The 72,089-nt window shown below is 37.6% G+C and overlaps 3 protein-coding genes across 3 annotated transcripts; 2 read left to right on the top strand and 1 right to left on the bottom strand.

The window, feature by feature from the left end:
- Positions 1–6,716: 6,716 nt before the first annotated feature.
- Positions 6,717–9,685, bottom strand: LOC118344673. Its single transcript, XM_035685778.1, has 3 exons — positions 8,540–9,685; positions 7,469–8,377; positions 6,717–6,815 (listed from the first exon to the last, which is right to left on the bottom strand). The coding sequence occupies exons 1-3, from the start codon at positions 9,683–9,685 to the stop codon at positions 6,717–6,719; spliced, it is 2,154 nt and encodes a 717-aa protein (XP_035541671.1).
- Positions 9,686–18,020: 8,335 nt separating this feature from the next.
- LOC108991664 (gibberellin-regulated protein 2-like) lies at positions 18,021–19,661 on the top strand. The gene is made up of 3 exons (XM_018965991.2): positions 18,021–18,317; positions 18,644–18,692; positions 19,249–19,661. Exons 1-3 carry the CDS (start codon positions 18,252–18,254, stop codon positions 19,428–19,430), a joined length of 297 nt encoding a protein of 98 aa, XP_018821536.1. The 5' UTR covers positions 18,021–18,251; the 3' UTR covers positions 19,431–19,661.
- A 10,434-nt stretch (positions 19,662–30,095) lies between these two features.
- Positions 30,096–34,534, top strand: LOC108991614 (glycerophosphodiester phosphodiesterase GDPDL1-like). The gene is made up of 9 exons (XM_018965942.2): positions 30,096–30,297; positions 30,662–30,958; positions 31,125–31,240; positions 31,438–31,939; positions 32,013–32,051; positions 32,146–32,391; positions 32,677–32,819; positions 32,936–33,410; positions 33,990–34,534. The coding sequence occupies exons 1-9, from the start codon at positions 30,159–30,161 to the stop codon at positions 34,079–34,081; spliced, it is 2,049 nt and encodes a 682-aa protein (XP_018821487.1). The 5' UTR covers positions 30,096–30,158; the 3' UTR covers positions 34,082–34,534.
- Positions 34,535–72,089: the final 37,555 nt, after the last annotated feature.

Genomic DNA, 72,089 nt, shown 5'->3' with positions numbered 1-72,089 from the left:
TTTTCCGTGCTTAAATTCCCTGGGCCTAATTTTCTTTCTAAGCCTGGTTTTTTTATCTGTTCATAAAAGCAACATTCATAATCAATGGCGCCCAAGAAATGAAGGTTGAACATCAATATAACATGCAAAATAAAATCCCATCAACAAACATCCAAGCCCATCAACAAATCCAAACTCATATGTATTACAATAGGGTGGCGTATTGTATTCTCATATACAAACTGAGCTAAATCCATTCATATTAAATAACCATCACAGTCATTTCTCATTTTGTATTCAACTCTACTATCCACTGAGAATAAATACAACCAATATCAAACAAATTTACTGAGCGTCATGCCCCCATGTACAGCTCCTGCGACTTTAACCCAACAACGGCCAGGTTCAGTACTAGATTCGGCTGGCTTGGACCAAGTGTTGCAGCACGGGGCACCTTGGAAAAAGTAGAAACAATGAAAGGCATCAGTCCCATGTCATGTACTAACCCATCCAACTAATACATAGGTGGTAGCTTATGAAGACAAATCGAACTCAAGCACCAAAATACCTGGACTAGCACTGTTTCCTCCAATCCAATGTCATAACATGATCGAAAATATGTTGCAACAGACTGCAGTAGAACATTTAAGATACCTAGGGTACCCTTTGGTTTTCCTAATGAGCATGCAAGACAAGAATAAATAGTAAACCAAGCTTACAACTACGACCAGTTTTTGCACTCCAAATGGGGCGGCTTTTTGTGTTCTTTACTTATGTTTTATGGAAGCAAATTTGAACCCAAATAAATTAGATGCAACTGCACATGGGCTGAACTCATGCATACCTGTGATATCCCAGCGAATTGACCCTCAAACAATGTTTCCGGTCATAATGCCCACCTCTTCCTCCCTGTAAAAGTAAATTGATCCCAGTGAGAGTCATGATGAATGTCCAATGTAGGATCACGTCTCATTCTCAGAAGGTTTAAATTATGGAATAACCAAATTAGAAACATTAATCGTATATTTCCTTGTTAGAAAAATAATATTTCTGACATGATTTCGCAAAGAATGGTGCGAAATTATGCTAGCTAGCTATATGATCATGGTATTAGAGGATTGGCGCCATGAGTACTTCATCAGCTCTGGAACTTGATTAAATCACAAAGAAGACCTTATATCCATAGGCAGGGACTAATAATATATATTATATAGGTGGTCTGTAAAACAAATTAGGCTTAGCTTAGCTTGAAAATGACTGGAAAATTAACCTGATGTTCATGATTTTCTTTTTCTTGTTTTGGCAATAATTAGCAATCAAAGGTTAACGTAGCCAAGTTGGATTAACAACGTACGTCTTCGTTAATACCTACCTACTTGTTGATCAATGAATATTTGGTGAATTATAATATATAATTAAATACACCGCGTGTTATTTGATTGCTGGACATCTTTATACTGAATTAGCAAATGCATGCAATGGCTTAAGGCCCCAAACAGGAAACTACGTAAGGATAAAGTTGGTTTTGCTTAAATCTCTTGAGACTGAGCCTTTTAACTGGGCAAAAAAAGGCCGCATACATATAACCATAAAGATGAGTCAGATCATATAGCGGTTGGCAGCCTAAAAGGTGTGGCAGATGTAACAAAAAAATCAACTACCTATACAGCCAAAGAGACTCGGGGAACCTCTTCAGAGCAGCCTTTTTTTCATTCTTTTTCTGGGCTACCTCAGCAATTTTGGCCATGAGGGAATATGTGGATCCTTGGCTGTGGAATAGCAGTTCCCATATGCTATTCAAGCCACCCAATTACAAACTAAATAGAATGGAGCTCGTGTTACAGAAACATATGAGTTTTCCTTAATAAGCAACTTGCCTCATACACTTCCATCATTTTATTTTAAACTTAAAACTAGCTAATTAACATATACAAGGAAAAAGTAACCATAAAATTTAGATTTAAAGAAAGGGGGGAGGGGGAGAGAGAGAGAGAGAGACCAATGTCCAAATAGCATGCAACTTCCTCAACTCACTATTAACACTGTGAAATGTCTCATCTGCATAAAATCACCAAATAGAGCATAAGTAATATGGGCTGGCCAAAATAGAACCCTGCAAATGTATTACAGCAAAAGAAATGATAGAGTGAATAGAAAATTCACTCTTATATTTGGATCAGCGGATATTCCCCTAATCATTTGAGCTTGTTGTCAATGAGAAATACCCATCAATCGTAAAAACGATTTGCTCCCTCATCTTTGACATACATCTTATATTCCCTCCAGAAACTACATATGTTTATGATTGTGCCACCTCAATGGTCAAAATTTGTCACCATGGATATAAGAAAGATTATTATACAATATTATTTGCAATTCTTTTATATATAATTTCAATTTAACTGCAGAGAAGTATACCTTTGCAAACTCAATTTGAACCAATAATTGCTACTATATTGTTGACCACTTCAGATTATTCATGTGTGTCTCTTTCATCTGCCTTCCAACTTCATTCTTCTTGAGCTCAGTTATACTTACAGACTACTTATATGGCAACCCCATATGGGACCAATGAGAAAAATGGTCCCTATTTGGCAAGTGTGGTATTTTAAGGGAAATTAATTATAGACATTTGAATGGAGTTAAGTACAAGCGACACTGGAGACTTGCAAAATGAGAACTACTATAGTTATGCACATGGGCTGAGTGTTCATGATTTAATCATCTCTTTTCCTGTCCCTAACCAAGAGTTCATCTTGTATACTACTCATGTGCTTGGGCTATGCCTTATGGGATTTTAATAGAATCTTTGTTTGGTTATTTATTTAATTCTTGGAAATAAATAACCATAAAATCACCCATATCGAACTAGTACACTTAAAAGATACAAGCAAACAATCAGCAAGAGGCTCACCATCGAATACACTTGAGAAAAGCTCCTTAGGCAGCTGTCACATCCCACTAGTTGAGTGTACGTAGATATTCTTCTCAACAGAGGGGGGCAGGAGCAACTGTGGCAAACACAAAAAATATCATTAATATTCAACTCTGTTTGGGAAACCAAGTTGCTAGAAATATATTTGAGAACTTCACTTGTACAAGTACATTTTATGGTGGATAACTCCAAATGATACTAACCCCATTTTCAGACCCATCAAAGATCCAAGAGATCCCCGGTGTAGACATAGATCCAAGATTTATATAAATATATATATAATACTATATATATATATATATATAGCCCAGTGTCATATAGACTAAGTCCAAAAACCACCCAAAAGCACAACACGTCGACACCCTAACTTCATATCTCCCCGGTGTCACAAAAAACCACCCAAATGCACAACACGTCGACACCCTAACTTCATATCTCCCCGGTGTCACAAAAAACCACCCAAAAGCACAACACGTCGACACCCTAACTTCATATCTCCCCGGTGTCACAAAAAAACCACCCAAACAACTTGTGCCCTTTTATGAGAAGCCCCTTATGGGCCGGGGGAATCGTTACACTGAGTCTGTCGAACTGACTCAGTGAACGATGGGAAAGCCCTAAAGAATTGATGCATCAGATTGTCATTTTGTATCTGATGCTCCCTCAGCTCCCGCAACTCTGTCCTCATTTCATCCAGCTGACTCTTGTAAGCTTCAGCATCCTTCTTATATTGTTCAGCATCCTTCTTGTATTGTTCAGAATCTTTCTTGTGCTTTTCAGCCCCAGACATGTATTGTTGCATTTGAACTTTGTCACGCTGTCTACTTGACTCGGGGATGACCATTTCCCCAAGTCCCCGTGCATATCCAGGTCGATGGCCAAGAACCTCCCTAAAGACAGTCGCTGCTGCCTCATCACTACGTTGCTCTGGTCCTAGGCCATCCAACCTACCTTGCATCTCCTTCTGCACATTGACAAAGCAACGATTAGAACTAGCATAAATCAGCATCAATGCTATGTTAATAAAATTATCACGTATAGAAAGAAACATAGACCCCAACGGCTGTTCCTGTACTACTCACATAAGTACTTTCTGTAGCATCTGTGACAAATGCATTCTTTTTCTTTGACCAACGCGTCTCTTTGTAGAAGTCGACCAAATTCCCATTCTCATTGCGCTGTCATGTGACATTTGAATAACAAAAGCTATGAGTAAATGGACAGCTTTAGTGATAGTAATGTAATATTGTCAAAAAAATCTCCAACTATATATTTCACTATTCTATTGAAATCAAAAGATTGTTTTCCCTTAGACATACCTTTTGCTCAAGTAATCGGACGAATGATTTACGTCCTGATGTGTGGTTAATGGCCTGCTTCTTTCGGTTCTCCCGATTTTGAGCTGCAATTTTTTGTCATGTGGCATTGGGAAACAATTACTTATAATAGACAAACATATTGACCATCCACCATATTTAGACATATTAAAGATATGGTTTTTATATGGTTGTATGTGAGAAAGATCATCTATACCTTGAAGGCATCGCTGCCCCACCTTTCACACAACTTCACCCATACGATGGGGTCCACTAGGTTAGTTCCATTAGCCAACGCTTCTACGTGGCTTCCATAGGATTCATAAATCTTGTGCAAGTCGTGGTGGAAGGAGTTGAAGCGCTTACGTAAGGCCTTTGTCACCGTCAATCGGTGGTTTTCGCGATCCCAGTCCAACACAAAGTCACTCTACATGCAAACAATCAATGTGTCATCTCGTTATTTAGGCGATGATTATACTACATAAACAACTTCCAAATGCTATGACAAGAACAAATTTGTATATACCCGAACACGGTCAATGAGCTCCTCTTTAATCGCTGGTGGGACATCCGACCAACGCTTGTAACTCATGTCACAATATTGTTTAACAATCCACGATACTCGTGTTGTGAACATAGAAGCGTGTTCACAACATGGGGCCGTCTCACCATCATTTATCTTCAACTGCACTTTCCCGTTCTTCCTTAACTTGTCAAATAAAATGCATCTAGATGGCCCACGAGTTCGTCTCCTCTGTTCTTGCGTTCCTTCGGTCTCCATTGGGGCAGCTGCAGCTGTATTTTAAGATATGGTTTATATTAGTATGTAGAAGTGTAATGCGGAATATTCACACTTAATAACACATACAAACATGATTTTGCTTTCAAATTCAAAGTATTGGAAAAAAAAATGCACCAGTTTGTTCTCGTGTAGGTGATTGTTCCACTGTATTTGGTGGGGGTTCTTGAATAGGTTCTGGCGCGTGACTTGGCACAACGCATGGTGGGGGACTTGGGGGCTGTGTCGAATCATCCGAGGAGGATTGATTACACTCCTCCGTGCTGTGATATGAAGATAATCGTGCACCACGGGGTCGCATGTGACGACCTGAGTATGGTATATAACGCCTTCCACCTCGAAGGCCGCGAAGTCTACCTCCGCCTCTTGAACTGGGTCCCGGCTGGGTACCTGTACGAGTACAAGTTAATAACATAGTGGGATCAAATTCATAACATAATTGATACAAAATAAGCGCAATATGCACAGACATGTTCGTAAACAAGGTCATTTATCTACCATTTCCAGTTACTTTTAGGTAGACTAACCCTTACAGTATGAGACTTTAAATAGAGAAACGAATATGTTTAAGTCGGCCGTATATATACCTTGATATGGCATAGCGCTCCTCACACAGCCTCCCGATATTGAACGTAACCTGAAGCAAAAAACATCACATGTTAGATACCATTTAATTTAGGTATGGATGTTGTAAATCTTGAATACTACTCTCAAGGTTGTTTGCTACTTGCATAACAAATAGTTCGAGATAGGAAAAATGAAATTCTCTTGTTAATGGTAAGAAATAAATGATAACATATATTTCACCCAATCATGTTTGAAATATTAAATATACACATACCATAAAAATAGAATCTCATATTGTCAGATGTCTATATACAAATGGGAATTTCGTCAATGCTACCTAATATCTCAACCTTAAATGAATGAAGTTCCTGGGTTGTACTTATAGGTCGCCAGACTCATCAGATGTTGAGTGGACATCCTCATCTGAATGTTCCCCTTCAGATGTTGATAGGTCCTCTTCATCTGAATATTCTCCCTCACTGGCCGCATTTCCAGAATCAGAAGTGATCATGTCATCATTAATAAAGCTTGTTGAATCTATGCATTGACCAACCGAATCCAGAATTTCTCGTGCATCTACATGGCTAGGTAGTATATCAGGCCTATTCAGTTGAGTTGCCACTTCATCTGTGTTATCACACTACACTGGTTCATAATAATATGATGGCTCGTTTTCTTGATCGGCATCAGGAGTACTTGATTCCCCATCAATATCTTCAAGAACTCTCGGCAGTGGCGGAATGTTGTATACATTCCTATTTGCATAGTTCTGCACAACACTCCAATTCCTTTTCGCCCTTAAATCTCTTATGTAGAAGCATTGATCAGCCTGACTCACCAACACGAATGGTTCATCCTTGTACCAAGTCCTGTTCATGTTGACACTAATCATATGGTCATCCACCCGCACCCCTCGTTTTCTATCACCAACGTCAAACCAATCACATTCAAACAGGTACACCCGACGCCACTCCATGTAGCGTAACTCTACAATATTATTAATAACTCCATAGAAGTCCAAGTTATTTGTGGCCTCATCACCAGTTACCACCACTCCAAAATTTTGTGTACGCCGGCGAAGTTCACGCTGTTTCGTATGAAACCTTTTTCCATTTATTATTCAAGCAGCATATGTTGCAACCCAACGGTCAGGCCCGCAAGCTAGCGCATACAGATCAGCGGACACATCAAGTGTATGCGAGGTACGATGTTCTTGGATCTATATATTTAAAAAAGCAAATTTCATAACGTGAACACTACGATTAGATCCAAATCATATAAAATGAAACCTATAGGCAGCGCATCTTAGATAGGAATGGATAAGAACTTACACGTTGCTTAAACCAAGTTGGAAACTCAGTTTGGTGCGTTCGATCGGTGCAATCTGGGTGTTGCACCTTACATTTCTCGTAGTGTTCCCTGCATTTGGTGCATCGAGGCGAAGCAACATATTGAAATTAGCTGGTATTGGATTCATAAAGCATTAATATAGAATGAAAGATGATTTTTAAGTAGACTCATTAATGCTTACTCTATATAAGGTCCAATCTCCGCACAATTATTGAGCACGTACCAGATGGCTGCCCTAAATAGTTTATCTTCCAATTGCACGTTAGAAGGTATGCCCAATGGACGGACTTTCTGGTTGAAAATTTTGAACCCATCTAACGTTTTCTCTTCGTCAGCATCAATGTTGCGGTCCGGTCGACTAAACCTCGTCTCAATATCTTTGAGGTATATGGAGCAAAATGTCAAGCATTCGGTGTGAATGTAGGCCTCGGCTATTGAACCTTCTGGGCGGGCTTTATTCTTAATGTACCGCTTGAATTTGCCGAGATACCTCTCAAATGGGTACATCCACCTATATTGTACTGGACCCCCAAGTCTGGCCTCACGGGGTAAATGGACAGCTAGGTGGACCATAACATCGAAAAATGAAGGAGGAAATATCATCTCCAATTTGCATAGAATAGTGACAACATCAATTTGGAGTTGGGCCAGGCGGTTGACATCAAGTGTTCGAGCGCACAACTCTTTGAAGAAAGTACCAAGTTCAGTCAAAGCCAAGCCAATGTCACTTCTTAAATACCCCCCAGCAGCAATGGGGAGTAGCCTTTGAAGGAAAACATGACAGTCATGGCTTTTCAACCCTGAGATTTTGCACTCACATCGAGAGACACAGTTTGAGATATTGGAAGCGAACCCATCTGGAAACTTGATATCAGACAACCACTCACAAAACTTTTTCCTTTGCTCGACGTTGAATGTGTAAGCAGCATGTGGCATTGTTACACGATCACCATCACGCCTCAAGTGTAATTCTTTTCTATAGCCCAAAAGCTCTAAGTCACGCCTTGAATTGATGTTATCCTTACTTTTCCCTGGACTGTTCATTAAAGTAAATAAGATGTTGTCGGCAATATTCTTCTCAATATGCATAACATCTAAATTATGCCGAAGCCGAACTGTTGACCAATAAGGTAACACGAAGAATATGCTACACTTTGTCCAGTTCAGCTCTTCAGCAGTGCGTTTTTTCTTCGTATGAGATTTGCCAAACTGAACATCCCCAATCATCTGCAATTGATTTTGAATCTCTTCAGCTCCTACATCCCTTGGTGGCATGCGATGATCTTCTCTACCGTTGAACAACCCTTTCCTCCTTCTCCATATGTGATCTGGGGGTAAGAAACGTCGATGTCCCATGTAACAATGTTTTCGGCCATATTTCAACCAATTAGAGTCTGTATCTGCATTGCAAGACGGACAAGCCAATTTTCCCTTTGTTGACCAGCCAGACAGATTCCCATAGGCAGGAAAATCATTGATTGTCCACAATAAGGCAGCATGCAACATAAACGTCTCCTTAGTTGAGGCATCATATGTAGGTACCCCATCTTCCCAAAATTCAAGCAGTTCATCGATCAACGGCTGCAAGTATACATCAATCTCATTCCCTGGTGACCTTGGGCCAGGAATAATCAGAGATGTCATGAAGAATTGGTCTTTCATGCATGACCATGGCGGCAAGTTATAGGGGACAAGGATTACTGGCCAAATGCTATGAGGTTTAGCCAAGTTGTTGAATGGAGTGAAGCCATCACTTGCCAGACCGAGCCTAACATTGCGAGGATCCGATGCGAACCAACCATGATCTTCATCAAATTTCTTCCAGCACTCGGAGTCGGCGGGATGTCTCATGCAAGTATCTTCTTTCGTCTGTTGCTCTTTGTGCCATCGCATATCACCTGCTATCTTGGCAGACATGAAGAGACGCTGCAATCTCGGTTTCAAAGGAAAGTGACGCAACACTTTTTGAGGTACTGCGCGTGATCCGTCTGTATTTGGTATCCACCTCGAAGCCTTACATACAGGGCATTCATTAAGAGCAGCATTTTCCTTCCAATATAAGATACAGTCATTGGGGCACGCATGGATTTTGTTATACTTGAAGCCCAAACCGCGCTCCAAAGACCTTGACTCCTCATATGATTGTGGCAATAGGGCATTAGGAAAGGCAGACCTCAACAAATCAAGGAGCATGTCAAACGACTTAATTGACCATCCACCGATTGATTTGATGTGTAACAACTTCACAACGAATGATAACTTTGAAAATTCTGTACACCCATCGTAAAGAGGACGTCGGGCATCCTCTAGTAGCTGGTCAAAAGATGGGGCTGGTCCATCTACAGGTATTGATGGCCTGTTTGGCAAATGAGTGCTATCTTGAGGCACATCAACAAAGGTGCCTGCCCGGATGTCATCCAACATATGCTGCATGTCATCTATGTAATCGTCTTCTTGGATGATATCGTCATCAAGATCATCATCACTGACATACAATGTTGTCTCCTCCTCCCCATGAAAGATCCACTGGGTGTAATTTGGGTTAATCCCTTTAATAAACAAATGGGTTTCCACCTCAGGTATAGGCAGCCACAGATTGTTAAGGCATGCACGACATGGACACCGAATGCGAGCCCTTCCACTTGCATGGTTTCGTGCTTGTGTGAGGAAATATTTGACGCCTTCGGCGTATGCAGGTGATACAAGCCTATCGGGGTCATTCATCCAACATTTGTCCATCTAAACAAAGACATGGTGGGGAAGAAAGTTAGGTCAGCAGAGACTTTAATTATATAAGTTTGATGAAAAACTCACCATAGGCCAAATGTTGGGATAGGAAAATAAATGTTTAACTTGAAGAAGATTTATGAGTTTGGCTAGCTAGGCATCTCAGAAGGTTTAAACTCCAACAAATTTTCAAGGATAATTGGCTAACTCAACTTTATTGGGAGCTACATATGTTTATGACATCATATGATGCCATATGTCCCAGAACAATTTTAAACCGGGGGGATTCATCAAATGAATTAACGTGAGCGCAGTATCAATGAGGACGCTAGCTACGTAGTCCCTAGTTGTCCCCACACAAGGTTGTAATGTGTATTGATATATATATTATATATATGTATTTATCAATCATGGACCAATCATGTTTGATTGTGATAGTAATAACCGTCGATGGCCAACTACATGTCTAAGCCCCTTCACTCTCATGTGTATATATATATATATATATATATATATATATATCCATGTGTGTGTGTGTGTGGGTATGCATGAGATATACACATGATATATATAGACTTGAAAATGAACAACATCACCCAAAACAAAAAACCAATTCCAAGAGAGTTTGGTAAGTAGAATACACTTGACTTAGAGTGATTATCTAAACATAATCCATAAAAATATGCAAACTCAGAAGGTCTAGCATATATAATAACACTCACAAAAAAAACATGCAGCATATGTTTTGAGAATGAGAAAAATATATAAAATATCGTCTTGAAGCTGTGTATGGGTATTTCTTACCTTCAATCCCCAACTAAAGGAATTTCAGCTCACACAAGAGTGAAATGGCTCCTCAACAAGCTTGTTGTCTGAGTCAAGTGCTTTTTAATCAAAAGTACAACACGTCCGCCTTACAATCTGCACCCAACAGTACCAAGTAATTTTCAAAACAAATCTCAATACCAAAATATAACACAAACAAAATCAAGAAACAAAAAAAATATATATATATACTAATAAAAGTCAAAAAATGTAGGAGCTAGAAGATTTAATCACAATATCAAAGACCTTTACCAACTATATAATTTCAAGTACAAAGCACTTTCCTTACATCCTCTTAACTTAGGGAAAATCAACTACAAAATGATACAAAGAGAGAATGCCGGTCAATGAACAAATAATTTTGCTGCAACCAGGTTTAAAAGCAAAACTCGCAATCCCTAACGTCTTCACTTACAAAGGAAAAGGCCAAACAGTTCGAAAAAGTCCATGTCTTACCTGCTAGAAAGTACCAAGTTCTCATCCTCAACAGTTGTATATATAAAATGTTCATTCATGACCTAGCCTAGTATTTAAATGTTCAGTACTGCATTATTGGGCTTCCTGAAGGATATGAGACCAAGGTGGGCTTATGTTATGAAAATAAGCATAATATATATGCTTATTTTTGAAGTTCAAATCATATTTAGGTACTGATAAAGTAAGTACACATATATGGGGTTTGCTATTGATATGTTTGCAGCACCTACAATAATTAATAACAATTAGATTTCATGAATGCTTTCTCAACTTCTTAGCTTGTGTTTGTAGGTCATGAGCCCCTTATGAGCTGAAAAGTATAATCAAATTCAGCTACAAGCTCTGTCACCATGTTTCTGTTTTTAAAGCTTGTTTTAGTACTAAGAAATAATCAAGGACTACTAAAATGTTTGTCGGATAGACAACAGCATGAATGGATGTGCAAGTATAATTCTTGTGAATGGCTTAATATGGGTTTGATACCTAGCTATATGCACCATATATGTGTGTGGGCTAAAAGACACCATGATGCAGCACGCACTTTGTTCTTATTTCATGTGCTGAAACTGTAGACAAACAGAAGAGATTCAACCTGTCAATATGCATGTCAATACATATTCTCCAAACTATGTATTGCAGAGACAAAATTTCTGCTCAATTTCGACTGATCTTTTGGTAATGAAACTGGAAATTCATGTTCGAAAGCTTGTTCATTTAACAAATTTACGGTAAAAAGTTCATCAGAAATGAAAGGACTGCTATATATATATATATATATATACACACAAACACAAAAGACAATGCTCAGTGCAGCTGTTGAACACCCTTGTCCGCGCGCGACATGGGGCCATGTTGCATATGCCCTGCAGGCTTATCTTAATGGACGTCCGACGCAGAGGGGGCCCTACTGGTCAGCAAGAGAGAGAGAGGTTTCTAGTCCACAATATCAATAGATTGTTGTTTGCTTTACGCCCCAACTTGGGAGCTAGTTACGACACTAATAATCTAATAACTTGATAGGTTCATGGAGGACAAGACACTGAAAGAGATAGACACCTCATGATTTGAAAGGCAATATGGAAGGTGATTGTATAAAATGCCTTGAATTTTAAAATCATCACCTGGTCCAGAAAAATATATATTTAATGAAACGAATGGTGGGTGGCAAAACATGTTCCTCTGGTTTTCTGGACCAAACATCCCTCCATATCTACATCCTGCGATTATTCAAATCATAAATGAATCCATTATGATTTGAAACTCCCTTCTTGTTTCACTGCAGATAGAACCACCATGCTGGCCCTCCTATATATATACATAAGCTCTCCAAACATGTAGTTAACAGTTTTTATTCTTTGAATTAATCCTTGTCTGGTTTATGTAATTAAAGATTCGATTCTATAAAATTTCTAGCCCGGTTACTATCCAGCAATAAGAGCTAGGCTTTGCCAATTGAACACTCAACCATCCAACCATCCATTCTTTTCCTAATAAGGGACTTTGATCTGATCCAGCATTTATAGATAGAGTCTAAAAAATTAGGTAATTTTAGAACTGTTTTTTCATTGTAGGTAGTAGTACTCAGTTCAATTGCATGGCTTGAGAAAGAAGAACAAAAAATTAGCTGAGAATAAAATGGATCAATATAATATATATATATATATATATATATATATATATACCCAACAATACTTTTATCCCATTTCATGTTATATTGATCCACACCCATCAACTTTTATCCCATTTCCTTTCAGCCGAGGCCTCGAAAGGGTCTTATCTACACTTCCATCACTTAATCTAGCACAAAACAGTACCTTAACATATCATTGGGAAGGATTCAACTTGCCAATGATATTTATATACATCATACATTCCTATTGAATCCAGGGACCACTGTTTTTTTATGAAGTTTCCTATATATATATGTATATATATATGTAATATATTTAATTATAGCTGTTAATATTCACGCATGAAATATGTCACGCAAAATCAATATTCACGTAAGGCTATAAATGTTGAGTGTGTAACAATATAATCCGGCATGCATGCAGCAGACCTTTGAATAATTTGCATAAAAACCTTTCAACTCCATACCTCCATGTATATATATAATCTATATGGATCTTTATATAGTCAAGACAAGATCAACATACTGATCAATAAACCATCACAATCAGCGTTAATGAAAGATACATGGCCAGAACAGCGAACATGAGATTTTCACATCCAAACAAGCATTTCATTTAATTATATTTTAGTAAATTCATTATTTAAACAATAATGTGTGTTAGTAGTACACAAGGAAATTTCAAAATGGAGTTGGTTGGGTATGTAAATTAACGTTAATTTCCGCTAAAACTACGTTGCCTCCTGATTTTCTTCATTGTTATATTTATCACACAGAAAAATATTATTATACGTGCATTACAAGTTCCAACATCTGAATATTTCCTTGTTCGTGTCTATTTTTGTTGAAGACCCAAATAAATTAATGTTATGCCCAAGCTTACATTAACCAAATCCACTTAATTGCTTGAGTCGATGCTCATGTACATATATGCAATATCTTAAGGCTTACGCAACCCAAATCGTTCAGAATTTTATTGAGCCGTATTTGTCTATTCTAGTAGGTAGGTGCATCTGTAAATAAGCCATTTGGGTCAGGATTTTAATAAATTTCTGACCCACAAAAGCCTGCCTTTGGGTGTTGGAGTAGCTTTCAAGGAAAACATGATGGCAAACTACTGATTCAGATTAAACCAAACAGGCTTCCTTTCCTGTTTTGTTTCTTCTCTTTTTGCATGAAATGGAAGCCCGGGCCAGGGATTGTAAGGCAAGCAAATTCAGAATCTAGATAAAGAGACTCTGATCAATGGTAAGGGATGGTGGAATGTTAGGATCGTATCCATCATCATCATCATTTCTTAATCACAGATGCATGTACAGCTGCTGCTGATGATGATGGAATATCTGCTGCAACAAGCTAGCATGCAATGCAGCAACAGAATTCCTGATATGGCAGTTATGCAATGGCTCTCATAGATGTAGAGCCTCGTCATTATAAGAACATTATGCAGGTTTCAACCTCATAATGATGCATCAGTTCCCATATCCATCAGTATTTTGACGGGCCAGCACATCGTTAGGCGGCAGAATCACCAAATTGGCAATATTAATTCAAACCAGTTTGCATTAATGTCATCCCACAGACAAAATACAAGTCATCGTTAACTCCTCTCCACCACAAACCAAAAAGGAATGCAAACACTTTTGCCATTCAAACAGTAATTATATTTTAGTAAATTCAGAAATTAGAAACAAGTATTTTATTTCTGGGATGTTGGTATTATATTTTAGTTGAAAAATTTAACTCTTTGTGCGAATAGTTAATGAGTCCTTCATTTAATTGGTAATTATGAGCATGGCCAGGTGGTGGCTTTATAGACTAAATATTAGAAGTAATAACACAAGTGATGTTGGTATAACCGATTCATATACTTTAGCTTCATTCTTAAAAGTAATAACACAAAAAGCCTAGTACTATGTTATTCTGAAAAGTATATGTTTATATATCATATACAAAGATAAATGTTTGGTTGATCACAAACAGAAATTAGAAATAGTAATCAAACAAACTGAAATACATACCTACTTATATATACACCCCTACTCGCATTTGTATATAGTTTGCTGTGATAAATTAATTAATTGATATGTATATTATATTGGAACCCAAAATTAATCTCTATATGCAGAAAGAACTTGAGTTCCCCAATGTATAGACTAATGTTTGCCTAAATATTTAGTACAGAAAACTTGTCAATGGCTTAAGGTATTGACAAGTATTATAGCACTTGAAACCAGCAGAGCTTACAGCCACAAAACATGATCAGCTGTTTAATTGACCAGTAATAGAAAGAACTTCAGTTCCCCCAACTAGCATAATTGAGATATATGAATATTAACTACGAGCAAATTGATCATATTCGAAATACCCTATAAATAACTTTAAACTAAATGGGTTTTTAATTTCAGTCATGATCTGAAGTATTTTGTATTCAATTGAGGACAGTACTGCGCTAATACATGCAACTTATAAGTTTTTTTCATGTTTGCATGCATGCTAACACGCAAACAATGCGCTGTACGTTCCTCGTCATTGTGGCAAATTTTTCCAGCATGAATGCCATGACTAGATATCGTTGATTTGTAACACCTGCTATACGAATTGGGAATATGTTAGTTTGTCAGATCATGAATGCCATTAATGATAGCATTCGATAAGTTTGGTGATTGCCAAAATGGGAAAAAGGCCTATTGATGACACTACATTTGGTTAAGTTTTTGCAAGAGATGTGAAAAGTCGTAAACTATAGAAAGAAACACTTATATTTTGGAATTATCGACTGCTAGATAAAAAAATCAGTGGCAGATGAGATAAAAACATTTGGGGCATTGGATTACTCTAAAAAGTGCAGGATAAATATAAGTTTTTTAGCCTTTCCTACATAGGCATTAAGAATGCCAAATGGCTGGTTCCTGCCCCTAATAAGAACAAATGAATTAGTTCATCTAAACGTAAAGACTTTTAACTAAATTTATAAAACAGAAAATCTGATCTACAACCAGATAATTGGGTGGTAATATTTCTGTCAAGTAATTTTTTTTTGCATACATCTGGATGAAAAATCTGATCTAGGGTCACTGCACCAATTTCCATGCATAGTTCTCCTCCAAGGGATTGCTATTATAAGAAGTTTGCCTGGTTTTTAATAATGAATGTGATGGTTTTGCAATGACACTATGCAATTCTTAAATTAAACTCTAATATAGTTAAGATATATTTAAACTTGCTCCTAACTAAAATAACTAGAAATTAACTTTTATGTTCTTATAAAAATAGAAAAATATGAAGTTAGTAGTATAAATAAATTTGAAACAGCTATTTATAACTAACTCAATGTGTCAGTTATAAATAGCTAGCCTCACCTGAAGTTGGCCTATTTTTTCCTTTTAGGGGTTTAATATATGAAGTATATTAAGGCATAGCTTAGCTTGAGTTGGTTTTGCTCCTTTACCAAATTATGATTTGTTCTTATAGTTTGGTACATTTTCCTATAGGATTTTAACTGTGAGCTATATTACCGAAACAATTTTGTCAGTATTGCCTTGCAACAGTTCGATCTTAAGCTTACTCCTGATCTAAATCTATATATAAACACTAAAAACATCAGTATTACACAAACAAAACCAGGCATCGAAAAGAAAATCAATATTTAGACCGTAAGATTGGGCAGATACAGAAAATCCTGAAGCAAACAGAGGAAAAATAAAATCAAGTTACATAGGAACATGCACATTTGTTTCGCAAGTTAAAGAAAAGGATTGACAAAAAAAACAAAAAAAAGACATGGTATTTTGCATGTCCAGTGTTCATGAGAAATAACCATTTCCAACCAAATACATAGTCAAGAGTAAACTAATTACATGATCAGAGTGCATTTGGCAAATAACGAATTTTGGAATAAGCACAAAAACGAATTTTAGATTTCATTGAAGGGAGGAAAACAGCTAAATTGGCAACTTTGTATACCTATACGGTAGTTCCCTTCCCTGGAGCCGCCAACGATTATGCTGATCTCTTGGCAAATCTTCAACTTGGGAAACGAAATGGAGGCAAAGAACTCATATTGTAAGGGAAGGAAACGTAGGGATTCGGCTTGTTACTAGTGGAAATGAAGGGGAGTGGATTTTTTGATTTTACTAGCTGAAAATCAAGAACCAACAACGGAAGGGAGAAAATTGCCGGAAAATGGGACAGTGAAAACCCGCATTCGGTGAACGCGGAGGAGGTCACGCCGTGGGCAAACACTGGTTAGGGTTGCGCAAAGAAAGTGCAATAGTCGTCGGGTTCGTCGAAGTGCAGAGGTTCGTCAAAGTGTTGGGGGGAAATGTGTTTGGGGGGAAAATAATTAAGACCTGAAACCTGGATGCCGGTTTGGCGCCCAGAAAATGTATTGCGGCGAAGTTTACCGCGTTGCAAATTTAATTATTTCTAGCAGCGACATTAATCGCCCCTATAGACCATAAAGTCGTTGCAATAGCCATCTTCTATGGACCCACTATACGATTGGTCGTATTTCATTTAAAAACAATCGGCGGTTTTTAACTTGCCGCTAGATGATACTTTTGCCAACGAATTAATATGCGGCGACTAATAACTCGCCGGTAAAGACCAACTTTCTTGTAGTGAATACAAGAATAAGGCTATCGGAATAGGCCGGTAGTTCAGGATCAAGGGACATTCCGATGATCAAGTTAGCAATATTCTCAGAGATAGATCAAGTGGAGAGAGCATCAGGGAGAAGATGGCATATTCATATTCCATACCTGACATGTTTTGGAATGCCCCTTTGTGATGAGATTTTATTTGGGCAATGCCACTCTTTATTATAAGAAAATTCTTCTCATCAGTCACTATTCACTACTCCACATCTCACATTTTATGAAAACCAATCCAACACCCTATAAAAAATACACTCACACCCTATGAAAAAGCTATAGGTATGGAGTGTAAGCATGAATAGTGACTAATGCATAACATTCCTCTAGATTTTATTATCTTCAAATGTCACACATGCTGATGTGCCACGTTTTAAGTAGTTCCATATATCAACAAATTATGAATTGATAGCAATATAACATCTGTCAGATCATGATCTAATGTGAGTAAAAATGATAAAACTTATGATGAACATAAGAGTTTATCGGTATATTTAGGTGTATACAACTAATTTATTGGTTTGATTCTCTATTTTTTTCTTGGCATTGGAGTGTTTGACTTTGTCTCATTGTGATTGTCTTTAGTGCATGCCTTAATTTTGATAATACTTATAATATCATGACCACATCTTTACTAAAAATAAATAAAATCATGTGATAATAATCCAAATTAAGAGAAAAACGATAAACTACTATTTAGGATAACTCATAATTATGGTTGAAGTAATCTATTTATTTTCATGAACAACGAGAATTAGTTATAAACCAATTAATGTCAATCATCATCCGTTGTTTTCGTGTACGTACAGATCAGAAATTGCTTTATCTTAGAAAGTTAGTGCACGATAAGATCGCGATCTAACAGAACAACTTGCCCTTTATAAAGACAGTTGAATTGAAGCTATAGCTTTCGAACCCACGGACATATCTCTCTGATCTCTCTCTCCACGAATTTGGCATTTCTTGTGTTTGGTAAGATCAGAGACTCGAAATGGCCTGCACTTATAAGACAACTCTTATGCTGACCGTAATTTGCTTTATCCTAATAACACATGAGGTAATGCAACATCACGTTTTCCGTGTGTTTGATCTATTGTGTAATATATGCTATTTTTTTAATCTTATATTTATTTAGAATAAAGAATTACATCTCTCGTTCCTATTCCACGTACGATAACATGAATATGGTCCTATATATGGATCGGATCATCAAGTGCACCAATAACCCATGTACAATGCATGAGCCATGCAATTTCATCCCCACGTTAGCCAATATATATATATATATATATATATATATATAAATATATACTACAACATTGTCAATTGTACGTCATTGTTATTTTGTTTTATTACTTTTGCTAATTTGTGGCAAACTTGCAGCTGGAGATATGTAGTGCCAGTCATTCCACGGTTGGAGCCAAAATGATAGGTAAGAGCATTATTCTAGACATAATTGGTTAACACTTGAGAAATTGACCTATATATATAGTCTCGAGGCTGAGTTTAAACCTTATGCCAAATGGATATATATATATATATATATATATATATATTTATATATTTATATTTATATATGAGAAATGCTTTAGTCCGAAAGGGATTCTACAAAAGTATACACATAAATTGGTGTGCTTTGATGTGGTACGACGTTAGATCGAAAAACTACTTTTATTATAAAATAAATATTTAACGTATCATATAAAATCATGTCAGTTTATAGGATCTCTTTGTGGCTGTAATACTTCTCATTTATATGAAATTCTTATTTGGTGGCACGAGTTTTTTTAAGTGAATTTACTAAAATGACCTTCTAGATATTTAATAAAAATTATAAATTATAAGAAGAAAAAACCCTCGATCGGATGGTCACCAGTACCAATGTGGCTAGTGAGGGAGCTGATCTTCTGACGTTATTTCAGAGAAGATTATACACAAACTTACCATATTATAATTAATGATTGATGATGATATTCGTATATATGCAGATTGCAAGGGCAAGTGTAATTATAGGTGTAGCAAGACATCTCGACATAAGATGTGCATAAGGGCATGCAATACATGTTGCAGCAGGTGCAACTGCGTGCCTCCAGGGACCTCTGGAAACTACGAGGTGTGCCCTTACTATTGGCACATGACAACTCATGGTGGTCGTCGCAAGTGTCCTTAAAATAACATGCAAAATTAACGTTATTGCTCTACTCATGAAAAGGATGTGTATGTATATGCCATGGATATATAGCAGAAGGCCGAATAACATCACCCTGGAGGAGACACAAGAAGGATGTTAAACAGGAGTTTGATATAAGTATGTTCTAAAATATGTGTGGAGAGGTCCAAGGCAAACGCAAGTTTGTCATGTTCTTGTTCATAATATCCTATATATATTTGTTTGTCAATTTCTGAAATGCTTACTATATATATATATATGTGTCATCACTTGATTTTAATAAGAAAATTCAATGGTATTATCAATTAAGTACCTGTGATCAGTGCAGAGCCATGTATACTATCAGTGTAGTTGCAGCCACCAAAATTTAAAAATATGCCTAAAACTATATGAAAAGGAAAAAGCTACTCTTCCCGCGCTGTGATTTTATTTTTTAGAAGTATTAAAAAAATACATGTAAAAAACACCAGAAAAAGAAAATATAAAATATACTAGAGAGTCCCAGAGCTCTAGCGATGGCTGTAGAGCAACCCATATAAAAATTTTAGAAATTTATTGGAGTTTTTCATTTTTTACTAGCTAGCACACCCACTACAGTAATTGATGAGGCAAAAATGAGAATTAATATAGTGATACCCACAAAAGTTGTGGGATCAATTAATTAGATCAAGAGCTACAATGGACCATCGTCTCCTATCCTATGTTCTCCACCAACATCTCCTCTTCTACTGATTCCCTTGCCTCCACCACCAGATCACCACCACCAACTCATCCCCGTCATCTTCTCACTCTCAAATTAACACAATATAACTATCTCCTTATGCGAGTGCAGCTTGTTCCTTATCTCCAGGGACAACGGCCTTTATGGTTAGCTCGATGGAACAATACCATGCTCACCCTCCTCAATCCCTTTATCATCCTCCTCCAACATTTAAATTCTTAATCCTACGTTTGTCCACTATGATAAGATATGCATCCCAGCTTTACTGTTGTGACAGCTCCCTACATAATCTCTGCATATTGTGTATCTGTTACCTTTCGTGTATAGCATATTAGGATCCCATGTATTGCAAATGCATAGCTGTAGATTAGCTGTAAATGGTGGTTATTAACCTTCGTATACTTTATTTAAGTAAATATATGCCCGCGTAGAGGGCAAAATGGTTTTGTTACATGGTATAAGAGGGCCCTGAGTTATCAACAATGGATTTTTTGTCTACCTCTTCGGTCCCACCTGTAGCTGAGTTTGCTTCCCTTGATTTCTCTTCTACAACCACCCATCTATTGATATTGCTATTAAACTAGTCTTTGTCCCTATTCTGCATGGTCGTGGCCTTTTTGGCTATATGAAGCATGAAGTCCCATGTCCATCAGCAACCATAATCGGTAAGAATGGTGCGTTATGTTCCAACCCAGCGATAGCTCATAGGCTTCGCATTGATCAGCTAATCCTTAGTTGGCTCAATAATGTATTTACTTAAATAAAGTGTCTTCTCATGATGCCTGGACCGTACTGGGAACTTTGTATGCTAGGCATACACGAGATTGTGTCCAAGAGATTGTGTCCAATAGATAAAGGGTGAGCTACAATCACTCACAAAGGGCGGATCCTCAATGGAGGATTATTTGCGCAAAGCCAAATCCTTGGTTCTCTCCCTTTCGAGTGCCAAAAAATTGATGGATGATGATGAATTCATCATATGTATTCTCAGAGGCTTGGGCTCTAAGTTTGACCCCATTCTGGCTACCCTTAATGCTCATGACACTTTTCCTCTACTTGAAAGAGTTAATAGAAAACTTCATGACTTGAAATGTGCATTCTTGCTGCATGTGAAGCCTCCCCTGCCGTTTCTATCTACACCAACCGTGGCAAAAATAATTCTGGGTCTCAAGGAGATTGTGAAAGCCATGAATGTAGTGGGTCCAACACCCAACATGTCTCTCAAGCAAGACACAAAAGCACTCGGGGTAGTCGGTCTCAAGGTGGTTCCTCAAGTGTATTAACAATATTCATCAATCAACACATCAACCCACACAATCATAAGACTTACCAAGTGAATCACATGTACCGGCTATAGGATCTTCAATTGCTCTAACAAAGGAAACTCCATCCCATGCAACGACTAGCCACTCTCTCAAAGGAAAGTCTACCACATGCAATGGCTAGCAACTTCCTTTTTTGATCCAATGTACATATTACATCGTTTTCACTTTCCATGTATAAATCAATGTGTCTAACGACAATATACACATATTGTAATATTGTATTTCTCAAAATAGACAATAAGATCAAGACTCTCAGAAGACTTATGATCATTGATATTTTCTATCAAATAGCATGTGTACACTTTATCTTTTTGGTATCAGAGATCGTGTGAGTGAAGAGAGTCTTCCTCTATGGCCACCATTGCCTTGAACGTGGGTAACTTTGTTACCCTGCGTCTCTCCAATAGCAACTATCCTCTCTGGCGTGAACAAATATTAGCCTTGGCTGAAAGCCAAGATCTAGTCCACCATCTACTACAAGCAGACTTTGCCATTCCAGAATTCGAGACCTCTCCAGATGGATCATCGAACTCGAATAGATTAGAACACTACCTCCAGTGGTGTAAATCTGTAGATTATTTTGGGGGAGGGGGGGTGGGATCATTGGCACCCTCTCGGAAGAGGCGCTTGGCCTTGTTGTGGGTTTAGACTCTGCTCACTAGGTTTGGGCGGCATACGCTCAGGACTCTCAGGAGCAAGAGTTTCACCTCACTCAAATGTTGACATATCTTAAGAAGGATCCCACGACGCCCCTTGCAGATCACCTCCAAACCTTCAAAGGCTTGTGCGACAGCTTGGCTTCAATTGGATGGCCAGTTGCTGACAAGATGAAAGTATTTTCCCTGTTGAACAGCCTCGATGCCCGCTATGAACCGTTCACCACCTCAATGCTGAAACCTCCCATGCCGTCTTACATCGAGATCCTTCCACTTCTCCAAGGGTATGAGATTTGCACTTCTCTTTATGAATCTAACTCTTCCTTTGCTTTATATGGACATCGGACAGGTGCTTTGGCCTCTAAGGATCACCGTGGTGGTGGCCGTTCGTAGCAACGAGTTTCTCCTCTCGTGGTCGCGAGTTTCACCCTGCCATCCATTCGGCCCAAGAGTCTTACACATGGGCTCCTTCAGCTCCCTCTTCTACAGGTGAGCCCAGGATCAACCCATCACCAATAAGGCCCGTGACCCACCACTAGACACCTGTCAAATATGTGGTAAAAAGGGCCATGTTGCTCTTAAGAACTGGAATAGATTTAATCACTCGTTCCAGCCTGATGATATTCCTCAAGCACTAGTCGCGATGACGTTGGAAATTTTTTCTCCTGATAATGAATGGATTGCATACACTGGAGCATTTGCCCATATGACAAGTAATCCAAGTATGCTTGAAAATTTACGTTGTTACTTTGGTACTGATGCTGTCATTATTGGCGATGGTAGTTCCCATGCTATTACTTATGTTGATGATACGTACATAAATAATGGTACCACTAGAATTAAGTTACGTGATATTCCTTTAGTGCCTGCACTTGCAAAAAACCTATTATCTATTGGGCAACTTACTAATGATTACCCATATAACTATGAATTTTATGGTGTTGATTTTCTTGCTAAGGAACGAGAGACCAACCATGTCCTAATAAGTAGACGGCAGAAGGGTAATCTTTACACCTTATTTGCACCTTGCGAAGCGCACTTCTCCACTAGTTTTTGGATTGCCTCTGAAGATGTGTGGCATTAATGTTTGGGATATCCTCAAGCCTCTGCTATCAAAGTCTTCAAATCCAAAGGACTTATTCAAATTTCTGGCTCCAATAAAGCTCAGTCTGTTTGTGAAAGTTGCCAATTAGGCAAACTAAGCAAATTTCCTTTTATACCCTATTCCAGTTTAACTCATGCTATTTTTGATAAAGTTTATTGTGACTTGTTGGGACCTACCCCTGTTATTTTTGTGGGTAAATTTCACTACTATGCATGCCTAGTTGTTTTTGTTTTGAAAAATATTATACAAAAAAGTTTGGAATTTAAAAAATAAAATTGTAAAATTTTAAAATTTTAAAATTAAAATTAAAATTATAATTATGACTTCAAACTTACAATTCTAAAAATTAAGAAAGTATTTAAAAAAAAAAAAAAAACAAGGGGAAGCTTTTCTACTCCCCCATGACAACCCCTCCTCCCGTGCTGATATAGTCTCTTGCATTAGGTTGTCCTCAAAGAAATAATTGATTTATAATTATATGGGAATCACCGTTTTCTTGTTTTTTTATATACTAAATATATAAAAAAATATTAAATAAACATTTTATACCTAATATAACACGTGTTTTTTATTTTACATCTCAAACTATTGAAATTGACATATTGAGGGAAGGTTTGGATTTAAAATGATATAAAAATCCTTGAGAAAAGTTTGTGAGTAATGGTAAGATGAGTTTGAGATTAGGTTTTAGAGAAAATATATTTGATGAATAGTAAAAACTTAATTTTTTTAATATCAATATTATTTAAAAATATTGAAAAATTATTGAAAAAAATGACATCAGGCCACCTTTGGCAGCCATGCATAGGTTGTTGATAGTAGTGATGATTCTGTTTTTGTTTAAATTTTATTTTTAAAAATTATATTTAGAATTTTTTATGTTTAAGAAAATTTAAGTAAGATCTAAATGTTTGCAAGTGAGATCAACTTTGACCAGGAAAAATCTTCGACTGAGGCGATTTCACCTCTAATCCAAACGTACCCTTAATAAGTTAAAAAAACTAGCAAAGGGCGTTATTTGCCCAAGTCTAACAACTAAGATGCCAAAACATAGGCGGTAAGGCATAATCTTGTTGATTGGAACTTAGTGGAGGGTGATATTTTAATTGAGGAATTGATATAATTGGTTTGAGCTTTGTTGAAAACACCACAAAGAGTTAACTACACTGACCTAGCTGGAGACTAAGTAGAGAATTAGAGAAATGAGCAAAAGGGAACAAAAATATCCATTTCATAAAGACAACATATGGGTGACTAAATAAGTTAGCAACAGTAAGTAATCTATTTACTGTTGCTAACACATTAAGTCATATCAATTTCTATAGGTGGATGTAAACTGTAGACTGATTGATACATATTATTAAGAATAAAGCCACATATCTGCCACATGGCTTCAGGTGAAGTAATCCATCGAGCTGATTGAAATTTTTAGGTTTTATTAATCTCTTGGATGTTTTGTCCAAGAATCAAATTGAAAGTAACACGATTATGACCTTTAGAGGTATTTGACTACTTTGATTGCTGAGCAAATTTCTACATTGATGTGACAATCGAATTTTTCAATGAGATATGGATTATGCAGAACAATCCAATGATTATCTAAGTCTTTACTTTTGACAATGGCACTTATTCCATTATCACAATATTTGTACTGTAGGAAACAATCGATTCCAACAGTTGTGTTAGATGTAAAGTTTTTTGGATAATGGTTCTTGCAACTGCTATTTATTTTCATGCACGCATTGTTCGGATTCAATACTCCACAGGGACCATGCATCATATGCCTTATTACTGTTTTGTGCAAATGCAGACTTTCATCTTTATCAGGTATTTCTACTGATACAATTTCATCAAAAGATTCGGGAGCATAGATTTTCCAATCTCTTTGTAGTATGATTAAGAAATGTGCATGTGATAGTCCTCTTTTCTGATGTTCAATTATATATACATATGCTGAAATTTTTCCAAACACCTCCCGTTTGAATAATTTATCCTTCATTTCTTCTAATTTTGCTCTAAAGATACACGCAATTAAATCAGGGCGATTTTATGCCTCTTCTTGCGGACTCAACTCATCCAAGATTTCTTTTCAACTTGGGTTACACGTCATGGTTAAAAAGATGTCAGATTTTCCAAAGCATTTGACTAAAGCCCTTGCTTTCATATATCTTTTACATATATCTCTTAGGCCTCCAATAAAAGAAGGCAAAATAATGTGTTTGCCAACTTTGGAAGCACTGCTTTGTCCAATTGAAATGATGTCAACTATTCCTTGATACACCTCATATCGAATCGCTTGTTGCTTATTATGAAAATAATCCAATCTCGACGTCTTAATTTTTACATACATATCAACAACAAACTACTGTAGTAAATGGCCAGAGAACAAGAAAATAGACCTCATATTTTTTCAAATTTGAAGCTTGTAACAATAGTACTTGCGGCATGAGACAACCGTCAACGGGTTCTTTTCTATTCTTTTTAGCACTACAAGATGATAAATTTAACAATTTAGAAATGTAAAACTTTTATATTAGAACAATTAAAAGTCAGAATAAGAACAATTATTCTAACCTTCTTGTTCTTTTGTAAGCAGTTGCTTTGTTGATATAGATTGTTGGGGGTTAATTGATGTACTTGTTACTCATTGTGGTGGTCTTTCCCATTTTTTTACTCTTAATATCCCTTGGTGCCAACCAATATCACCTAAACGAAATAACAATGGATATTGCCGTGGATCATAACAAACAAAATAATGTTGGACTATATGACTCTCACCTGCATGATTGAATACCATAATATTTCATCCTTTCAAGGGCTCTGAATCATCATCTTCAATCCAAATGACTGCTACTTGGGAAGCTGACGGAGCGTTAAAAACATGCTGATCTAAACCAACATCTGACCTAATATGAATTTTGTGGCTTTCGAAATTGGGCAAATTCCCAAGGGTTCGAAAGAATGTTGAGTACGGATTAATATGAAGAATGGCCATGAGTTGAAAAATAATTTATGAATCCAACATTCCAGTGTCATGAACATGATTGCCCAATTCATGTTCAGTATCATAAAAATACAGTTGTAGATGCGAAGGACATCCATCCAAAGGAACCAAGTCATTAATGTAATGATAAATTTGACCTTGAGCTTGGATTGTATAAATTCCTCTATTTCTTCTGCACAAATTCCTATCAAATTTAACCCTGAATGATGTAAAAGCAAACCTATTCTTATATGTGCGTACATAGGTAAGAAATTTGACAGATTCAACTGTGTTAGAGGTAAACAAATGGTAAAGTTGTTCCGGAACATCATTTATAGTTAAAGAGATTGTTCCGTTGGCACAACAAAAACTCGTCTCATGTTGAAATCTTTTTGCTTTACAATATCTACAGAATGGAATTGACGGTAATAAAGTCACCTCAGCTAGCACTCTTTGTAGTATTTTCCTAAGACTAGCCGATCGTTGATGTCGCTTTCCTACTGGAGGGGAAAAAAAAAAAGACCAAAGAAATGAAGCAAACTCTTAAAGGTGCTATGACTTTCAATAGAGGTATTATTGAATGAAGCTGCATATAAGGAAGAAAGAAAAGGAAAAAAAAAAGTACCACTCAATTCTATATATCTTCCTTATCCCGAGAAGTTGTTGATATCCTTGTCTCAAAGTTGGGTTGGCATTGAAAAAAAGAAGCAGCCTATTGAATAAAAGATTGAACATGTTGAATAAAAAAAAAAATAGGAGGACTGATGGGAAAGTACGGTGAAAACAAAGGATATACAATAAACCTGCTCGACCAAAAGTTGATCCGGTGTATGTACATTTTCTGTACATATATTTGTTGCCCCAATTGTCAAAGACATTGTGACATTGTCCAGACGAAGAGGTTCTGTCGACACAATTTCAACTATGTTTATTTGCTGACAGAAAATTTCAGAAATATCAAGATTAGAACAATATTTAATTTGTTATGCGGATGATACATCACTGGTCCCAACATCAGCACAAAAAATGCATTGTCTTTTTGTACAATGTGGCCTGACCTCCTCACTATTGTGTATGAATTCTACATCACCTTATAACATATTTGCTTCATCGTGAATGATTGGTTGGGAGAGAAATTGTTCATTGTGTTGAATAGTATCATTTGTAGAATTCCTTTGTTGAAGATATATTTCTTTATTTTCTTGTCGTATATGTTCTTTTTCTTCTAAAGGAAGAGCCCTATACCAATTATTTATCCTAAGATGTTTTCCAGCACCTTGGGAATCGTTTTAAACAAGGACTCAAGTTATAAGAATAAAAAAGAACTAATTGATCAAATCATGATAAATCTGTACTGATATATCAATGTGAGCTTACCAAAATTCATTTATACATGCAAAGCAACAACTCTTGTTGACAATTGGATATAATAGTCCAGAACCAGAGGTAGGAGAATCAATGAACAACACGTAAAGTCAAAATTTGTCTATAAAAGGAAATAGAAAAAGTTATAAATCTATTCATTAAAACCCCCCATTGAACAGAAAAATAATGTGTAATTCTTTATAATTAGTCTTCTTCAATCAAGAAGAAAAATTCATGATGATGCAAGATCAAAAACATTTTCAATCCAAATATATGTTCCAACAGGCCAAAACCATCCATCGAAATAGATACATTTAGAGCATCATCAGATACCTCAGGGCTATTGGAAGTAGACCAAAGAAGTCCAACCAACTTAGCAAATTCAACCGAGCTGAAAAGAATGGAGAATGAAAATTAGAACAAGCATAAAAATTATATGATGAATTCCAGACGAAGAAGGTCCAAACAAAAAACCCACAACCAAATCAACTCTTTAAATGAAGAAAAGGAAGCAACAAATTCTGAAATCCATGGGAATGTTATATTTTGTCTATAGACTCTTATATATACACCACTATATGCTCATTGGAATCACCTAATAATCAATCATCCGAACCTCACTTATCAAGATAACTCAAAACAAGAAATTTAGATAATGGGAAAGTAAAGTGTTTTAAAACCAATAATTTAATAAACATAATTTTTTTCTCGAAATATTTTTTCTTTCTTGTCTTAGTGTGATAGGGGTTTTTAAGTTGTGATTTCTAGCCATTTTGTACACTTGGCTCTTAAAAAATTATAATTAGACTTTAAGTTTATACTGAAAGCAAACGATTGAAATTTGGGTCTTGAAAACAAACTGAACAATTTCTTCTACCTTAATTTCCTGATAAGAATGAAGTTATATATATCTTGAATTTAATGTGTTATATTTGTTAAATTTGGGTGCTTAAGGTCCTAGAGTCCTGGAGAAAACTAACAATAAGAAGGGTAGCCATGGAATTGGGGAAAGATCGAACAGATCAGTTTGGAGGTACATTACTATTCCAAAAACAGCATTGACATTTCAGTTTCTAGTACACTGGCTCTTAAGAAATTATAATTAGACTTTAACTTTATATTTTTCAACTTGATCAGTCTTGAATCTATATATGACTTAATTCAATGTCAAGATTTGGATTATTGCTTATACAGTTTTGTCGCATTGATTGGAAGATATTGTACATGCTTTTAATTATTTCAAATGTAGTTTAATAAGTATACACTTCAACATATATATGACTTGCATGAGTTGTATCCAAATAAAGTAATTAATTAGCCTGGCAACTCATTAAGAGATTCGTACCTAATCAATTACATACCTAAAATATTTTGAAGGAAATTGATAATAAAAGAAATCTGTATGATTCATTTAGAGGTACAGTACTATTTATAAAACAACATTGACAATTCACTATACAATAACATTCTAATTAATATTAAAATAAAGAAATCTAGTTCATTCATTTGTATCAAACAAGAAGATATGCTTTTTCTTTTTGCATAAATTTATACAATCAACTGTGCACGTTTTACCCATTCTCTATTTATAGATGCCTATTAATAAAATATTTTACAATATAATTTAAGAGATGGTCAAATAGATGAAGTACATGGGTTGCAAAATGTAAAGGTAAAAGAAGAGTGGGCTGGTGAGTAAAAAAAAAAAAAAAAGAAGGCAGCAGCTTTACTTGAAAAAGGTAAGAGTTTTGCGCAGGGGCTCTTGGGTCTACGGAAGACACGCACACAAGAATTTTTTTCGACTGACTGAGTGTGGGACATGGGACGGGGGGAGCCAATAAAGAAAAAGAAGAACTGCGGCACTGGACATGAAACCAAACTCAAGGGAAAGAAAAAAAAATAAAAAGGCATGTTGGGATGCACTCACGCTGGGAGAAAGAAAGAGATGACCAACAGACGGACGGAAACAACGAGGGAAAGAAAAGAAAAAAAAAGCAGCAGTTTGTTTTTCAGCGTGTAAGCTAGCCTGTGATTTGTAATTAAATAGTCAAAAAGCTCGTGAAATAGGAGGAGACGACACAGAATATAAAAGGGTTCTTGGACAGACGAGGGGAAGAATTTTTTGTGGAGTTTCTGGGTTCCTCGTACTCTGATCATGTGCTTGACTTGGTCCTCTAATTCGTTAATTATGCTATATATCATATTAGTTATCGCTTTCCAAGTACTAATTATTGCTAGTTCTAATTATCGGAACTGTAATCCCTGTTCACCAATCCGATTAAAACACGTACCTTTTCCCATGCCAACCGATGAGCTAAATTTAGAATATTTAGAGCTAGATTTGCATGCATGATGCCATCTTGGAAAAATCTTGACGACGTCAAACATGCAGGAATTGCGCGGTAAGCGATCCCCTCATCTCTCGTTCGCATGCAAATCGAGCGCTCTCTCTCTCTCTCTCTCTCTCTCTCTCTATATATATATATATATATGTTACTCATCTCACGAATTATGATCTCCTGAGACAAAACCTTATCGTCGGAAGTTACGAAGTACGCGCGTTTTCAGCTTCAATGGTTTGCAAGCAAGCTTTTCCGGCAACGTGCAACCCACGCGGTCGGGCGTTCTTTCTTCTACTGCTTCAGTACTGCTCCGCGGTATTAACTCTGGTATCTGCTCAGGAACCTAGCGCTCGCTGGCCTACGCTTTCCGGTTTGTGTTTTGCCTCCAAGCCTCTAGCTAGCTAGTACCTTTACTGCCGAGAAATATATAACGTTGGAACAAAACGAAAAAGTTTTCTGCTTTCGATCTTGAAAAATGAAAAACGCAATGAGAATATTGTTCTTACGTAGTACGCCGGATTTACGTACGTACCTTCGATATCATTGTGAAACATTACACGCACGTCGTCACAAATATATATTCCTACGTACACAACAATGTTGTAATTCATTCATTCATTCATTCATTCATGTTGTTTCTACTTGAGTTTTACATATCTCGCATGCAAATTATAAACTGATATATATATATATATATATATATATATATGACTGGAATTAATATTTCGTACTAGGTAAACCGCCTCTAGTGATTGCACGAGGAGGGTTTTCAGGGCTGTTTCCAGATTCTAGTTCAATTGCCTATGATCTGGCACGGGCAATTAGTCTACCCAATGTCCACTTATGGTGTGACGTGCAATTAACAAAGGATGGAGCTGGGATTTGTGCGCCGAGTGTCAAGTTGGAGAATGCTACTGACATTGCTACTATTTACAAAAACGGAAGTAGGGTTTACCAAGTTAATAAGGTCCCTACCCGAGGATGGTTTTCTCTGGATTTCACCTACAAAGAGCTAGCAAATATTGTCTCCCGTATGTCTGACTTTTCTCTCGCAAACCTTATTTTCTTTACATTTTTTTTTTTTTTTTGTTACAGTCTACGTACGTACTCGATCTGTTTATAGTCAAGGTTTCTGCTTATTTGATATGAGATTTTCCATCGCCAGCTGATGCGAATTTCTCTGTTTCTAATTATCAGTAAATCAAGGAGTCTATTCTCGAACTAACCGGTTTGATAGCCATGGCTACGCAATTATCACCGTTGATCATTTGGCTAAAACAATAAAACCACCAGGCTTATGGTTGAACATTCAGGTAATTAAACGAAAAATTATTATGAACTTTAATTGCTCTGTGTCTGTGTGCCTTAACATGGAATTGGTCTCCTCGATCGTTTGTTGTTTTAATTTTCCTCTGATAATGTTGGATCTGGCTTGGCTTTACGATCAGCTATCATGCATTCTGATCATCAACTAACCCTTTTGCTCCAACACCGAACGCTTGATTTGCAGTACGATGAGTTCTTCACGCAACACAATTTGAGTATGACTAGATTTGTGCTTTCTGTTTCGAGAAGAGTGAAAGTTGATTACATTTCATCACCAGAGGTGGCTTTCCTAACACGTATTGCGTCTGGATTTCAACCTACAACGACAAAACTGGTCTTCCGGTTTCTAGGACGAGATGAGATTGAGCCTTCAACGAGCCAGACATATGGCTCTCTGTTGAAGAATCTTACTTTTGTCAAGACATTTGCCTCCGGAATCCTTGTTCCAAAGGACTACATATGGCCTGTAGATGCAACTCTTTATTTACAACCTCATACCTCTGTTGTCGTGGATGCTCATAAAGCAGGGCTTGAAGTTTTCGCCTCGGATTTTGTAAATGACGTTCCCCTTAGCTACAATTACAGTCATGATCCCATATCTGAGTACTTGTCTTTCGTTAACAATGCTGACTTCTCTGTTGATGGAGTGCTGAGCGATTTCCCAATTACTCCATCGGAAGCTATAGGTAAGTCTTTTTTCCTCTACTAGATAGATATGTACTCTTTACAATCCTGAATTTTTCTCTTCTCCTACTGCAGCTTGCTTTGCTCATCTCGGCAGAAAAGCTTCATCACAAGGTATATATATACCACAGTCGCAAATGCTTAGATACAACATTCTTCTCGATATATATATCATTGTTGACACTCCTTCACCTTGCTCATTATGCAGCGAAACCTTTGATTATCTCTAAATATGGAGCAAGTGGAGATTACCCAGGTTGCACAGACTTGGCATATGAGAAAGCTATTGCAGATGGCGCAGAAGTCATTGACTGCCCAGTTCAACTGGCCAAGGATGGGACACCATTTTGCCTGAGCTCAGAAAATTTGACAGAAAGCGCAGTAGTTGATCCAAAGCCTGTGGATGGAGTATTTTCCTTTAACCTGGCATGGAACCAGATTCAAACCTTGATACGTAAGTCGATTTGGGTTCTCCTTTACATACTCTGTGCAGTGATACCCTTTAAACCACAACCCCTCCTTCCCAACCCGACAGCAAACATTTACTGAAAGCTTTCATGCTTTGGAAAAATTCATCCTCTTAAATTTGTTTAAAAGCGTCTGTCGAGACTGAGAGATCATAACTAGCGTGATTGAACTTTAGTACTTCGGTTTTAATTAATTCTCTTCATTAAATAAGGATTTCCGTTATTATCTACTTATATATATACTTGTATATATTTTGCGTAAATTCCGGCAGCGGCAATAGCAAACCCCTCCGCCAAGTATAAAATGTTCCGGAACCCGAAGTCCCAAAATGCTGGAAAGTTTGTAACATTGTCCGATTTCTTGGCCTTGTCAAAGAACGCGAAATCTCTTACTGGTGTCCTGATCAACATAGAGGTGAGTATTTGCATGCTCTGCTGCTTAATTACTGCCTTTTTGTTGCTGAAATACATGATTTGAATATATTTCTTGATCATCCCCGTTTGATTCTGTTGATCATATGTTCCTTTCAGAATACACAGGGAGTGAGTGTAGCCGACGCAGTCAACGAAGCCTTGATCAAAGCTGGTTTTGATAAACAGGCATCCTTAAAAGTTATGATCCAGTCCAGTAATAGCTCAGTTCTAATGAAGTTCAAGGGCAAAAGCAATAAATACGAGCTTGTATACAAGGCTGATGGGAATATTGTTGATGGCCCCAACGCCGACTCAACCATTAAGAACATAAAGACATTTGCCGATTCTGTGGTTGTCAGCAAGGACTTCATCTTCCCTGAACTTCAAGCATTTATCACTAATATTACCGATATTGTGCCCAAGCTTCAAGCGGAGAAGCTCCCTGTTTATGTAGAGACATTCAGCAATGAGTTTGTGACTCAATCATGGGACTTCCTCTCAGATGCAACTGTGGAGATCAACGCATTTGTCCAGGTGGCAAACGTTGATGGTATCATCACCGATTTCCCTAATACAGCTGCCAGATACAAAAGTAAGTGGATTTTTACTCAAATTCAACCTATATTCATTCATGTGATGCATATATGATATAAATATTGGAGAAAATATATTTATAACTGGGAATTGTGCAATCGCCGTAATTGTTTTGAAAAAAATATTAAAATATTAGACTCATATAAAAAAAATTAATTTTTTAATAGTGGATCCCACTCTTTTTCAAAGAGATTGCACGACGTTTATACACTTCACGGTTGTACGTATAATTACTCTAAATGTAACGTTGAAACTTAAATCCCTAATTATCCAAAAAAAAAAATTAAATCGAAGAGATAGAGAGATAAACATTCTCTCATACATAAAATATATAGTCAGATTTCGAGTTTAGAACCTTAATTACTTTAATACCATATCAAATGATCATCAGAAGTTGTTCCAAGAACTTATTCTAACACATATGAACTTATTCTAAACATTCGGTGCTTTTTTTTTTTTTTTCCCTAGCACCAAAATTAAGCTTAGCAGTGCTATGTTTATTTGATACAGTTGAATACCAAACGCTCCATATGATGATGATATCTATTTGATACATTGGTGGTTCAATGAAATGCAGGAAATCGGTGCTTAGGTGTGGGGAAAAAGTCACCTCCATACATGGAGCCTGTTAAGCCTGGAAGTTTGTATGAATTCAGTGGTCATCCCTGAATTAAGATGATGAAGTGTGTTATAATAAATTAGGGTACGTAGCATGCAATTGGTGATCGATGACCAGATAATCTTCTCGATCATGCAACAACACCGGCCAGCTAGCTAGCTAATTAGTACTATATGTATATATATATATATATATATATGTACATATATAAGAGTACTGCATGTGCTGTTTGCCCCAATTATCACTTCTATAATACCAATTGAATGGTATTATCAATTATGAACTAATTGTGGTTAGTGCAGAGCCATGTATACTCCAATCAGTGCAGTTTCACCCACCAAAATTTTAAAATATGCTTGCTTAACTATATGAAAACTTTAGAAATTTACTTAAGTTTATTTATTTGTTTTTTAACTTGTACACTCACTAAAGTAATTGATGAGGCAATTATGAGAATTAATAAAGTGACAATATCCACAAAATTTGTGGGACTAATTATGAAATTTTTATGTGAAAAACGAGGTGGAACGGAAAATTAATTGACAAATCAGATAAATATATATGGGAAATCACATATATAAAACAAAAACACAAAATTTTGATCACGAAGGGAAATCTTTTGAAGAACTTTTAAAAGAAAATTAATCCAGGTGCTGAACCATTTCCTTTAAATTCACCATAGAATATTAATTACCGATCAGATTTAGACACTGACAAAAAGTTGGTTGATTCTAAATTTGACTTGCAATTCCACGAGTGATCCACTTGATTTCTGCAACAACAATAGCTCCATAAATCCTTCCAACGTAAGGATCATACGTACTCAACTCAAAATCAAGATGAACTCAAAGAAAAATGGACTGAAATAAGGATAAGAAGTAGAAAATCGAAGATAGTGCATATAAGCTAAAATAAGAAAGCCATTTAAACTCAAACTAATCTCTTGTATATTTGGATATAGTTAACAATAGAATCATTGTAATAAACTCTGATGTATAATCAATATAAATATACTTGGAGCTCCTCGAAATAATACTACTTGAGGAAATCTATTCCAAAACATACAGTTTGCTAAGTCTCTTTATTGTATCAAAAGCCCCAATAGACCATCGTCTCCTATCCTATGGCCTCCAACAACTCTTCCTCCATTGATTTCCTTGTTTGCACTACCAAAACACAACCGCCTCCTCCCCCTCATCTCATCACTCTCAAATTAACACGATATAACTATCTCCTTATGCAAGCGCAACTTGTTGATCCTTATCTCTAGGGAAAAAACATTTTTGGTTACCTCAATGGATTTTTCTATACCCTTAATCGATCTCTTTATCTTCCGCGCGCCTACACAGTTGAAATTCCTAATCCTACCTATGTTCATTGTAATAAGATATGCATCCCAGCATTGCTGTCGTGACTCTCTCCCTGCATAGCTCTGCATATTGTGTATCTATACCTTCTCTATATAGCAAATTAGGATCCCTATGTATAGCAAATGCATAGTTGTAGGTTAGCTATGAATGGTAGTTTTTGACCTTTGTATAATTTATTTAAATAAATACAATGCCACTTAGAGGGTAGACTAGTTTCGTTACATGGTATCAGAGGCCCCCAAGGTATCAACAATGGATTTTTTTTGTCTACATTTTCTGTCCCTCTTATAGTTGAGTTTGCATTTCTTGATTTCTCTACTACCACCACCCACATGCCTAATATCTCCATTAAACTAGTCTATAGTAATTACCTGTTGTGGAAAGTACAAGTGGTCCATGTTCTGCATGGTCATGACCATATTCGCTATGTGAAGAATGAAGTCCTATGTCCATTAGCAATCATCATCAGCGAGGATGGCCCATTGCATTCCAAACCAATGATGGCTCTTAGGTTGCACATTGATCAGTTGATCTTAATTGGCTTAATAGCTCATTGTCTGATGCCCCACTATCTCTGGTCATCAATAGCAAATCTTCTCATGATGCTTGGACCATATTGGGAAGTTTGTATAGTAGCCATATATGAGATTGTAGAATTATGAAGAATAAAGAGAAACGAAATTTAGCAATATGGTGACACTCTCGTGAGGGTATTTGTCCCACAAGTTGGTGATTGACAAAGGGAATTGAGTGAGTACAAATGTACTCCAATGACTCTTATTTATAGGCCATCATGCACCAATTGGTAAATGACATAACCATTGGTAAGAAGTGACACAACCTTTTGACTAAATCAAAAAGTTGTATCTTTTGACACTTCCTTAACCATTACTCCCTATGAGAACCATCACCATGGAGAGGGTGTCATTTCAAAAGGTACACCGTTTAGTGATCACACCCTTTAGAATTACATAGATTGTGTTCAATAGATGAAAGGTGAGTTTCAGTCACTCACAAAGGGCGCATCCTCACTAGGCGCTTATTTGCACAAAGAGCCAAATCCTTGGCAAACCGATGGATGATGATGATTTCATCATATGTATTCTTAGAGGCATGGGCTCTGAGCTTCACCCAGCCATTTTGGCTGCCCTTAATGCTCATAACACTTTTCCTTTGCTTGAAGGTGTTATTAGCAAAATTTTCAACTTTGAAATGTGATTTCTTGCTGCACGGGAAGCTAACTTTGTCGCTGCTCTCTACACCAACTGATGGATTTCAATAGTGTCCTTATGATGAACTTTTGTTTTTATCAGCACAATGGGTCTGGCATTCTTAAGCTACTTATTTATGTCGACGACATCATTAATATCGGGAACTCTTCTTCACACATTACCAAGTTTATTTTACATTTGTCCTTTGCTTTCTATCTGAAGGACCTTGGTGACGTGCACTACTCCTTGGGCATTCAGGTTACTTGTGATGAGTCTTCCATTACTCAAACATGTTACTTGCTCTCTCAACTACAAAAACTTGGATTGGATGGTGCTACTGTCTCCACCACCTGGCTTAGGTGTTCAATTGTCTACATCTAATGATGCTACAACTATCTTGTCTGACCCAACCTTTATCGGCAACTGGTTGGTTCTCTTCAATACCTTAACGTTGACTTGTCATGATATCGCATATGCCGTAAAATTTGTTTGTCAATTCTTGCAAAGTCCCCAAGATTCTCACTTGATTGTTGCCAAGCGGATATTTTGCCATCTCAAGGCACCCTTAGTCTCAAGCTACATTTTGTTGAAATCCCTCTCACAGATCTTGGGGGATATTGTGATGTTGACTGGGTGGGTTCTCAGGATGATCAACACTCAACCACATGTCTTGCTATTTACATGGGTGATAATTTGTTATCTTTGGGAGCTAAGAAACTAGCCACCATTTCTCGTTCCACGATTGAGGCAGAATATTTTGCCTTAGCTGCCACCATTCTCGAACTCATGTGGTTTATTTATATTCTCAAAAGCATTAGCTATCCTCTTTCTTCACTCATGTTGTATTGTAACAATCTCATTGCTATCAACAAGGCTAAAAATTCAATGTTTCATCACCTCACTAAACATATAGAGATTGATGTCCAATTTGTTTGGGAGCAAGTTGCCCATGGCAATATCTCCTCGACACATATCTCAAGTCCCGATCAAGTGGTTGACATTTTTTACCAAATCATTGTGTGCTCCCAAGTTTGTTCCTAATTGTAGCAAGTTCTTCGCCGATCCAACCCTACCTTAAGTTTGAGGGAGAATGATAAAATATAAATCCCAACATTATTGTCGTTACTTTTTCCCTACATATTATATTCATATTGCGTATCTATTACCTTCCCGTTTTAGCATATTAGGATCCCATGTATAGCAAATGCATAGTTGTAGGTTAGCTTCAAATGGCAGTTGTTGACCTTTGTATATTTTATTTAAATCAATACAATGCACACGTAGAGAATCCCATCTCCTACTTTCTAGTTGACCTACCCTCAACCTATAATTCCCTTGTCACTTTTGTGACCACTAGGGTTGATCCCATGTCCCTAGAAGATCTATGTGGTCCTTTCTTTACATATGAATTTTGACTTGAACAACAAAGTGACCCACCATCTAAGAACCTTGTTACGTTTTCTTTATTTTCCAACCACAGCCCCAATAACAACAATCGCCAAAACTTTAGTTCAGGTTGAGGAACTACCAATTCTAATTGACACAAAGGTAGGTGTTGTGGCAAACCTAAACACTCAAAATCTCAACCCTCCTTTACTAGTTCTACTCCCTGTCCCCAATGCCAATTAAGTTAAAATATTGGTGCTACAAACCACATCATCTCTGAATTTGGGAATTTGAATATGCATATAGAGGAATATACTGGTCCTGATCAGGTTCGAGTAGGTAATGGGCTAGGTTTGAATTCTCCACACAGGTTCCTCTATTTTATACTCTTCCTCTAAACCCCTCTACCTTAATAATATCCTTCATGCACTTGTAACGAAAAAGAACCTTTTATCAGTTTATAAATTTGCCTAAGACAATAATGTCTAGTTTGAGTTTCACTTGTCCTTTTTTTTGTGTGAATGATTCATCCTAGGGAGCTACCCTCTTCAGTGCCAAGAGTTAAAATGGCCTCTATGTCTCTGCATAACCTGTCATCTATGTCTTTACATCCTACTGATTTTGGTAAGAGGATGATGTTTAGTGCCAAGAGATACTGCCTTGCCAACATCCATCTAAGTTGGAAAGGCGAAACAATAAAAAAATCCGTGTCTAAATTTCCATTTGAATTCATCTGTACACTATTTCGTATACATGACTTGTAGCGAGTAAGTCAAGATCAATTTCGACATGTTTAAGAGATCAAGTAGACGAAGGGCACTGCAAGTTGAAAGAAATGGGGGTAGTGTAGAGTGTTTATTGTTAGTTTTAATAGTTTGGAGTGCAATTTGAGAATTATAGCAGTTGAGGAGTGAAAAATGAAAATCCCCTTAAAAAATAATATTATTTTCACATGGCATATAAGGATTTAAACATGAAGCACAATTTGATGGTTGGCATTCAAATAAGTGTGATAGATGTTGTAGGTGAAGTACTATAATGAAGCACAATTTGATGGATGAAGTACTTTGTTGAAACAATTTTTCAATGAAATCTAGCTATCGATCATAATAATTTCTACAAGAGAGATAAAACTATAACTAAGAAAGAGCCTGTCGAAGGTGTTTGAAGGGGATGGCTCTGATGTTTAAGTTAGAGAATAATCCATGGCTGTAAAATTAGAATGCAACAAAATCTCGAACAATTGGTCAAATGTCCCTTTTATATATATGGATAGGACTCGTCATATATAGAGTTCTTTATCCAAATGCCCCTTTAAGTTAGTTGCACTAAAGCATGTATAACAGCTATTTAGGCACCCATGCACCATGCCACTTTTTTAGAACATGTGAAGTTGGTTGCTCAAATTTCAATCAATATGGACATGAGTGAAAATAGATCAATGGTGCACCTTTGTCGTATCATGCCTCGATCATAGGGTGCTCGATCGGTCGGATCTAGTAAAAAAATTTAATTACTAACAAATATAAATATTTGGGCAATGACACGTCATAAACTCTATTAACTTCAAACCTAATGCAAGCTGATAATAATCTAACAAAAAACGATAAACTGCTATTAGGATAATTCATTATATATGGTTTTAAGTAATCCATTTGTGTTCGATCGTGTACAAATATTAGTTGTTTTCGTGTACGTACAGAGAAGTTTCTTTATCTTAGAAAGTTATTGCACGATAAGATTGTGATCTAACAAAAAGACCTTTTTCCTTTATAAAGACACTTGAATTGAAACATAAGAACCCACAGACATCTCTCTCTCACGAATTTTGCATTTCTTGTGTGGTAAGAGAGGCTCGAAATGGCCTGCACATATAAGACTACACTTATGTTGACCATAATTTGCTTTATCCTAATAACACATGATGAGGTAATGCGACATCACATTTTCTATATGTTTCTATTGAGTAATGTGATTTTCTATGTCAACCTCTTGAATAGACAATCATTTAAAATGTATCACATCAATCAGTATGACCGAAGATCATGATGTAATTTAGAATAAAGAATAACATCTCTCGTTTCTATTGCACGATAATAATATGAGCAGTGCTACTCTGCCGCTTGAGTAACACCGCTCATTTATACTGTTAGTTTATTTTGAACTTTTCTTTTATAATTTTTTCTTTCCACATTTTTTAATATATTTAAATATTTTTAAAAAATAAAAAAATACATTAATACATTTAAAATCACTTTCTTAATCATTAACTAAAAAAAAGTTAAAAAAAAATTAAAATGACAAGCGGTACACTTGAGCGCGCAGTAGACTTCGGACGGCAAAGTAGTATTTCTCTAACAATATATATGGTCCTCTAGGTGATCACATGCACCAATAACCCATAATATACCATGCATGAGCCATGCAATTTCCCCACGTTAGCCACTATTATTAGTGCAACATTGTCAATAATCATTGTTATTTTGTTTAATTCTTTTTGCTAATCTGTGAAAAAATTGTAGCTGGAGATATGTAGTGCACAACAGTTCACAGTTAAAGCCAAAATGATAGTTTTTTTTTTTTTTTATAAGAAATCTGGAAAATTATTAATAAACGAAGTTTACAGAAATTTATCAAGCCAAATAGCTTGAGAAATAAAGTCTGGATAACACTCATTCTACATTGAGATATCCTCAACGTTCCAAGCATATCAGGCAAGAATATGAGCAACCCGATTACCATCTCTATAGATATGTTGAAACTTACACGCAACAAATACTCTTAACAGCTTTCGGATTTCACGCAATAATGGATCCAACAATGCATTAGAAGGAATTTCATTGTTGAGAACTTGATAGCCATCAAGCAATCTAATTCCACAATCAAACTGTGAAGTCCCATACTAGCACACAACTGTAATGCACGAAATATGGCCAGTGTTTCAATAGATTCCGCATTAATCACTTCCAATTCTATCTTGCTTGCTGCCATAATCACATTCCCAGCGTCATCTCTGAGCACCACACCCACCCCTGCCTTATGAAGTTCACCAAAAACAGCACCATCCACATTAAGTTTCAACCACCCCGATGGTGGTGGCTTCCAATCATAGTACTCTTGAACTTTCCTCCTGGGCAATTGTTTCAACTTAGTATATGATTGCAGCACAGAAAGTGCATGGTCAATGACATGTTGAATTGCAGTAAATTTCTGATCATGAATCATTCGATTTCTTCTCCACCAAAGTGCCCAAGCAATAGCAAAAAACGTAACTAGATCCTCCTCCTGTCCTTGATTTAAAATAGCCAAAGCTATATGCAGAACTGATAAGTTAAATCCTAGCTGATGAATGAGAGGAAGATATGAAAACTAGCTTGAATAAATGTTAGGACAGCATACTAAAGCAGGAGCTATATCCTCAGTGTGTTGATTGCAAAACAGCAAGATCCATCAATATTGACATGCTTTTTAAGAAGATTATGTTGGGATGGAAGGTCTCTTTACAAGCCCTCCAAGCGAAAACCTTGATCTTATTAGGAAGCCTCATTCTCCACAAAGTCTTCCAAAGAGATTGTTGTTGCCTGTCGTTAGAGCACTCCCCTTGACCACCCTGAAATTGTGACATAAAAAAATCTGTAGCAGCTTTTCACACTGAATTTTCCACTCCTTTCATGGGACCAAATCATCTTATCAAGTTGCTCATTTGGATAAATCATAACCTTCAAAATATCTGTAACCAAACTTGGATTGAAGAGAGCTCGAAGTTGAACTAAGTTCCAGTCTCTAGAAATTGGATCAATTAACCTGTCAACAGCAGCTTCTCGAAATTCATCTGAAATTAAGATGGCTTCCTTCATCAAAGAATGATGGCCTGGAATCCAAGGATCCTTCCAGAGCTTGGCTTGTTTATAATCGCCTATCCTCCATGAATATCTTTGACTCAGCAACTTTTTAGCCTCCCAAATACCTCGCCATGTAAAAGAAGGATTCTTACCTAAGCCAGCATCTAAGAACACTCATTGAGAGAAGTATTTAGCTTTGAAAACCTTATGGATCAAAGAATCCGTCTCTTGCATAATCCACCACCCTTGTCTAGCTAGCAAAGACAAGTTGAAAACATGCAGATCCTTAAAACCGAGTCCCCCTTTCTCTTTCGGCTCACACATTTTCCTCCAACTCATCCAATGGATTCTCTTTTCTTCCATCTTTTGACTCCACCAGAACTTTACCATCATGGATTCCAAATCTGCACATAGACTAACTGGGAGGAGAAAACAACTTATTGAATAAGTTGGGAGTGAAAGTGCCACTGCCTTGATTAAAACTTCCCTCCCACCTTGGGATAACATATTCTCTTTCCAACCTTGAAGCTTTTTCCACACATTTTTCTTCATTTCAAAGAATGCCTTTGATTTTGAATGACCAATTACAGGAGGAAGACCCAAATACTTCCCATAATTTTGCACCTCAGAGACACCCCATAGCTGCCTTAACTCTTCCTGCCTGTCCCTTGAAACATTGCCACTAAAAATCATTGCAATTTTCTCCATGTTAATTTTCTGGCCAGAAACATGTTCATACTTTTTCAGCAAATCTTGTATCCTCTATTTTCACCCACGTCAGCCTTACAGAAAATAATGCTATCATCCGCGAATAATAAGTGATTAATGCAAGGGGCATTTCTGCAAATCTTAATACCTGAGATCTCATGATGACTGGCTGCATCTTTCAAAAGAGAAATCAACCCTTCAGTAACTGACAGAAAAAGATAAGGGGACAAAGGGTCCCCTTGTCTAATCCCTCGACTAGGCACTATATGACCCTTGGGCTCCCCATTCACTAAGACTGAAAAAGAAGCAGTCTGGATACAATTCATAATCAACTCGATCAATCGTTCCTCAAAACCCAACATGCTCATAACTTCCTTTAAAAACCCCATTCTACCCGGCCATATGCTTTACTCATATCGAGTTTGAGGGACATATAACCTTTTTTACCCGTTCTCTTCATTTTCAAAAAATGGATTAACTCATAAGCGACTAACACATTGTCAGCTATGAGTCAACCAGGTACAAAAACACACTGAGAATCTGAGATGATACATGGCAATACCCTCTTAAGTCTATTAGCAATAACCTTAGAAATCAATTTATAAATCACATTGCATAGATTGATTGGAAGAAAATCAGCCACCTTCACAGGGTTTTTCTCCTTGGGAATCAAAGAAATAAAAGTGTGATTCATAGAGGAGGGAATAATACCAGAATTCAGTACTTCCAGAATAGCAGTAGACACAGACTTACCTAGGATAGGCCAATAATTCTGAAGGAACAAAGGTGTCATGCCATCGGGTCCTGGTGCTGATGCTGGTTCCATCTGCTTCAAGGTTGCAAACACCTTAGCTTCAATATAAGGCTTACTCAACTCAGCATTCGTGTTCGCAGTCACTCTTCCAGCCAAGGATCCCAAAAAATCACAGCTTCCTCGTTGCTTTGTTGCTGTAAACATATTCCTGAAATACTCCACAATCAATTGATCTTTGAGTTCCCCTTCCTTCCATTCCCCCAGCTCATTCTGTAACGTTCCAATTGAATTCTTTTTTTTCTTGTGGTTTGCCTTAGTATGGAAAAATTTTGAATTATGATCTCCTTCTCTCAACCACAAAGCTTTAGCTTGCTGCCACCACATAATCTCCTCCTGCTCTAACCATTTATGAACCTCCTCCCTAGCATGTTGTTGTTCATCTCTTCTCATCCCCACAGAATCACACTCTTGCAACAACTTGAATCGATCTTTGGCCTTCTGTAATTGCCTTTGAACCTTACCAAAATCCACACAATTCCATACTTGAAGTCGTTTACCACAGACCCCAATCCTTCGCATCAAATCTTCCATTGAACAGCTTTCATTAATAAAATTCCATGTAGCCTTCACAATGTTATCACAGCTTGGTTCACCAATCCACATAGCTTCAAATCTAAACAATCGTTCATTCCTCTTCTCAACTTGAACAACTTCTTATTCCAAACAAATGGGGGTATGATCTGAGTATGCCACACTTCCGTGAACAACTTCAACCTGTGGAAACAAATTCCACCATTGAGGATTACCAAAAAATCTATCCAGCCTTTCACTCACTCTAGCAACAGCGTCCCTCCCATTACACCATGTAAATTTAGGACCCTTAAAACCAATGTATCTTAGTGCACACTCATCAACAGTTTTCCTAAACTCTTCCATCTGACTCTGCAATCTTTCTCTCCCCCCCCCCCCAACTTCTCATGATTAAACAGAATTTTATTGAAATCCCCAACAATCAGCCACCCCTCATCCTCATTTCTTCTTAAAGAACGAATTAGATCCCAGGATCTATTTCTTTGGCTAGAAATAGGATGACCATAAAAGCCGGTAAGAAAAAACTGCACTAGTCTACACCCATCTTCTTTCACACAATTGACAGCTAAACAATTGACAAAACTCAGCTTAAATTTACATCTCTTAAAATCAAGTACCTTTAGACGTGTTTCCTGAAGAAACACTATATCTGGAGCTTCCTTCTTGATGAGATCCCGAAGGACCAGAGTGCCCCGTGGGTTCCCAAGCCCACGGGCATTCCAGCTTTGGCATTTCATGGCGCTCGGTGGTGCTGGGACCCAGCCACTACTGATGAAAATTCTTGAGGCTTCTCCTCGACATCATTAAGAGAAATAGACACCACCTTCCTCCATGAGACTCGAGTCACCAATGCATCCTCCTCCAACTGCTCCTTCCGTTTGCGGGTTGAGAATGTCCGTTGTGGAGAGATTAAAACAGAAGGCTGTTATTTGTTAAGAATGGATAGCCTTTTCCATTTACGTCCCTCCAGTAGAACGGGTTTAGTTAGCTTTGGTCCAACCAGGTCCGTGTGGGCTTCATTGACCTTGATTGCGAGCCCATCAAAAGGGTCTTTCGTCCCCACTACATAGGGTTCTTTTAAGTTGATGCAGCCCAATTGAAAGCCATCCTGAGGGTCCGTAATTCCCTCATCCACCTTCAACAATTCCTGCATAACATCCGCAGCAGTATCCTTATCAACTCCCTTCTCACGTTCAACAATCTTTGCTAGAATCCTAGAGTTCAACGTAAGCGTGTCTTGGGGAACCGTCTCCTGTAAAGTTGTCATAACCCCAAAAGTAGCTCCCGAATTCTTGCCCTGATCTATGATAACATCACCTTCCTTCCTCGTGGACTCCACCGGGGAAGTCACCGAGATACTACTACCAGCCTCCGGTTGCCTCTCCCGACGAGGCCATCGTTTCATCGATTGGAACCCAGCACGCAACCAACTACCATAAGGAAGCCCCTCTGACTCAAAACTACTCTGATGTCCCTGCCAGTTTTCACACTCCAAATGGACATGATTCAAGAGGCCACAACAATAACAAAAGTTAGGTAGTCGTTCATAAGAAAAAATGAATCCACACAGGTTCCACAAGACCAATGTTCATCATCTTTCCACGTAACAAAGGTTTGGAGATATCAATGGAAACCCGTATATACATAAATTCCCCCCAAGCCATTTCACCTTTTTCAATATCCACTTCAATGACCCTTCCAATCGTACTCCCTATCAGATTCCCAACATACTCATTTCTTGCTATAAGTGGCAGGTCATGCAACTTAACCTAGAAAGACGCCTTTGTGAACTTGATCTGATGGACTTGTTGATGGCTTTCAACTTCTTTGACCAACACCAAGTGTTTATCAAAAGACCAAGGCCCATCTTTAAGAACACGATCTTTATCATTGTTCATCCTCAAATTCAATTAGCATGAGCACCGAATTCAACTCCCTAAATTGGATATTCCTGACCGGCCTCCAAGCTCTTTTCATCGTGGATTTGAACGCCTCTCGGTTGTAATGGCATTCAGTAAAGAGTTTAACCAACAGGCATTTCCCACCACAAAGAACAACATCTTGCAAACACTGGACGTCTACTTGAATCTCTTCAGTCTCTGTTGAAGTGAGAGAGAGTTTCTTATACATGTCTTCCAGATTCACTTCCATTGTAATAGATATCACCCACCCAAATGTCCAAATGTCTACGCAAAACAAGGAAGAAAAGAAAAGATAGGGATATGAACTTGGGACAAATGGAGTAGACCAGATCTCATATTGTTTTGACTAATAGACTGCAATAATTAGCCAAAAATGTGGTTTTTGTTGGCAATCCTTAAAGAGATACACCAAGGTTTCCACTTCAGTTGTGAAAGGATGCCATAGATGGAGTTGCACTAGTTTTGCATCAATTGTTGTGGTTGAAGAAAGTCTCCATCTCCAGACTTGGATAGGCGAGCACGTTGATTTGGAGTTTTAGGAATAGCAGTAAGATAGGTGGGAGCGAAGGATCGACATATGGAAACCACTCACAAGTTGTGGAGGGCCAACTAAATGTTTGGACAAATCAATGTCTTTCTACCAGTCACTTCCTTTTTTATTGTTAAGGCAACCAGGGCCTCTAGCTATAAGGAGATACAACCAGAACTAGATCTAGAAAAATTTGGCAATACTTAGTCAATGTTTCCTTGTATAGCCACATGGTATATTGTCTAGCATTATCACAGGGATCTATAATTTATATTATAATATATTGTTTCGTAAAACCTGTTATTATAAAATAATGCAAAATCCTTCTTGACACTTTAAGTTGAGAGTTCTTCGCCAATCTTTTCTCAAGATCTTAACAAACCTTTACTGTAATGCCCCGTCCCCAGAGAGTTAACTCATGTCACTTAAAAAAATCATTTTCCTTCCACATAGTACATATTCTAATTTTTCTCTATCGTACAAAATACTCATATTTACATTAATTACTCCAGAATAACTATTCTAAGACAATACAAAATTTAATATAAACATCAATCTCCCAACAAATCACATCATCAGAGCACAACAAGCTTACTGAATGAAAATCCTCAATACCCATATAAACCTTCTATGCTTAAACCATCATTCTTAACTCTTCTCACCCATGCTCCATATCCTTGATCCTCAACTGAAACATTCAAATCATCTGAAAAATATTGTGGAGATAAGGGGTGAGTTATCAACAACTCAGTAAGCAGAGAACATATACTAGCATGTAAACATGAGCCTTTTCAGAAAGTTCAGTATGCAGAAACAAAAACATTTTATTTTTATATGCAGATATCAGAAAAACGTGTTATCAGAAAATCAGAGTGACTTTTCAATCTTTTCATACTCAAAATCAACAATTCATATTTAAGGATCCATTTTATATTCAAAAGCGCTTTGGCATAACATAACTGAACATCTTCATTTTATCAAATCATATCATATACCATGTTTAACCCCTGTGGTAGGGTTGTGCTATCCCCGGTGGCCAAACCAAGCATGTATCATGTGGTGAACTTCCCATTTTTCAATCTCGGAGCCCCAAGTGTGCACACAGGAAAGAACACGTAAAAAGACCACTTTGTTTCCAAAGTGGGTGCACTCATATCATATCATATCATGGTGGTATCAACCATATCACGTGAACCAGGATCATCATCTCAGAATCATATTCAGAACAGATAAGTATGCCAAAGTTTTATCATATCCATATCCATATCAAAACACGTGCGAAACATATTCATATCATTTCCATTTGATCAAAAACAGATCAAAATCATTTCATATCACATGCATAAAATCTCAATGATATCATATTCGCTCTTTTGCATCTTTCATAAACATGTCAACTATTGCTCATATCTACACAATGCATGTCAGAAAATATTTTCTTTTTTGCGTACAGATTTCATGAGTGATGCAAATAAACGACCGAGGTTGATTTTTCTCAAGTTTTTATTTCATCACAAAATATGCATAGTTTTCAGAAAGTCAACCTCAGTCTCAATAATTCGTATAAAATCTAGCATAGGAACCCCGCTTACCTGGACGACTTAACTTTTCCAGAATTTTCCTCAAATATGTCGAGTCGACTATAAATCGTCACCTATAAAGATAATCACGTAATTTCCGTAAGTTTCCAATCAATCATGTATTTCGATATTTAAGCCTAAGCTTCTTAAATAACCTATTTTAAATTTCTCAAAACTTAAAACCTTCATAATCCCAAAATATATCATCACTTCCTAAAATCACCAATATCTGCCACAACCGACGTCATACACAAAACACCAATATTTAAACTCGAACCGCCAACAAATCTCATAGTCTACACCAATCATGCTAACAACTCCATCACCCAATCCAATCAACCCCGTTACTCCTCGGACTCAGTCCGGCAATACCAATCAGAAATTAAATACAGTGTAATGTGCTAGTGTAAAAATACATTAAATTCACGAGAATTCTTTAGAAAATACTTACAATGCTATATAATAATTTCTGGAGGATCACGGAAGCGCAAGAATCGGAAAAACAGCTACGGAACAGTGCAAAATACATTGTGGCTATGGGTCACAGATACCCACTTTTCAACGGGTGCAAACGAAGACCCGAGATTGATAGGATAAGGCCTAGGGATGTCGGTGAAGCTAGTGGTGGTGATGGTTGGCCGTGGGTGGCGGCGCAAATGGTGGTTTATGGCCAAAAATACCCAAAACGGAAATGGAGTTGGATGTGCTTCACTGGTGACGGATCGGAGGTGGGGTTGGGTCCAATGGGTTGCTTGGAGGTCGAGGATGAAGTGGTGAAGAAATGGTGGCCAACGGTGGTGCGACGGCAGCGCAGCGGCACAAGAGGTGCCGCGGCTTCAATGGGCTCGTGGTGGCTAACGGCGGTGCGGCTGGGGCTGGAAATGGAGGGGTGGCTTCGTCAGCGGCTGGGGAAGACGGTGGGCCGGGCGGTGTCGGTCACTGCCGGCTCACGACAGCGCTGGGAGGAGAAGAAGAATCGGACGGAGGGAGAGAGAGATGGCTGGCGTCGCGCGCGGGAGAGAAGCAGGGGAGAGAAGAAAAGAAAGAAAAGAAGGAAGAAAAATAAAAAGAAGAAAAATAAAAGAGGAAAGAGAAAATGTAGGGAAAGAAATGAGGTCCAATCCTCACATCTTGGGTCACAAAAAAATGAACCAACAGAAACGATTTTAAAACAGCAAGTGAAATAAAATAATTCAAACGCAGTGATTACAATGAAAATAAATAATTAAACCCAATAATAAGTTAATTTAATTTGAGAAGAAATTTAAACGCATAACAATAATTAATTTAAAGAAAGCACTTCAAAAAAAATTAATTTTCGTAAACTAAAAATCATAAAATAACCCAATTAAAATCCAATAATTTTAAAACAAGAGAATAAATTTTGAATCAATAAAAATAATTTCTTCATTAAAAATACCCTAAAATATAGGGTGTTACATTTACACTTATAACCATCTCCAATTATATAATAATCAAAGGAGGTGTTAATAACGTGTTTCACTCTTGTACACGTAAGTGTGAGGGCTCGGGTGGTGTGAAACCTCTCCATTGCCTATATCAGCTTCTCCCAAAAGGATGGTGGAATTGTCCAGTAAGAAGAAAAGATCCTCGATTCTGACATGGGAGTGGGCTTTTATACCCTAGTTGGTGTCGCCCCATACTTTGTCCATGGGAGGTCCATGTGTCATACTGAGTGCTAGGCCTGTAGTTGGGTGACCACTTGTTGCTTTGGATGTCATGCCGTCGCATTAAATGTAGTACACTCCCCTACATGTTCTGTCCTCTTGGTAGGTGGGAAGCTACGCCCACTACCTGAGTTCCTGGAAAAGGTGAGTGTCTTGCTGAGATTTGTTGCTTGTTGCCGCCTATGGTCATTTAAGGCAGTGCACTCCTCTGTCGTCCGGGTGGGTTGGGTTGTGTCAGTGATGTGACAAACCCCTTTCCCTTCTGACACGCACCTCGCGGGCTGGGCTTAGGTCTCTTTTTGCTTGGCACAGATAGGCGGGCCACTTGTGGGTTAAGTGGGCTTTGGAGGAGTCGCGTCGGCCCGGTCTAGGGGGAATATCCCCCTCAGGTATCCCAAAAATTCCCATCACACACGTGCAATGAGAATTAAGAATTTCTAGTGACACTTAACAGATGCTAACCGTGTGATATGGATGCTACATTTGTCACGTGTGATGATTGCTCTTCCCGCGCATGGGGTACCAAGTAATGAACGAGATTCATTACTTGTTTCGGATAGGTCTGCGTCTGTCACACGCGTGGGTTCCTCTTCCCTGTGTCTAGGATTTTGTGTGACATCATTATGTTCAACAAGGATCTCGGGGTACTTGTCATTTCCAAGATACGAGCAGTCCAACCGGCGTGACCTCCTTATTTAAGCCCCAATTCCCCCTTCTTCCCTACTTTTCTTCTGCTTCCTTCTCAAGCCCTTCTGCCTTGTTGGTCGATCTTTTAGTTACTTTGCCATTTCCATCTTCCATCGCTCGACTATTCTAGTTCCTTCCTCCGCGCACCTCCAACTTGTCGATGGCACCTAAGAATGCTACACATCCCTGACATAGGGGTCACGTTCTATCCGCTCTAAGGGACCTTCTGGAGAAGTTGAGGGTTCTATTCTTCTCAAGGTTCGTGGGGTTCGTAATACATTGAGGGGTACCATTGGTCCTCGACTACCTCTTCTGCTTACCTCCATTCGGTGAGGGGATCTTACAGCATGCCCAATTCCGCGGTTCTAGAGGTTCTTGGGGCCCGTTCTGGGGCAGTAGACTCAGAAGGCTTCGCCGATAGGGTTGCCTTACACCCGTCGATGTTCACAATTGGGTTGCGGTTTCCTTTCTTCTAGCCCGTTCGCGACGTCCTGGACTACCTTTGGCTGACCCTTACTCAACCTCACCCAACGCTTGTCAGATTCTGATCTCGTGTTGTGTGGTCGATCGCACGGTAGTAGGGGCCCAAGGTGAGGAATACCTTGACTTGACTACTAGGGAATTCCTTTTCACACACGGGGTGTTGTTGCTTGAGGGCAACCTGTGCAGTTTTTGAGCAAGGGGCCGAAACTGGGTCACCTATTTGGAGACGGGCTTTTCCCATGTCAAAGACTAGTTTTAGAAAATTTTCTTCGTATCGGGTCTCGGTTGGGAGTTTCCCAAAGGTGAGGCCATCCACCAGGAATTTCTAGTCCGTGCCAGTTTAGGAGTTATCCTAGAAGAAAAAGACATTTCCATCACCTTGTTCGAGCGAGAGGAGACTCATTTGGCAGATATTAATGCTTGGATCAAAGAGCATCTAGATGACGTTTGGTCGAATGCCTTCTGACTGACACCAACATTACCCGGTACCTGTCAATGCCGGACTACTCTTACTTCTCAGGCTGACCTTTTTTGAGGGAATCCTCTGCTCCTAGAGGCTAGAAGAGGCCACTCAGCGCCTCTGCGGTGGAAGGTAGGGGAATGAGGCTTTGTGTCGAGTGTGGGGTCCACAGTAGGGGCTCCCGTGGCAAACACTAGCAAAACCCAGTGGGGCTAGCATCAGGGGAATGTCAGTCATGCCCGCGAGGCCCGACCAGTCCTTTAGGACCCTTATTCTTGCGAAGGCCAGGGCACTTGTAGCTGGTGCATCTCTAACTAGAGCAGTTTGGAGGTGCCATCATGCAATCGTGCCTTTGCTCCATCACGGACCGTGGTTCTAGATGCTGCCCTGCTTGTCGACCAGGACCTTGGTAGGAAACTTAGCCTTGAAGAGACAGAACTCGAGATGGCTTTCTTTGCAGCTTTCCTTGAGCCTGCCTAAAGGGATTCCCCTGAGCTAGTTGTGCCATTTGAGGACGTGTTGGAAGTGCCTCTATTATTTGTGCCAGAGTCCAAGGCCATAGGCGTGGCTCTTGAGGCCTCTATATCCGACATGGCGATGGAAGGCTCGAGCCGCAATGACAGTGCCGGTGGCTGGAGTAACCCGTTAGTGGTGCATCTCAGTGACGATCGGGTTTCCGTACCTTTTTCGCCCTTCAACCTGTCCTCTAAGGCTAAGATTACATCATCTTGGATCTTGGAGGATCCCGCCTGCACAGTCCCATTTGTAGATGATGCCGGGACGCAGAGGGATCAGCAGGCTGCTGTGACTGAGCACTATGGTGGCCATGCAGGAGTCGCCCGTCTGCTAATATATCCCGGTTGAGCCCGAACTAGCGTTATCTTCTGATGGGGCTTCTGTTACGCCTGTACATGAGCCTCATGCACAGGCGAGGGGTGTCGGGCCTAAAGATGTTGTGCACGAGGTGGGAATCGACGACGATGTGCCCCCAAGGATGCCAGAAGGGCCGACCTAGGGGCTACTGAGGAAGTTGGTCCCTCTACACCCTATGACTCCCCCCTTTCTCGATCCTCTTTGGAAACTTGGGAGTGTGGGATCCTCCTCACGCGTTGGAGAGAGCAACCCTGGGGTGACCTGCCTTGGCTTTGAAAGAGTGAGGGCTGAGGTCGTTGGTCGGGAGGTCGAAAAATTGAGGGGCTTCTTCTCTACGATACTATTTCATTTCCTCTTTCTCTCTTTTTTGCCTGTGCTTTGCTTGCTTCTGAAACACCCTTGTTGTTCCAGGGAGTCAATGAGCTAGTCACCGTGATTGTAAAGGGGAGAGCTCGTGGAGGAAGTCTGGGCACTTCAATCTCTCGTTATCCTAGCTGCCTTGAAGTTTGTAAGTCAAGCTAGGAGAGGGATGAAGCGTACCGAGAAAGGAACGCCTTGGTGGAGAACTTAGTCGAGTAACAGGTCAACTGCCATCACAAAAAAAGGAAGCCAGCAAAGCTTCGTTAGAAGGAGGCCTTTTTTTTATATATATAAGTAAAAATTTTATTCAACAAATGCAATAGATGAAGCCCATGTACACATGATGTATACAAAAGAAACGTCTAAATACATTCTAATATTAGAAAAAATGAAGAGCAAAACTCATGGACATCCTCTCCATTAAGTACAATAGCTGAAAACCAACTAAACAAGGAACACATAAAAAATTTCCAGAGTTCTTCTACATTGTGTTCTCTATTATTAAAACACTTGTCATTCCTTTCCATCCAATTGCACCACATAATGCACAAATGAATCATCTTCCACGCAACTGCCACTTGAGAGGAAGTATGAAGTCTAGACCAACATGCAAGTAAATCTACCACTGATTTTGGCATAACACAGGCCAGTCCAGATCTTCTAAACACACCATCTCATAACACTTTAGCCACATCACAATGTAGAAGTAGATGATCCACTGTTTCAACAGCTTTCTTGCCCAAGAAGCACCATTCCATAACAATCATTCCACGCTTTCTCAAATTGTCAATTGTTTGGATATTCCCAATTGCTGCTGTCCATACAAAAAAAGCAACTTTTGACGAAACATGAGCCTTCCAAATACTCTTCTAAGGAAAAGAAATGTAATGTTGATCTGACAACATCTTATAATATGATCTAACAGAAAACGTTTTAGACACTATATATCTCCAGTACATTTGATCTCTCTCATGTCATCTAATATCCACTGAATACAACAATCTGAAAAAATCAGTAACCTCCTCGATTTCCCAATCTTGGATAGGTTTGGAAAATCTAACATCCAAATGCACATTTCCATTAGAGTAACTCATTAACTCTGAGATTGAGGCATACTGATTAACAACCAACCTGAAAACAGCCGGAAAAAATCTAAACAGTGCATTCTCACTTCACCAAACATCAAACTTGAATCGAACTCTTGAAACATCATCTACCACAAATTTGACTTGTTTCACAAAATTATCCCATCCTTTTCTAATAAATTTCCATAAACTCACACTATAAGTCCCCCTACTCTCCTTAGTGCACCACCCCCCAATCACTCCCAAACTTTCGAACAATCACCCCCTCCACAGCGCTTCCTCTTCCCTATGATACCTCCACAACCACTTCCCTAACAATGCCTTATTAAAACTAAACAAATTACGAACCCACAAGCCTCCATCAGCAATTGGACAACAAACTTTTTTCCAGCTTACTAAAGGAATCTTATTCACCTCTCCCAAACCATCCCACAAAAATGCTCTATACAACTTTTCAATACAATTAGCTACTCCAACTGGTAAAGGAAATAATGAAAGAAAGTAAGTTGGAATATTAGAAAGAGTACTCTTTATAAGGGTGATTCTACCCACCTTTTGATAAAAGCAACCATTTTCACATCGCCAACCTCTTCTTAATCTTCTCAACCACCTCATCCCAAGTATACTTTGTCTTAAACAACGCCCCCAACAAGAGATCCAAATATTTCATGTGCAAATATGCAACTTTACACCCTCCATAATTCAGCCAAGTTGTTAATATTATGCACGTCTCCCACCGGGACCAGCTCCGATTTACCTAAGTTTACCTTTAGCTCGGATAAGGCTTGAAAATATAACAACGTCAAAACTTGAATTTGTTCCCCAACAGCATCACAAAAAATAAGAGTATCATTAGCAAAAAGCAAATGTGATATAGGAATAAAGCCGTTACTATTAGTTCCCATTGAGAAACCTGATATAAAACCTCCTCCTACCACGGCCTCCACCATACTGCTCAAAGCCTCCATAACAAGAATAAATAAAAATGGAGATAATGAATCCCCCTGTCTCAATTCTCTAGAACTCTGAAAATAACCACAAGGTTGCCCATTAACTAAAACTAAAAACCGAGTAGTCCAAATACAATGTTTGACCCAACCACACCACCTGTCACCAAAACCACATCTTCTAAGCATGTAGAAGAGAAAATCTCAATTTACATGATCATACGCCTTTTCCATGTTCAACTTATAAAGAACCCCCAAACACCTTCCTGCATCCGACTATCTAAACACTCATTTGCAATCAACATAGAATCAATGATTTGTCGACCTCTAACAAATACATTTTGGGGTTTGGAAATAATTTTATCCATCACCTTGCTCATTCGATTTGCCAAAACCTTCGAAATAATCTTATAAATTCCATTTACCAAACTAATGGGACGGAAATCCTTCAACTCCGAAGCACCCACTCTCTTAGGGATTAGAGAGATAAATGTGGCATTCATTGACTTCTCAAACTTTTGATAATCATAAAATTATTGAACCTGCATCACTCATCTCGCACAATCTCCCAACAATCTTGCAAAAAAAAAAAAAACCATAGAAAACTCATTCGGTCCAGGAGCTTTGTCTCTTCTCATCCCACATACCATCTGATGCACCTTAAGCTCTTCAAATGACCTCTCTAACTAGCTTGCTATAAAAGAATCCACAACCTCAAAATTCAAGCCATCGATTTTAGGTCTCCAATCCGCCATCTCAATTAGGAGAGTACTACAAAACTGCACAACATGATCTTGAGTCTCATCAGGTGTAGAGAGCACATTATTATCAGCTTTAATAATCTCAATGGCATTGTTGCACCTATGAGAGTTAGCCATTTTATGAAAGAAACTAGTGTAGGTATCCCCCTCTTTAAGCCATAGAACTCTCAATTTATGCCTCCAAGATATTTCTTCCATCGAAAGTACCTTTTCAAGTTCTAACACCACTTTTTTCTTTCTTAACAAAGACTCCTCACTTTCCCCCCTCAACCTCCAAGGCCTGTAGCTCCTCCCAAAGAGATTTTTTCTTCTGCTCTACATTCCCAAAAACTTCCTTGTTCCACTTCTTCAAATCAGCCTTCAAAGCTCTAAGTTTACTTACCAAAACAAAGCTAAGAGTCCCCACAAATTGAGAAGAATGCCACCAGCTTCTCACCTTGTCTATAAAACCCTTAACTTCAAGCCACATATCTCTGGATAATGAGTCTCCCAAGAAGAAAAGACTAAGAATTTGTCTAGCCTTGAGCCTTCTCTATAATTAGACCACGTATATTTTCTCCCCACCAAAGTTAGATCCAGCAATTTGAAATCAAATATCAACTGAGAAAAATTATCCATGGCTGAAGACATAGAAGAATTACCTGCCCTCTCACTTGGATAATGAATTATATTAAAATCCCCACATATGCACCAAGGCAAATCCCGTAAACAATACAATCCCAACAATTCATCCCACAACAAATATTTATCTCGATCCTTATTTGGCACATAAACACTTGCCAATGCCCATTTCCACCCATCTTCTTTAATTTTTTAAAACACAAGCCACTGAGAAAACTCCAACACAACTCCACCATCCAAACAACTCTCTTACCCCACATCACCAATACACCACCTGAGGCCCCTAAAGAAGCTAAGTAGGTCCAACCAACATATGAACATTGTCATAGGCTACGAATGATACCTCTATCCACAAAATTTAATTTGGTTTCTTGGGGGCAAACAATATCAGCCTTCCAACTACGAATGAGAGATCTAATGCGAAGACATTTATTAACGTTATTGATCTCCCTTACATTCCAAAACAAGATTTTAGGCTTCATTAACTGAAGAGGAATACCTCTCTTTTAATCCGTCCCTCCCCATAGTTCCCTCTTTATTATCATAGTTAATAGATCATTGCAAGCATTTTAATTCTCTCTCCTTCCTCACAGCTGACTTCATGGTCGTGGATCGACTAGCTTCTATGGCTACTAGGAGAGCCTTAAATTGTTCTTCATACCCTTTACATGATAATCCAACACAAACTTGTATCTCCTCCACTTTTTTTAACACCCAATCTGAGATTTCCTTAGATGCAATCTGAGGGGGAAGCATCCGTAAAGGCGTCGCACTACCCAACTCCTCAACGTTGACTACTTCAACTTCATCCATCCATATATTAGAATCCAACCTCATTCTCAGATAAACTGCCCCATTGTAAAGTCTCATCCATATCATTCAAACTAGACTCACTTTCTTCCTCAAAATTTGTATCCAACTCCCACTGTCGACTCCTCTCGATAGCCAAGAACTACATCAACAGACTAGTGCCAGCACCCACCAGATTTATCTTGTTACCTATAGAATCCAAAACCACTGCATTACCTTCAGATTTCTCCACAATTTCCCCCTCCTCAATTTCTGAAGCCGAAGGCACCACCACTATGCCACCAGAAACTTTGAATGTACCCGTCAAACTTTTATGTGCCAGAACTGGGACTGTCGACTCAAGTATCAGCACCGATACATATGCGGTAACCTTACCCAAAATTTTTGAAATATCAACAACCTTTCATTTCTCCTTCTAGACCTTTACTAGGCTTCTACTTGGGCTTGGTCTAGTCTCTTTTCTTTCCCTTCAGCTCTTCACTTCCTAAACCACCCACGACATAGCCCAACCCACTCCCCTTCTCATTAACCACTTTTTTCCCCTTATTAGACTTCAAATAAAATGGGCCTAGCTCTCCCTTACTCAAGCCCAACTCGACCCACTCCAAAATACTCTCCACCTTATTTTTCTATATCCATGAGATAATCCATCATGCCCACTAATGACGACTCTTCATCTTCACTAACCGACATCGTGCTATGAGACTTGTCATCTCCTTTGAGGAAATGAGCCGTCTTCTTCTCCAAGATAGAACGCGACTGTGATCTTCCATACCTTCTGCTTGCCTCCTGTATCTTCTCCAATCTTTGTTGCGGTGGTTTCTTCAGAGCCTCCACATACGATTCCCTCCGCCCAACAGTCACCATAGTAAAGGAACTAGGTTTTTCATGAGCTCTGTTTCTGTCGCCCGAAGCAGAGGACAACAAAATTACTTCCTTCAACGTTACTCCAAACTTCCTCCAACCCTTTCCCTTCAAACCTTCTAGCACAATAATCAACCCACGCCTCTTGTCATGCCCAACCTCAGACACTACAAAAAAGTGACCAAAACTGTTCTGATTCCTTTGCACTACCAAAACTTGATTCCCTTTCCTGTTAGTTCTAAAAAACTCAGAAGAACCCCATGAAGCTCCACACGCCCCCACCACTGAAGCCAGTCAATTCATTGTTGCAGCATAAATGGAAATAAACTTGACAACCCAACAACTACTCTCCGTTATTATCCACCACATATCATTTTCACGCTTAAACTCAAATAACTTTTGATCAGCAAGTAACTTCCAGCTTGACCCCATTTGAAAACCACTTCGCAAGACCACTACTATGGTGACTGTTAGGTGTAGGCGGCCTTTCTTAAAGAGGATTTGGCAAAGGCCCGGGATGAAACAGAACATAGCCATCTCGGGGCCAAACTTTTGGAGGAGGAGCAAGATTGGTTTAAGGATTTGTTGCCCAAACAGGAGGAGTTAGAGGAGCTGAGAGCATTCCCATTAGCTTCCCTAAAACCACTTTTTCCCTATAATTTGAGGAATATTTTAGAGAATATTCTAAAAACCTCACTCCATCCGGATCCCTATTTTAGGGAAAAAATTTAGGAAATGAATAGTGGTTCCTTAAATATAGGGAACCACTATTCATTCCCTAAATCACTTTTATCAATATTTTATTCATTTCAATTAAATTAATTCTTCTTCCAATCATCTACACTTTCTTTCATACTCATATTTATTATAATTTTAAATAATATTTTTAAATATAATTTAAATAGCTACGAAAATATAAAAAAAAAATAATTTTAAAAATATTAAAAATAATTTAAATTTTTATTTAAAATCTTCACTAGAGTAATAATTCAAAACATAAAAAAAAATATTGAGTAGTTAAATTTATAAATGAAAGTGAGAAAAAATTAATAAAAAAAGAATAGAGAAATATTATTTTAATAGAATAGGGAATTGATAGGGAATGAGATGTAGAAGGTTTTTGAAAGATGAGTAAAATTTAAGAAAAATTTTTAAGAAATGTACTTTTTAGCTAAATTATAAGAAATTTTATAAGGAACCCAATGTGAATGCTCTGAGGGGATCGCTGCAAACCCTGAAGGACGAGAAAGGGAAGCTGGTCAATCAGCACAACTCATATATGAGGTGTATAACTGGATGCACAGGAAGTATCTAGAGCTGACCAGGTCAATGCAGCGCAAGAAGGAAATAATGACTAAGAGCACTCTTATTGGAATGGCTAAATTAAAGTACATTTTTTATGAATATAAGATGAATTTAACTTTTAGCTATTCCATTTTTATAAATCTTCACATTGGAATAGCCATTTTTTCATTATATGACAATAAAATAATATAAGATGAATTTAATTTTGACTATTCACATCAAATTTTCAAATTGAATTATCAATTTATTCATTATATAGTAATGAGTAATTAATAATTTTGAATTTTTTTTAATTTTTTTAATTATAAATTTATTTTATTTTATCATATTTTACTATTTATAATATTATATATTAATTTGTAATTGTATTCTAATTATATTTTTTCAATTGTCATTTAAAATAGAGAGATAAATAATTAATATTAAAAAGAGAGAGAAATAAATAATATAAAAAGGATTTGATGAATGAATAGTGTGTTCCAAATTTAGAAATTAGTTTGGATATTACTGTAGCTATATTTGGAATATAGCTAATTCAATGTGAGCAATTTATTGACCTAATAGCTAAATTCTCATTGGATTTAACTTTTAGCTAATCCAATGAGAATGCTCTAAGCGAGACGTGCGCATCAAGGCTTTGCAGTCCGAGTTGTCCTCTGCCTATGGCTAGATTGAGTCCTAGGGCTTGCAATCTCAGGCCCAGGAGTCCGGTTTGGAGGATGCCCGATCGTCAATTGAGAACCTTTCGACCCAAATGTTGAAAGCTAAAAGGTCTGATAAATGTACGAAAATGTACGCTAAATATCTTATTATTAGATTAAAATATTAAAATGTGAATATAAATCATAGAAATTAATGAGTATTCTTAAATTGAGTTTCTATTTACCTTGTGATACTCTTGAGTATATTTTTATGTTCAATTTCAAAGTTTATAAAAGAGCAAGTAAAAAATCCAGTCAAATTCAGAGGATTTTCAAATGGGCAAGACGTTGAAACAACTTAAGAACTTTCAACGAGTGTAGGACTCTTCAAATAAGAATAATGATGGAGTTTAAGAGTAATTTGGATCAAGAGAAAAAGTCAAACCAAAATTCACTAGAAGACAGCCTGTACATACTTTAGTATGTTGATCGTAACTTTTCACTCAAATATCGGATTGATACGATTCTTGATGCGTTAGAAAACTATCTTAAAGGGATAAAAAAATTTCTCTAATAAGGATTTCTAAATTCGTACTCATGAAACACATACGTGACTGCTAAAATGAGTCCTAAAATTTAGGTTATTTTTTATGCGAGAATATGAAGACATTATGATTTCTTTCCTACCCTATATAAGCATACCATTAGCACGAAATTGAGAGTTTTGAAAGGGGAGGAGGCATAGAACTAGAGAAGGGAAAAATACTATTTTATTTTTAGTTCCTTCATGGAGAACTAAATATTGGGTAAAGCTTAGTGTGGAAATTGATTGATGAAAATACTTTGACTTTATTTTAATTCATATGTTAAACTTTATTGTTTAAGATTCTAGGATTCAATTCTCCATTTGTTTTGGATATTGTAAGTTTGAGAAAATCATATTAAATTTTGCTATTGTTTGATTTTGTTGAGCTATATGATTATGAATATATGATTGTGACTTAAACAAGCTTTTCATACCATTGATGTGATCTTCTGCTACATTATTTCAACTCCCTGTAGATCGACACCCTAAACTATACTATAACACCACGTACTAGTTTGGGCGTAATCAAATTTTGGCGCTATTATCGGGGAGACGGTAGAAGAATTGCTAGATAGTTTTTCTTTTCAGCAGTTTGTAAAGGCAGTAATTTCGTTCCTTCTTTTAGCTTACTGCATTATTTTTTTCTTTTTTCCTTTATAGTATTTTTTTTTTTTTTAGTATTTTGTTACCTTACATGTACAGATATGGAGACAACTTGGGCAGATTTGCTTGTAGGACTGTGCTAGAGTCAGAATCAAACTTTTTAAATGTTTTATTTGACAATCCATCTAGTCCCGAAGAAATGAGTGAATACAAATATCAACCCACTAGAACTCTTCAGGATTACCTCCACCCTACACCCACAGCCACACCATCATGCATCATGTTTCTAGCTAATACTCGTCAACTGGATTTTAAAATAGGGATAATGCAGTTACTCCATACATTTCATGGTTTGAAAAATGAAAATCCATATGTGCACATTAGGGAGTTTGAGGAAGTAGTTATGACTTTTCATAGTCAAAATGCAACTGATAACGTTGTGAGACTTAAGTTCTTTCTTTTCTATTTGAATGATAGAGTTAAGAGTTGGCTATACTTGTTGAGACCACAATCTATTGGGTCATGGAATGAGATGACTCAGGTCTTCTTTACTAAATATTTTCCCAAACATAAGATCAATGTTTTAAAAATGCAAATATCCACCTTTGCACAAAAGGATAGTGAGACTTTGTATCAGTCTTGAGAGAGATTTAGGCCTCGTTTGTTTTTAGAGATGAGATGAAATCTTTTGAGATATGTGTGAATAGTATTGAGATATGTTAAGTATAGATGAAATAAGTAAAATTGTGTTTGTTTATAGAGATGAGATGAGATTAGTTTGACTTTTTTTGTGAAGTATTTATGGTTGTGGGACCCACAACCATTTTTCTTTTTTCTTTTTTGCTTGTTCCTGGGCTGTGTTGCATTTTGTTTTTTTTTTCTTCCTAACATTTCGGCGATTTCCCACTAATGTTTATCACTTGTGTTTTGCTTTTTTTTTTTTCCCACATATTTAGGCGTTACTGCCACTGAGACCCACTAATGTTTAACACTAAGACCCACTCATAAAAGCTATTTGCTGCTGAAAGATGAACACAAGAGAAAGAAAGGATAGGCCCCATTGGCAGCTTTTTCTGTATAGTACAGTTGATGAATAGTGATAAAATAATGAGAGATGAAATGAAATGAGATTAAAAAAAAATGGGTGCTTGTTTTCAAAAAGTGTCTGATCGTACAAAACTTAGAAAAAAATTCAAAGTTTTGTGTTTCATCTCTCAAAGAAAACGAGGTCTTAATGAGTTGTTGAGTATGTATTCTCACCATGGGCATGAGAATTGGCGCTTAGTGGGCTATTTTTATTAGGGACCTACACCTAGAGAGCGCCAATTTATGGAGATGATGTGTAATGGTGAGTTCTTACTGAAAGATCTAGATAAGGCCATAGAATACCTCAATGAGCTTGCTGAAAAAACTCACACTTGGATTGGACCTAGTGCTACTAAGAGCACAAATAGGTCACAACATTCAGGAAACCCAAATAGTGGTGGAATTTACCATCTTAAATAAGAGGATAACCTAAAAACTAAAAGATAGATGCTTACTAGGGAGCTAGATTTGTTAAAGACTAAAGATTTAAAACCAACACACATGACTATTCGTGTTGAGTCCTTACCATGTTTTATGTGTGGTGGGGTAGATCACCTAGCTCAAGAGTGCCCCACATTTACTGAAATGAGGGGAATGTATAAGGAACAATGTAATGCCTTAGGTATGTACAAGAAACCTTTTGCACCTTTCTCAGATACCTACAATCTGGGGTCGCGTAATCACTCTAATTTTAGCTGGAAATCTGAAAATCAACAGCCTGCACAACCACTTAGAGCTTATCTTACACGGTATCATGCATCATCTTCTTTTAGGAACCCCTTATAAGATACTTTACATACTTTTACTCAGGTAAAAAGTAAAACTAATCAAAAGTTTGAATATTTGATTATGTAGGTTGTTGAGGAAAACAAGGAGATAAAGCATCATATATCCAAGTTGATAAGCTCTTTGAGTGTGAATAAGCGTGACAAGTTTCATTCTCAAACTTAATCCACATCCCAAGGTCAACATATGGCTCAAGGAAATTTGAAGGAGGTCAATGTCATTATAACACAAAGTGGTAAGTCCTTACATATCCCAACAATTGATAAGCCAAAGGATGTTGAGGAGGAACAAAGCAATGATAGTGCCAAGTTGCCCAAGAAAGCCAAGGTAATTAAGAGCCTAGTTAAGGTATCATTTCTTCAAGTTTTAAAATCTGGTATGTGAACTTTGGATTCTAGTAATAAAATCTTGGAGAATCTCAAGCAGGTAAATATCAATCTTCCTCTTTTGCATGTTATCAAACAAGTTCCTACATATGCAAAAGTTCCCAAAGATTTGTGTACAATTAAGAGGAATCACCATGTTAAGAACACAACATTCTTGACAAAGCAAGTTAGTGCACTATTTGAGCAGCGAATTCCTCCTAAGTACAAGGATCTTGGTTGTCCAACCATTGCATGTAATATTGGAATCATGAGTTTGGACAAGCGTTGCTAGATTTAGGAGCTAGTGTAAATTTGATACCTTATTCCATTTATTTGCAGCTTGGTTTGGGTGAAATTAAGCCTACTTCTGTTGTACTTCAATTGGCTGACCGTTCAGTTAAGAAACCGAGAGGAATAGTTGATGATGTTTTGATTCAAATTGACAAGTTTTACTACCCCGTTGATTTCTTAATCATTGATACTAGTTCTGTTGTTGACTCTAATTCTAAAATCCCCTTAATTTTAGGTAGACTTTTCCTCGCTACTGCTAATGTTTTTATTAATTGCAGGAATGGTGTAATAAAGCTCTCTTTTGGGAATATGACTCTTGAAGTGAATATTTTTCATATTGAAAAATAGCAATAGATGATGACGAGTGCCACCAAACGTACATGATTGACACACTCATAGACAATGGAGTTCACACAACTCATGGTTATGATCTCCTTGAATATTTCCTTGTTAATTTTGAGTTTAATACTATTAGTGATTCATCTAATGTTGATATTTGTGCTATTTTTTATGAAACTTAGGATCATGGAACACAGACTTGGCAACCGAAATTTGAAGGGTTGCCGAAGAAAAGTGAAAAACAAATTCCTTCAAGCGTGGAGAGCCCCAAATTGGAATTGAAACCGCCAACCTCAGGTTTAAAGCATGCATTTCTCAGCCTAAGTGACACTTTTCCTGTTAGTATTTCTTCGAAATTGAATGCGAGTAAGTTTAGAAAATTTCAGTTGATCGAGTTAGAAGAATTGAGAAATGATACTTACGAGAACTCTAAAATCTATAAGGCTAAAACGAAAGCGTTTCATGATAAAAAAAATATTGGTAGGAAGATGTTTAAGCCTAATGACCTAGTATACTCATACGATTCTAGACTTCACAAGAACTCAGAAAAACTTTAGTCTAGATGGACCGGCTCCTTTGTAGTGAAGCATGTTTTTAAAAACAGGGCAGTAGAAGTAGAGGACCCTAGGGATGGCTGGGTCTTTACAGTAAATGGTCAACGCCTTAAAATATTAATTGATAGGCAAGTTTCGGAAGTGGAAGACATTCCACTTGTGGATCTAGTCTACCAACCTTGACCACACCATGTAGGTATATTTTTCTTTATTTGTTTTGTTTTATTTTTGTTTTCTCTTATTTTCTTTCTTTTCTTTTTTGTTTGCTGGTGTTTTCTTTGTTTTTGTTTGCAGGTTAGTTTCATTTTGTCATTTCAGGTTATCATCTTTGGTGCTGAGTGAACACACGTCACTCATCATGTGTATTCTACCTTTTTTAGTTACTCCCCATTCAAATTTGATTCTTAAACATTGAGGATAATGTTTCATTTAAGTTGGGGGGTCGTGGTACAAATTCAGTATTTGAAATGCTTGTTGGAACTTTGTGGCATATTTTCATGTGTCAATTTTTTAAAAATTTGCATCACACATGTATCATTTTCACATGTGTACCCATTCTCATTCATAGCCATCTTCGTGAATTCACCAAACCCACCATAATCATTTCTTTTGCTGAAGCAATCACAGAACCCCAAATGCACTCATCCAAGCTTTGTGGTAAGATGGTGGTTTGACATATGTAGCTAGAGAACTATTTTGCTTAAATATTTATGTGAGTTTTTGAGATGATTAAGAGCCTACAAATGCAGTAAATTGTAATAAGTGTTCATTGATCTGTTGAGTTGGGCACTTCTTTTGAGAATATCATTACATGGTTTGTAGTAAGATATTGGATATACTTGGGATATGATGAAGGTGAGCTTAGGATCAACGTTTGAGCCTTTCAAACTAACCATTTCCATCATAGATCCGTAGCAGCCAACTTTGAGTCAATAAACACATGTAGTTTTCTCTTTTCATATGCCCACATCATCCATGCCTCTCCACATTGGAGTATAGCTTATATATTGATTTTTCTATCCTTTTTACTTCCAAGTGTATACTAGGTGTGAAATTTACATTTTCTTTCTGTTGCCTTGAGTTCTTTGATTAAAAGAAAAAAATCAATGTTGGGCAGAAATAAAAAGAATACCAAAGTGACATGTGTTTGGTCATCAAATTATTGAAAAAAAAAAGAGAAGAGGAAGAAGAAGGAAAAACATTATTGTTTGATGATCTAAAAAGATGGAGAGTACATCAAGTGAAAAGTGTGGTTTATTGAGATATTTAATAAGATTTCTTTTGTATGTACTTAGAAGTTTTTGAATCATTTTCATTTTTTTTTCATATCGCCCCGAACCCAAGCCATGTTACAACCTTTTATGTTGACCGTTCTAATCCTAAGTAAGCTTTTGGAAAGAGTGGTGGAAGTCTCATTTGTTAGTGTTCCTATCATAAGATCAATGTTTACTTGTTGCTTGTACATAATTGCCTAATTCCCCATGAGAGTGTTTGTACACCCATTTTCAACTCTATAGAGAGAATTCTCACACGAAACACTTTTATACCTTTGAGTTATGGAGCTAAACCTTTCGCTTGATATGTTCTTGATGTTGCATGTATCAGGGCTTCTGGTTAGATGAATATAGTTTGGAACACACACACTCTGTGGATTGCTATAGGTGGATTGCTTGTGATAGGGTTATTGAATTCCTAAATTGTTTTGATATGTGAATCTGGAAAGTATGACTTGGTGGTCTTTGTGTGTGATTTTCTTTGGTCTCTTTCACTGTTTTGGCATGAAAATTACTAGGGACTAGCAATAAGCAAGTTGGGAGTGAGATGAGTGTATGAAAGTGTACTCTAAATACCTTATTATTTAAATAAAATGTTAAAATGTGAATAGAAATTATAGGAATTAATGAGTATTTATGAATTAAGTTTCTATTTACTTTGGAATACTCCTGAGCAGATTTTTATATTTAATTTTAGAGTCTATAAAAGAGCAAGTCAAATTCAAAGGACTTTCAAGTGGGCAAGACGTTGGAACAACCTAAGAATGTTCAACGAGTATAGGACTCTTCAAATAAGGATAATGATAGGGTTTGAGAGTAATTCAGATCAAAAGAAAAAGTCAGTCCGAAATTCGCTAGAAGACAACCTGCATATACTTTAGTATTTTGATCTTAACGTTTCCCTCAAATATCAGATTGATGCGATTCTTGATGCATTAGAAATCTATCTTAAATGGCTACAAATTTGTATTTAATAAGAATTTCTAAATTCAAATTCCTGAAGTACGTACATGGTAGCCAAGATGAGTCCTAAAATTTAGGCAATTTTTTATGCAGGAATATGAAGACATTATGGTTTTTTCCTTCCCTATACAAACATATCATTAATATGAAATGAAGAGTTTTGAAAGGGGAGGAGGCACAGATCTAGAGAAGTGAAAAATACTATTTTTATTTTTAGTTCTTCCTTAGAGAACTAAATCTTGAGTAAAACCAATGGTGGAAATTGATTGATGAAAATATTTTGACTTTATTTCAATTCATATGTTAGCCTTTATTGTTTAAGATTCTAAAATTCAATTCTCCATTTGTTTTGGATATTATAAGTTTGAGACAATTATATTAAATCTTCTATGGTATCATTTTGTTGAGTTATAAGATTATGAATATATAATTGTGACTTAAAGAAGCATTTCATATCATTGATGTGATCTTCTGTTGCACTATTGTTTAGGAACATAAGGTCGTCTTTAGATTTGATATTCATTTTTATATATGAAAACTATGATTTGTAAAGGGAGAATAGATTCTAGAATTAAATTTGAGAAAGTAGATGAATATAATGTCATATCTTCTAAGTAGGAATTTGGTGCTATAATTCTTAATTGTGTATATCGTTTGGATTGAAGAAGTCAGAGTATTGGATCTGATTGATGGAAGCCCAAAGCTTTATTTGCATTCTTATCTGTGCCATAATCTTATTTTAATTACGTGTTTTAGGTAGAACTTTCAGATTTTTGTCATATTATAATTTGATATTTTCTTTCAAGCTTGAGACTTGTTGTGTTTCTTCCGACTCCCTATGGATCGACACCCTGAACTATACTATAACACCGCGTACTATTTTAGGTGTAATCAATGTCCATAATCAAGCATGGGGCTATGGTTACAATGAGCGTCTTGACAGGTTGAGAAACCATTTGTTGCAGAACCCAGGGATCGATCTAATGACCCTTAATCTGGCGATCCGATTTTCCAAGTCCTTAGGTAAAGATTTGATGCCTGACACCTTTTCCAATGCGACCCCAGCACCTGAACATTTTAGTTTTTCAATTTTTTTTTTCATCTTTTATCTTTGTTGTTTTTTTTTTCGTTGTTGTTGTTGTTGTTGTTGCTTTTCCTTGAATGCTAAAGACTTTGTTTATCTTTTGCCTCCCCTTCACTTTTGGTTTCTCCTGCTTTATCCTTTGTCTTGCACTTGGCTGTTACCTCACGTTGTGCACAAGGATTTGTTAGTGCAAGGGCTGGGGAGTCAAGGGCTTGGTCCCGGCTGTTGCTTTGCGGCAAGTCCAAGGACTTGGCTTTTGTTAGCATGAGGACCGGGAGTCAAGGGACTTGGTGCTAGTCATTGCTTCACAGCGAGTCCAGGAACTTAACATTTGTTCATATCTTGCTTGGTCAAAGGAAATGGTTCAAAAGGAAAAATCATTTTATTCATCGCTTTTCAAGTTTATCAATACATTCCATGGATGTTTGATATAGCTTTACGAGAAATATCTCCTCAGGTGCTCGGCGTTCCATGGAAGCAGTAGCTCATTTCCTTAGGCATCTCTCAAGCAATAAGATCCCGGTCGGTTGTTTGCAGTGACGACGAACGACCCTTCCCACCGTGGTCCAAGCTTCCCTTCTTCTTGTGTGGTTATCCCGGTCTGTTTCAACACCAAGTCGCCCACTTTGAAGGACCTGGGTCCGACTTGCCTGTTAAGATAATGCTCAGCCTTCCTTTTGTTGATCATCATTCGTATCTATGCCTCCTGCCTTTTTTCTTCTAGTAGATCTAACTACTCCCTCAATCTTTCATCATTGGAGTTTGGGTCGAAGTGTTGAACCCTATAGGTCAATACACCTAACTCTACTGGTACTACTGCTTTGTTGCCATAAGTGAGGGCGAATGATGTTTCCCCCGTCAGTGTCCTAGCGGTGGTTTGGTACGCCCACAACACTCCTGAGTTCTTCTGCCCAATTTCCCTTCTTCTGTATCAATTTCTTCTTTAGGATTCCTAGCAAAGTCTTATTGATTGCCTCGACCTGTCCGTTGGACTGTGGGTGGCCAGGGGAAGAGTACTTGAACTTGATTCCTAGTTCGGTACACCAGTCGCAGTAGTCGCAGAGTCGAATTGTTGCCCGTTGTCTGATATGACGCTTCATGGGATGCCAAACCAGCAGACAATGGCCTTCCATAGGAATCTTGTGATGGCGTCGGCAGTTACGGTCGCCAGCACTTCTGCTTCCACCCACTTGGTGAAGTAATTCACTGCAAAGAATATAAACCTTACGCCTCCCTTGCTTGCGGGTCAGGACTAGACTAGATCCACCCCCATTGTGCGAATGACCATGGAGACACAATCAACGTTAATTCCTCTCACGAGCAATGTGGTACCGAGGCATGCATCTTACATTTCGAACACTTCCTAACGAATTCCTCTACGTCCTTAAGGGTGTGGGGTCAATATTACTCGGCCCTCATTACTCTCCTAGCCAATGCCTTGCCTCCCGAATGGTTCCCACAGATTGCCTCGTGTATCTAGCTAGTAGTTTACTAGTCTTCTTCCAGTGAGACACACTTTAGGAAGGGTTCTAAGAAGCCTCGCCTGCACAAGATCACGTCAATCATGGTGAAGCGCACTGCCCTGTTCTTGACCTTCCGAGCTTCCTATTTTTCATCTAGTACCTCATTGGAGTTTAGGTATTTTGTCACATCCAATGCTCATTCTAGTGCCCTTGGTCGTTCTACCAAGACCGCGACTCCTATGGCCGAGATCTCCACTGTCTGGGCAACCGTATGTTCTGGCAAGGGCGAGTCTTCTTTTTTCTAAGGCTGCCCCGACTTTCTAGTTTTCTTCCCTCGGTATTTGTCAAATGCCAAAGTAAAGCAGAAGAAGTCATATTTTTCCCACACCAATTGTAGATACTTTTTTAGCTTTTCGGCTTTTACTGTGAATTCCCCTAGCACTTGGTTAACGATTACTTGGGAATCGGTCCTAACCTCTCTCTCCATTACTTGGCCTCTTTGTTGGTGGTTTTAAAGGCGAGCTTAATTCTGTAGTTGTGTTCCTCTCTCGAATTTGTGGTGATGTCTACTCCCCAACCAGCCCAATAGGATAAGCTATCTAAGAACACCTTCCAGGGTTCTCATGTGTGTGCGACCGGGATTTCCTCAGAGAAGTCGGTGAATCCAGCTACGAAATCAGCCAATATTTGTCACTTTACTGTGGTAAGAGTAGGGGTGGAAAACAAAGCCAGTGAACCTGTTCGGTCTGGTACCAGTTTCATTTTTCTGAAAACCGATCAAAACCGGTTCGTTTTCGGTTTTCCCTTTTCTCAAACTGGGCCAATTCATATATATATATATATATATATATATATTTTAATTTTTTATATTATATATAATTTGAAATAGCATAAGAGAAGAAAGAAACCAGAAAACTAATAGAAAAAGAAGACAAAGAGAAAAGGATGTAAGATGGCGGCAACCTCAATTGATTAATCTCCAAAAACTGCTCTACAATATTTCATTACAAGCATTTAAATAGTAAAAAGAAAATAACACAAACTCTAAATAAATCTTAGAAAGTATATGGGCTAAAACTCAAGCCCATTAATACAAACCCATATAAAATAAATAAAACATAAGTAAAAATGAACAAAATAACAATAATAGAAGATGTCCTCATCAACCATCCCGGGGTGGGAAGCTTTTTCCGACGCTCATAAACACGTGTGAGTGGAGGCCTAAATCTGGTGTCCTCGCCAACTCCCCCGAAACAAGTGGATGGTGACTTGGCAAAGGAAGATCCTGCTGATTCCAATAAAGCTCCAATAAATCTGGATCAAGTTGCTGAAGTGTCTCTCTGGGGGTCCATGTACAGTCAAAATCAAGTCGATCTACCCAATGAGCAGGGAAACACTGAACCTCTCCATCATTGGTCAACACAATCTGTTCATCTTTAAAATGAACCTGTAGTATAAAACCAAAAAAAAAAAAAAAAAAAGAGATAGGAAACAGTGACTCCCTTTGTTCGTTGAGAAACTATGCATGGTTGGGAAGATGTCGCGTGAAAGGAAAAACTTCTTATGGTAAAGGCGACCGATTGTGTCTTCCTTGGGCTGTGACAGATCGAGACATGTAGTAACGTATTCGGCGAAGCAAGACCAGCACATAGATGAATGTCTTTCTTTCCTTTTCTCTGTTTCTCTCTCTATTTACTCTCTCCGTCCGTATTTCTCTTTCCCAAAATTATGTCTCTCTGTCTTGGTAGTTGTGTTTCTAGTCTAGGTTTCAGAATATTGGTTTGGTGGTTTTCGGCATGGTCTGAGAAGAAGATGAAACGATTTTTGACAGTTTTCTTCTCCAATATTCCGATGGCCGAATGATTTGAGAAGTCAATGAAATGGGTTGGTTTTGGTTTGGATCAAAGGGAGTTCTTTGGTGGAGATGGGTTTCGTGGGTTGCAGAAAAACGATGAGCAAAAATGGAGACAAAAAATTACTCTACTATTTGAGAAAACAATAGAACTGGGCCTTGATACCAAATATGATGTAGGATGAAAGATGAGAAAACATTAGAAGAGAAAGAAATAGCAGAAGAGAAGAAAGAAATCAGAAAACTAATAGAATAAAAAGACAAAGAGAAAAGGATGGAAGACGGTGGCAACCTCAATTGATTAATCTCCAAAAAATGTTCTTCCATGTTTCATTACAAGCATTTAGATAGTAAAAAAAAAAAATAACACAAACACTAAATAAAGCTTAGAAAGTCTATGGGCTAAAGCTCAAGCCCACTAATACAAACCCAAATAAAATAAATAAAACACAAGTAAAAATAACCAAAATAATAATAATAGAAGATGTCCTCATCAATATATATAATTATATGTAAAATAATTTTATATTATATGTTAAATTGCTCATTAATATAACATTAAATTTTAAAATCCTATTATTCATGTATAATAATAATCTAATAACATAAAATTATTATAACATTTGATATAATATAAAATTAATCTTATAATCTTTAATTTTATAAATCTACAAATCTCAAAATTGGTGTATATGAGTTCGGTTCTAAATTATGTCCAAAAATGGACCGAATCGGAGCGATTATACCCCTAGGTACGAGGGAGATAATATAATCGAACTTGCTCATCTCAATAGTCCAGTTCATCAAGCGGCCTGAAGTGTTCGACTATTGTAAAACCTTTTCTAGCGGTGTTTAAGTTAGCACCTTCATCGGGTGAGCCTGGAAATACGGTCTCAAACACCGCACCGCAATCACTTGTGCGAAGGCCATCATGTTCATATGCGGGTATCTCATCTCGGCACCTCGGAACTCTCAACTGGTGTAGTACACCGCCTTTTGGGATCCCCCCATCTCCCGGACTAAGACTGCTGAAATGGTGTGTGGGGAGACCAACAAATATACGATCAGGGCCTCCCCCAACTCATCCTAGGTGAGAAGCGGGGGTGGGCCAAGTAATCCTTCAGCTCGTCAAACGCCCAGTCGCATTCATCGTTCTAGGTGTGGGCCTTTCTCAAGACTTTGAAGAATGGTAAGTACTTGTCCATCGACTGTGAGATAAGTCGATAGAGGGCGGCCACCTGTCTGGTCAATTTATGTACGTCGTTTATGCTTCGCTGTGGTGGCATGTTTATTATGGCTTCAATCTTGTCCAGATTTGTTTCAAACCCTCACTC

This window comes from Juglans regia, chromosome 15 (genome assembly GCF_001411555.2).
Source record: "Juglans regia cultivar Chandler chromosome 15, Walnut 2.0, whole genome shotgun sequence".
Lineage (NCBI taxonomy): Eukaryota > Viridiplantae > Streptophyta > Magnoliopsida > Fagales > Juglandaceae > Juglans > Juglans regia.
This window is presented reverse-complemented; position numbering and strand designations above follow the sequence as displayed.

Coding starts and splice junctions, on each gene's coding strand:
- LOC118344673 (XM_035685778.1), bottom strand. CDS start 9,685: ATGGACAAATGTTGGATGAATGACCCCGATAGGCTTGTATCACCTGCA. Junction 8,378..8,539: donor CACCAGGGAATGAGATTGAT/GTATACTTGCAG, acceptor TGGTCAACAAAG/GGAAAATTGGCTTGTCCGTC. Junction 6,816..7,468: donor AGGCCAGACTTGGGGGTCCA/GTACAATATAGG, acceptor TTAAATATATAG/ATCCAAGAACATCGTACCTC.
- LOC108991614 (XM_018965942.2), top strand. CDS start 30,159: ATGGTTTGCAAGCAAGCTTTTCCGGCAACGTGCAACCCACGCGGTCGG. Junction 30,298..30,661: donor TCGCTGGCCTACGCTTTCCG/GTTTGTGTTTTG, acceptor ATTTCGTACTAG/GTAAACCGCCTCTAGTGATT. Junction 31,241..31,437: donor GCTTATGGTTGAACATTCAG/GTAATTAAACGA, acceptor CTTGATTTGCAG/TACGATGAGTTCTTCACGCA.
- LOC108991664 (XM_018965991.2), top strand. CDS start 18,252: ATGGCCTGCACTTATAAGACAACTCTTATGCTGACCGTAATTTGCTTT. Junction 18,318..18,643: donor TTATCCTAATAACACATGAG/GTAATGCAACAT, acceptor GCAAACTTGCAG/CTGGAGATATGTAGTGCCAG. Junction 18,693..19,248: donor GGTTGGAGCCAAAATGATAG/GTAAGAGCATTA, acceptor GTATATATGCAG/ATTGCAAGGGCAAGTGTAAT.